Genomic DNA, 72,089 nt, shown 5'->3' with positions numbered 1-72,089 from the left:
TGTACAGTATAAAACTTATTTTTGTTGAAATTTCATATTTTATGTACGGTATATAATACATACTTGGTGAAGTTTGATATTTTATTTACAGTATATTATATATATTTGGTGAAATTTGATATTTTACGTAAAGTGCATAATATATGTTTGGTGAAATTTCATATTTTATGTACAGCATATAATATATATTTGGTGAAATTTGATGTTTTATATACAGTATATAATATATATTTGGTGTACTTTGATATTTTATGTACAGTATATGATATATATTTGGTGTACTTTGATATTTTTTGTACAGTATATAACATATATTTGTTCAAATTTGATATTTTATGTACAGAATATGATATATGTTTGGTGAAGTTTGATATTTTATCTACAGGATATTATATATTTGGTGAAATTTGATATTTTATGTACAGTATATAATATATATTTGGTGTGCTTTGATATTTTATGTACCGTATATCATATATATTTGGTGAAATTTGATATTTTAAGTACAGTACATAGCATATATTTGGTGAAATTTGCTATTTTATGTACAGTATATAATATATATTTGGTGTACTTTGATATTTTCTGTACAGTGTAAAACTTATTTTTGTTGAAATTTCATATTTTATGTAAAGTATATAATATATACTTGGTGAAGTTTGATATTTTATTTACAGTATATTATATATATTTGGTGAAATTTGATATTTTATGTAAAGTACATAATAGATGTTTGGTGAAATTTCATATTTTATGTACAGCATATAATATATATTTGGTGAAATTTGATATTTTATATACAGTATATAATATATATTTGGTGTACTTCGATATTTTAAGTACAGTATATGATATATATTTGGTGTACATTGATATTTTTTGTACAGTATATCACATATATTTGGTGAAATTTGATATTTTATATACAGTATATAGTATATATTTGGTGAACTTTGATATTTTTTGTACAGAATATCATATATAATTGGTGAAATTTGATATTTTATGTACACTATATAATATATATTTGGTGAAATTTGATTTTTTTTGTACAGTATATAACATATATTTGTTCAAATTTGATATTTTATGTACAGTATATGATATATGTTTGGTGAAGTTTGATATTTTATGTACAGGATATTATATATATTTGGTGAAATTTGATATTTTATGTACAGTATATAACATATGTTTGGTGTACTTTGATGTTTTATGTACAGTATATAATACATATTTGGTGAAGTTTGATATTTTATGTACAGTATATAACATATATTTGGTGTCCTTTGATGTTCTATGAACCGTATATGATATATATTTGGTGAAATTTGATATTTTATGTACAGTATATAGTATATATTTGGTGAAATTTGCTATGTTATGTACAGTATATAATGTATATTTGGTGTACTTTGACATTTTCTGTACAATATAAAACTTATATTTGTTGAAATTTCATATTTTATGTACAGTATATAATATATACTATGTGAAGATTGATATTTTTTTTACAGTATATAATATATATTTGGTGAAATTTGATATTTTATGTACAGTATATAATATATATTTGGTGTACTTTGATATTTTATTTACAGTATATAATATATATTTGATGTACTTTGATATGTTTTGTACAGTATATAACATATATTTGGTGAAATTTGATATTTTATGTGCAGTATATAATATATAGTTGGTGAATTTTTATATTTTATGTACTCTATATAATATATATTTGGTGAAATTTGATATTTTATGCACAGTATATAACATATATTTGTTGAAATTTGATATTTTATGTACAGTATATGATATATACTTGGTGAAGTTTGATATTTTATGTACTGGATATTATATATATTTGGTGAAATTTGATATTTTATGTACAGCATATAATATATCTTTTGAGAACTTATATATTTTATGTACAGTATATAATACATATTTGGTGAAATTTTATATTTTATGTACAGTATATAATATATATTTGGTGTACTTTGATATTTTATGTACAGTATAGGATATACATTTGGTGTACTTTGATATTTTTTGTACTGTATATCACATATATTTGGTGAAATTTGCTATTTTATGTACAGTATATAATATATATTTGTTGTACTTTGACATTTTCTGTACAGTATAAAACTTATATTTGTTGAAATTTCATATTTTATGCACAGTATATAATATATACTTGGCGAAGTTTGATATTTTATTTACAGTATATTATATATATTTGGTGAAATTTGATATTTTATATACAGTATATAATATATATTTGGTGTACTTTGATATTTTATGTACAGTATAGGATATACATTTGGTGTACTTTGATATTTTTTGTACTGTATATCACATATATTTGGTGAAATTTGCTATTTTATGTACAGTATATAATATATATTTGTTGTACTTTGACATTTTCTGTACAGTATAAAACTTATATTTGTTGAAATTTCATATTTTATGCACAGTATATAATATATACTTGGCGAAGTTTGATATTTTATTTACAGTATATTATATATATTTGGTGAAATTTGATATTTTATATACAGTATATAATATATATTTGGTGTACTTTGATATTTTATGTACAGTATATGATATATATTTGGTGTACTTTGATATTTTTTGTACAGTATATCACATATATTTGGTGCAATTTGATATTTTATGTACTGTATATAATATATATTTGGTGAACTTTGATATTTTTTGTACTGTATATCACATACATTTGGTGAAATTTGATATTTTATGTACAGTATATAATATATATTTGATGAAATTTTATATTTTATGTACAGTATATAAGTTATATTTGGTGAAATTTGATATTTTATATACAGTGTATAATATATATTTGGTGTACTTTGATATTTTATGTACTGTATATGATATATATTTGGTGTATTTTGATATATTTTGTACAGTATATAACATATATTTGGTGAAATTTGATATTTTATGTGCAGTATATAATAAATATTTGTTGAATTTTTATATTTTATGTACACTGTATAATATATATTTGGTGAAATTTGATTTTTTATGTACAGTATATAATATATATTTGTTCAAATTTGATATTTTATGTACAGTATATGATATGTGTTTGGTGAAGTTTGATATTTTATACACAGGATATTATATATATTTGGTGAAATTTGATATTATATGTACAGTATATAATATATGTTTGGTGTACTTTGATGTTTTGTGTACAGTATATAATACATATTTGGTGAAATTTGATATTTTATGTAGAGTATATAATATATATTTGGTGTACTTTGATGTTCTATGTACCGTGTATGATATATATTTGGAGAAATTTGATATTTTATGTACAGTATATAGTATATATTTTGTGAAATTTGCTATGTTATGTACAGTATATAATATGTATTTGGTGTACTTTGATATTTTATGTACAGTATATGATATATATTTGGTGTACTTTGATATTTTTTGTACAGTATATCACATATATTTGGTGAAATTTGATATCTTATGTACAGTATACAATATATATTTGGTGAACTTTGATATTTTATGTACAGTATATTATATATATTTTGTGAAATTTGATATTTTATGTACAGTATATAATATATATTTTGTGTACTTTGATATTTTAGGTACAGTATACAATATATATTTGGTGTACTTTGATATTTTCTGTACATGAAATAGTATATATTTGGTGAAATTTTATATTTTATGTACAGTACATAGTATATATTTGGTGAAATTTGATATTTTTTGTACAGTATATAGTATATATTTTGTGTAATTTGACATTTTCTGTACAGTATAAAACTTATATCTGTTGAAATTTCATATTTTATATATAGTGTAATATATATATTTGGTGAAGGTTGATATCTTATGTACGGTATATTACATATATTTGGTGAAATTTTATATTTTATGTACAGCATATAATATATCTTTGGTGAACTTATATATTTTATGTACAGTATATAATACATGTTTGGTGAAATTTGATATTTTATGTACAGTATATAATATATATTTGGTGTACTTTGATATTTTATGTACAGTACATGTTATACATTTGGTGTACTTTGATATTTTTTGTACAGTATATCACATATATTTGGTGAAATTTGATATTTTATGTACAGTATATAATATATATTTCGTGAACTTTTATATTTTATGTACAGTATATAATATATATTTGGTGAAATTTGATATTTTATGTACAGTATATAATATATATTTTGTGTACTTTGATATTTTAGGTACAGTATACAATATATATTTGGTGTACTTTGATATTTTCTGTACATGAAATAGTATATATTTGGTGAAATTTTATATTTTATGTACAGTACATAGTATATATTTGGTGAAATTTGATATTTTATGTACAGTATATAATATATATTTGGTGTACTTTGATATTTTATGTACAGTATATGATATATATTTGGTGTATTTTGATATATTTTACAGTATACAACATATATTTGGTGAAATTTGATATTTTATGTGCAGTATATAATATACATTTGTTGAATTTTTATATTTTATGTACACTATATAATATATATTTTGTGAGATTTGATTTTTTATGTACAGTATATAACATATATTTGTTCAAATTTGATATTTTATGTACAGTATATGATATATGTTTGGTGAAGTTTGATATTTTATCTACAGGGTATTATATATATTTGGTGAAATTTGATATTTTATGTACAGTATATAATATACGTTTGGTGTACTTTGATGTTTTATGTACAGTATATAATACATATTTGGTGAAATTTGATATTTTATGTACAGTATGTAATATATATTTGGTGTACTTTGATATTTTATGTACCGTATATGATATATATTTGGTGAAATTTGATAGTTATGTACAGTGTATAGTATATATTTGGTGTAATTTGCTATTTTACGTACAGTATATAATATATATTTGGTGTACTTTGACATTTTCTGTACAGTATAAAACTTATATTTGTTGAAATTTCATATTTTTTGTACAGTATATAATATATACTTGGTGAAGTTTGATATTTTATTTACAGTATATTATATATATTTGGTGAAATTTGATATTTTATGTACAGTATATAATATATGTTTGGTGAACTTTTATATTTTATGTACAGCATATAATATATATTTGGTGAAATTTGATATTTTATATACAGTATATAATATATATTTGGTGTACTTTGATATTTTATGTATAGTATATGATATATATTTGTTGTACTTTGATATTTTTTGTACAGTATATCACATATATTTGGTGAAATTTTATATTTTATGTACAGTATATAATATGTATTTGGTGTACTTTGATATTTTTTGTACAGTATATCACATATATTTGGTGAAATTTGATATTTTATGTACAGTATATAATATATATTTCGTGAACTTTTATATTTTATGTACAGTATATAATATATATTTGGTGAAATTTGATATTTTATGTACAGTATATAATATATATTTTGTGTACTTTGATATTTTAGGTACAGTATACAATATATATTTGGTGTACTTTGATATTTTCTGTACATGAAATAGTATATATTTGGTGAAATTTTATATTTTATGTACAGTACATAGTATATATTTGGTGAAATTTGATATTTTATGTACAGTATATAATATATATTTGGTGTACTTTGATATTTTATGTACAGTATATGATATATATTTTGTGTATTTTGATATATTTTACAGTATACAACATATATTTCGTGAAATTTGATATTTTATGTGCAGTATATAATATACATTGGTTGAATTTTTATATTTTATGTACACTATATAATATATATTTGGTGAAATTTGATTTTTTATTTACAGTATATAACATATATTTGTTCAAATTTGATATTTTATGTACAGTATATGGTATATGTTTGGTGAAGTTTGATATTTTATCTACAGGATATTATATATATTTGGTGAAATTTGATATTTTATGTACTGTATATAATATATGTTTGGTGTACTTTGATGTTTTATGTACAGTATATAATACATATTTGGTGAAATTTGATATTTTATGTACAGTATGTAATATATATTAGGTGTACTTTGATATTTTATGTACCGTATATGATATATATTTGGTGAAATTTGATATTTTATGTACAGTATATAGTATATATTTGGTGAAATTTGCTATTTTATGTACAGTATATAATATATATTTGGTGTACTTTGACATTTTCTGTACAGTATAAAACTTATATTTGTTGAAATTTCATATTTTATGCACAGTATATAATATATACTTGGTGAAGTTTGATATTTTATTTACAGTATATTATATATATTTGGTGAAATTTGATATTTTATATACAGTATATAAAATATATTTGGTGTACTTTGATATTTTATGTACAGTAAATGATATATATTTGGTGTATTTTGATATATTTTGTACAGTATATAACATATATTTGGTGAAATTTGATATTTTATGTGCAGTATATAATATATATTTGTTGAATTTTTATATTTTATGTACACTGTATAATATATATTTGGTGAAATTTGATTTTTTATGTACAGTATATAACATATATTTGTTCAAATTTGATATTTTATGTACAGTATATGATATATGTTTGGTGAAGTTTGATATTTTATGTACAGGATATGATATATATTTGGTGTACTTTGATATTTTTTGTACAGTATATCACATATATTTGGTGAAATTTGATATTTTATGTACAGTATATAATATATATTTGGTGAACTTTGATATTTTATGTACAGTATATTATATATATTTTGTGAAATTTGATATTTTATGTACAGTATATAATATATATTTTGTGTACTTTGATATTTTATGTACAGTATATGATATATATTTGGTGTACTTTGATATTTTTTGTACAGTATATCACATATATTTGGTGACATGTGATATTTTATGTACAGTATATAATATATATTTGGTGAACTTTGATATTTTATGTACAGTATATTATATATATTTTGTGAAATTTGATATTTTATGTACAGTATATAATATATATTTGGTGTACTTTGATATTTTAGGTACAGTATACAATATATACTTGGTGTACTTTGATATTTTCTGTACATGAAATAGTATATATTTGGTGAAATTTGATATTTTATGTACAGTACATAGTATATATTTGGTGAAATTTGATATTTTTTGTACAGTATATAATATATATTTTGTTTACTTTGACATTTTCTGTACAGTATAAAACTTATATCTGTTGAAATTTCATATTTTATATATAGTATAATATTTATATTTGGTGAAGTTTGATATCTTATGTACAGTATATTACATATATTTGGTGTAATTTTATATTTTATGTACAGCATATAATATATCTTTGTTGAACTTATATATTTTATGTACAGTATATAATACATGTTTGGTGAAATTTGATATTTTATGTACAGTATATAATATATATTTGTTGTACTTTGCTATTTTATGTGCAGTATATGGTATACATTTGATGTACTTTGATATTTTTTGTACAGTATATCACATATATTTGGTGAAATTTGATATTTTATGTACAGTATATAATATATATTTGGTGTACTTTTATATTTTATGTACAGTATGTGATATATATTTGGTGTACTTTGATATATTTTGTACAGTATATAACATATATTTGGTGAAATTTGATATTTTATGTGCAATATATAATATATATTTTGTGAATTTTTATATTTTATGTACACTATATAACATATATTTGGTGAAATTTGATTTTTTATGCACAGTATATAACATATATTTGTTGAAATTTGATATTTTATGCGCAGGATATGATATATATTTAATGAAGTTTGATATTTTATGTACAGGATATTATATATATTTGGTGAAATTTGATATTTTACGTACAGTATATAATATATGTTTGGTGTATTTTGATGTTTTATGTACAGTATATAATACATATTTGGTGAAATTTGATATTTTATGTACAGTATATAATATATATTTGGTGTGCTTTGATATTTGATGTTCCGTATATGATATATATTTGGTGAAATTTGATATTTTATGTACTGTATATAGTATATATTTGGTGAAATTTGCTATGTTATGTACAGTATATAATGTATATTTGGTGTACTTTGACATTTTGTGTACAGTATAAAACTTATATTTGTTGAAATTTCATATTTTATGTACAGTATATAATATATACTTGGTGAAGTTTGATATTTTATTTACAGTATATTATATATATTTGGTGAAATTTGATATTTTATGTACAGTATATAATATATATTTGGTGAACTTTTATATTTTATGTACAGCATTTAATATATATTTGGTGAAATTTGATATTTTATATACAGTATATAATATATATTTGGTGTACTTTGATATTTTATGTACAGTATATGATATATATTTGGTGTACTTTGATATTTTTTGTACTGTATATCACATATATTTGGTGAAATTTGATATGAGCCACTGCTCCTGGCAGAGATTCTAAGTTTTTTCAGAATAGTGACTGTGTTTCTTGGGTCACGGCTCTATCTTATACATCTGGCACTGTGTGTGTGTGTAGCAGGTGTTTAATATTTGTTAAACACAAGTGGTCCTTAATATCAAACAGCATGGGATTTAAGGCATGAACTTGGGTTTGAGTCTCAGCACTTTCACTTCTTAGTTGTATGACCTTGGCCATTTAATCCCTTTGATCTTGAATTTCCTTATCCGAAAAATTGGGGACATACTAATTAACATCTATTGTGATGGGTTGTAATGAGAATTAAATGATAATGTGTACAAAATACCTAACTTGATTGGATTTGTGGTACGCAGTAGCTATAAAGACCATTTTAACCCCAATATGAGAAGGATTCACTCATCACACTGTTGTATACTTCGTAGCTATTACTTCTTTAATCCCCAAGGACTTGTTTAAAAAAGTGTTCTTCAGTTTCTACTTCCCAGTTCCCTTGTGGAACTGGTAAAAATTTAAAATATCTTAACATAATATTTTATTTCAAAAGATAAACAGTAAGGTAAAATGTGGTTTTTCTTGGACAACATATGGTAGAATGATGTCTGGAATATTTAGTTATGTCATTTAATACTTTTTTCCTTACCAGTTTTTAAAAAAATTATTTTATTTTAGGTTCGGGGGTACACATGCCGGTTCGTTACATGGCTAGATTATGTAATGCTGAGGTTTGGCCTGCTAGCGCAGCCATCATCCAAAGTGACCCTAGTACCCAGTAAGTAGTTTTCAACCTGTGTACCTCCTCTTCTACCTTCTCTTTTGGAATCTCTGGTCTATTACTTCCATCTTTATGTTCACATGTACTCATTGTTTAGCTCCCACTTAGAAATGAGACCATGTGGTATTTGATTTTCTGGTTCTGAGTTACTTCTTTTAGGATAAAGGATGAAAAAGAATGTAGCCTCCAGCTCCATCCGTGTTGCTGCGAAGGACATGATTCCATTCTTTTTTATGGCTGTATATTTTTACCGTTTTTGCGAGGGGGAGAGGATTTAAATATGGACCAGCATAATGAAGAAAATATCTGTAATCCCACTATTCACATAACCCCTGCTAGTTTAAAAAAAGTTCATGTAGGCTGAGCATGGTGGCTCACACCTGTAATCCCAGCACTTTGGGAGTCCAAGGCTGGAGGATCACTTGAGCTTAAGAGTTTAAGACCAGCCTGAGTAACATAGTGAAACCTCATGTCTACAAAAAATAAAAATTAGCCAGGTATGGTGGTGCATGCCTGTAGTCCCAGCTACCTGGGAGGATTGCTTGAGGCCAAGAGTTCGAGGCTGCAGTAAGCTGTGATTGTGCCACTGCACTCCACCAGGCGTTTAAAAAAAAAAAGTAAATAATTAGAAAATTTAAATAGTGTAAACTAGAGGCCCCTCCTATTAGTTTGCTAGAGCTACCATAACAAAATACCACAAACTGAGTGACATAACTGACACTATTTTTTTTTTTTTTGAGACGCAGTCTCACTCTGTCGCCAGGCTGCACGATCTCGGCTCACTGCAGCCTCGGCCTCCCAGGTTCAAGTGATTCTCCTACCTCGGCCTCCCGAGTAGCTGGGACTTCCAGCCTCCAGAATTGAGAAATTTAATTTCTTTTAATTTTAAAAAATTAAGAGTGACACTCGGCCGGGCGCAGTGGCTCATGCCTATAATCCCAGCACTTTGGGAGGCTAAGGCGGGCAGATCACGAGGCCAGGAGATTTAGACTATCCTGGCTAACACGGTGAAACCCCGTCTTTACTAAAAATACAAAAAGTTGGTCGGGCGTGGTGGCTCATGCCTGCAATCCCAGCACTTTGGGAGTCCGAGGTAGGCGGATAACCTGAGGTTGGGAGTTTGAGACCAGTATGACCAACACGGAGAAACCCCGTCTCTACTAAAAATACAAAATTAGCTGTGCATGGTGGTGCATGCCTGCAATCCCAGCTACTTGGGAGGCTGAGGCAGGAGAATCGCTTGAACCCGGGAGGCAGAGATTGCACTAACCCAGATCACGCCATTGCACTCCAGCCTGAGCAACAGGAGCAAAACTCCATCTCAGGGGGAAAAAAAAAAGTCTAAGTAGTCCCAAAAACATAAAATTTGAGCCTCAAATAAGAACTGTTTTAAAATTTTAATATATTGTGTTTTTTCGCCATATAATCCCAGGTATTCTTCAGGTTAGAACTCAGTTTCACAAAAAAGGGTGTGCTTGAAAAACTTACCAAAATCTCCTGATTAGATACTTTTTTCATTTGTTTCTGTTTTTTTGAGACAGAGTCTCGCTCTGTTGCCCAGGCTGGAGTGCGGTGGCACAATCTTGGCTTACTGCAACCTCAGCCTCCCGGGTTCAAGCGATTCTCTTGCCTCAGCCTCCCGAGTAGCTGGGACTACTGGCACACACCACCATGCCTGCCTAATTTTTGTATTTTTAGTAGAGACAGGGTTTCACCATGTCGACCAGGCTGGTCTTGAACTCCTGACCTCAGGTGATCCACCCACCTTGGCCTTCCAAAGTGTTGGGATTACAGGCGTGATCCACCACGCCTGGCCAGAACATACTTATTTAGCAGGTGTGGATATGTGTATTTACACAGACTTACTTGTAAATAGATGTATAAATGTATACCCATAATGAATGAAATTGATGAAATTATATCTATTTATATATTCATTATAAGGGGTTACATTTTTCCCCCAGCCTAGAAAGCTTCACTACATAACATGATTATGTGGGAATTTGAGAGTTGGATCGCTTTGCATTACTGTAAATGATAGAGCTTTATTTTAAAGTACTTTTTATTCTAAAGATATATGTGCTTTTCATAAATTCAAATTCTAACAAAAGGTATACATCACAAGTTCAGTTTTACTCCCCAGAGGTTATCACTGGAAACTTTTTTTGTATATTTTTCCAGATGTTTTTGGTTTGTAGATAAGACATGTATGTACTTAGAAAAAAAGTACAGACATAGGCATATATGTTCTTTGAAAACAAATGGAATTAGGCCGGGCAAGGCGGCTCACACTTGTAATCCCAGCACTTTGGGAGGCCAAGGCGGGCGGATCATGAGGTCAGGAGATCGAGACCATCCTGGCTAACACGGTGAAACCCGGTCTCTACTAAAAAATACAAAAAATTAGCCGGGCATGGTGGTGGGCGCCTGTAGTCCCAGCTACTTGGGAGGCTGAGGCAGGAGAATGGCGTGAACCCGGGAGGCAGAGCTTGCAGCGAGCCGAGATGGCACCACTGCACTCCAGCCTGGGCCACAGAGCGAGACTCTGTCTCAAAAAAAAAAAAAAACACAGCAACAAAAAACCACATGGAATTATACTATAAATACTGTTTTGTAACTTACTTTTTTTTGGCATACTAGTATATGTTATACATCTTTTCATAGGTATATCATTATTAATGTAGGTGCAGTTCAGTAATGATTGAAATGAAGTTTTCATTATATTCTATTTTTGAAAAATTACCAATAACTACATATATAACTGAAATCACATTATGTAACTGTCAGTATAAAGGAATGGCTGAGGTAAAACCCAATAGAAGTTGTATATTTAATATTTTTAATAATTTTTTTGATTAAAAAGTTAAAACTTGTACTACATGGCTATTAGGGTAAGGAAGTATGATCTCTTTAACGTACATGGTATTTTAAAAATATCTTATTCTGGTGTGTCTTCTTGATTGTAAAACCCCACTTAACATTTTGGGCTTCTATTTACATCTTTTTACTTTAAAGTAACACTATTCTGTGGTTATTCTTGTGGCATATTAAAGTGATATTTTAAGGAATACTTAACCAAATTCTATATAAAATGTATCTACTCTAAGTTAGAAATCTTGATGCACTTACTGGTCTTATGATCTTAGAAGTCACTTAAGATCCTGAGCTCTGTATTAAGCCAGTGCTGGTTCAAGTTCTGGATCTACCATTGAATAATTGACCATGACTTCTTTATACTTCAGTTTCCCCAACTGTTGAATAGGAATAATGATTGTTGTGATGAGTCCATAAAAAATACAGTCTTACTGACTTTATGGTGGCCGAAATTTCAAGAGTAACACAATAACAGTTAAGTCATACTGGGACTCAGGCTAATCTTTTCTCCGTTGCCCTAGGCATTGATGTCTACCTGGCAAATGAGAGTGAGAAGTGGTGAGGGATTGCATGGGAGGTTTGGGGACAAGGCCTGGGAGTAGTAAAGAGGCATCTTTCACTTTTGCCCACATTTCATTGTCCAGACCAGTCATGTGAAAGGGAAGCTGGGAAATGTAGTTTAGCCATATGCCAGGAGGAAAAGGAAACGCTTTGGTAAATAGACAGTTTTTGCCACCAGTGCTAAGCACAGTTCCTGGAAGATGGTTTTCAAGTCATTAAGCAAGTCACTTTTCACCTCTCCAGGTCCGTGTTTCTTTCTGTAAAGTGGGAAGGGGGATGATAATGAAAACTTCTATGAAGCATTGTTTTGGGAGAACTATATGTTATAACCATCTTAACTCACTTAATTCTTACAAAAGTCCTCTGAAGTAAAGACTATTATTGTCCTTTTTTTTTTCTTTTTTATCAGCTGAGGAAGCTAAGGCTCAGAGTGAGTCATGGACACAGGATTTTAACCCAGGCAGTCTTTTCTGTAGGGTCTGTGCTTTTATTTATTTTTATTTTTATTAATTTTTTTTTGAGATGGAGTCTCATTCTGTCACCCGGGCTGGAGTGCAGTGGTGTGATCTCAGCTCACTGCAACCTCACCTCTCAGGTTCAAGCACTTCTCCTCCCTCAGCCTCCCAAGTAGCTGGGATTATAGGTGAGTGCTACCACGCCAGGCTAATTTTTGTATTTTTAGTAGAGTCGGGGTTTCACTGTGTTGGCCAGGCTGGTCTTGAACTCCTGACCTCAGGTGGTTCACCTGCCTCAGCCTCCCAAAGTGCTGGGATTACAGGCATGAGCCACTGCACCTGGCCTCAGGCATAATGTGATATCATTTATAAATATTAGAGAATGTAGTTCTAAAAAGTGAAGGCTTAAGAAAAACCTAATACCACCATCATACTTAAAAAAAAATTGACAGTTAAATCCATAATATCATCAAATATTCTATGTTCAGGTAAACATGTCTCAGTTTTTAAAAGTATTTGAAGAAGGCTTACATATTGCGATTAAGTCTATTAATCTGTAGGTTACCACCTTTCTTTTTATTCTCGCAATTTATTCGTTAAAGAAATGGGTTATTTGCCCTGTAGAGTTCCCGTAGTCAGGATTTTGCTGATTCCTGAGATTCAATACCAGGTTTATCCCTGATGTTTCTTTATTTTCTGTATTTCCAAATGCGTAGTTGGAACCAGAGGCTTGGTCAGAGTCAGGTTCAGTCTTATTTTACAAGACTGCTTTGTAGTTGTGATGCATTCTTTCATCAGGAGTCACAAAATGTGATTTTCTCTTTTTGTGACACTAGCAACTGTTGGTGACTAATGCCTAGATCCTTTGATTCATTAAGGGTTGTAAAATGATAATGTTCTAGTTGTGTTACTCCTTCATTTTATTATCTGGAATACTGTTTTATAAAAAGAAAAGTTTCCATCACCTCTTACTTGGTTGCCCAGTGTAACTGTTCATATGGGAAAGGCAGAATAAATGTTTGCTTGTTTACCTTTCTTTATCAGTTTCCAGTGTAGTCAGTAGGTTCACTGTATTTTCCAGCTGTGATTAATAAATTTTTAAAATTATTATTTTTAATGTATCTGTTACTGTATAGGACAGTATCTGGAAATACCCAAAGACAAGATCTCTAAAGAAGTCATTGGCTAGTGGTGGATCAGTGCAGTGTGGTGGTGGTGGTGGTGGTGGTGATGGTGGTGGTGGTGATGGTGTTGGTGGTGATGGTGATGGTGATGGTGGTAGTGGTGATGGTGGTGGTGGTGGTGGTGGTGGTGGTGATGTTGTTGGTGGTGGTGGTGATGGTGATGGTGGTAGTGGTGATGGTGGTGGTGGTGGTGGTGGTGGTGGTAGTGGTGGTGGTAGTGGTTGTGGTTTTAGTGGTGGTGGTGGTAGTGGTAGTGGTGGTGGTAGTGGTGGTGGTGGTGATGGTGATGATGGTGGTAGTGGTGATGGTGGTGGTAGTGGTGGTGATGGTGGTGGTGGTAGTGGTAATGGTGATGGTGGTGGTGGTGGTAGTGGTAGTGGTAGTGGTGGTGGTGGTGGTCGTGGTTTTAGTGGTGATGGTGGTGGTGGTGGTAGTGGTGGTGTTATGCACATGGGGGATAATATAGCAGAGGCATTTAGCTTGAAATCAGGAAAGAGCTCTGGAGTTATCCTTGAGCTGTGTTTTGAAGGTTGAGTAGCAGTTTGTTGTTGGAGGAGGTAGAGGTTACTTTTCAGGCAGAGGGAGCAGCATGTGCGAAGGCTCTGAGATGTGAGAGTTTGTTACTGAAGAAATTTGGTAGGGCTGGAAGCTCAGTGAGCTTCGTGCTAGAGAGTCAAGAAATGAGGCTTTAGAGGTAGTATGGATTTTAAGTCATTGAAGGAATAGTTTTGATTTAACTCTGAAGGCCATGGAGAGACATTGAAAGGTTTTATCCAAGTGAATGATGGAAGGAGCAAACTGTGGAACCCTTGGGGCAGCACTGAGAAGAGTGACTCATGATGCCCCTTTTCTGAACTGCTTATACAGATTTGATTCTCATTCTTGGCATTACTCCTGATTCCTCCTTCGTCTACATGCATACGCACCTACACACACACACAAACACACACAGAGACACACGTCTGCCTCTCGGATCTCATTCTAGAGTCTTAGTCCTTGTTTTTTTCAGAATTTGGGCAACTAGCAAGGCTAGAAAGGAGGCCATCTAAAAAAGTGATTGGTGTTGAAAAGTTGCTGCTCCCGTCCTAGCAGCACAACTCTTCACGTCATAGTAATGGGAGTAACGACGATGATGAGTGTGGACAACTAATGAGCACTTAACTGTAGTACCAGGGACTATTCTCAGAATTCATTAGTGTGACAACCCTCTAAGGTAGGGTCTGTTATCCCCATTATACAGATGTGGCAGAAACGGCAGGGAGAAGTTAAGTGACTTGCTTAAGGTAATAAATGTAGTAAGAAGCAGAGGTGGGATTGAACCCGAACAGTTTGCATCTAGAGTTCATGCTCATAACATTCTATTTATTGCCTTTCTGGTTTTATGACCGCCTTCTTATCCAAGTGTATGCTCTGTGCCCCGCACATACAAACTAGTTCCCATAACATGTGTAATATAATCCCTCCTTTCCCAGGGTTTCCCGGCTTCCTATCCTTCCCCTTAGCTTTCTGTCATTAGTTTTTCCTAGGATTTCTGGTTCAGCCTATGTCAAAGTGAGAGTCACCAACATAGTTGATGATAAATACTGTTTGATTACAGGAATGTAGGAAGATGTGCAAGCATTCTACTAAAAATGCTTTTCCCACAGATAGAGTAAACCAAGGTTGCTTAGGTTTTGTAAGACTGCCATTCAACTATAAATAGGCCTTATGTATGTTTACTAAATCAGAAAAAATTTAATATAGCTAAATTTTAAATAATCAACAACAGAAAATAAAAATATTTTGCCCCACCATCTTAAGGTTACAAAGACTTAGAGGTATATTATATTTACATGCATGCATACACACACACACACACACACACAAATTATACATAGATGTGTAGAAAATATAGAAAAGTAGAAAAATGTATACAAATATTTGAAATACATTATGTGGAATCATGTTTGTATTTTTTTAGCTTAGGAAAGAAAGCCATTAAAAGAGTTACATGTCAATAACCATGATACTATAGGATTTTAGTAGTTGCAGAGTATTACATTACTTAAATAAATGATTCACGGAATAGTCTTTTTTTATTGGACAAGGAATTTTCCCCTTCCCCTCAATCTTTGAGAGTTAGAAACAATGCAGAGATGAGTGTCTTTATAGTTAAACCTTTGTACCTTTTATAATTTACTTATGATAAATTTTCAAGTTGAATTCCTAGGCCAAAGGGTATACAGATTTTAAAGACTTTCAATGTTGGCAGATATCACTGTAGGATAATTATACCAATTTATACTCTTACCAGTAATATATGAGTGTATATATTTACCTATTACTTGCCAGTTCTGGAAATTGTGAATTGAACAGAATCTTCCAAAAAGCACTGAAAATTCGCCTGGGAATGTAAATATCCTTTTCTTCCCCATTCAGCTTACTAATGAATCTATCATAATCTCAGCTGTCTGAATCTAAAAGAGAACCAGTAAAATTGAGATAACAAGTTTATTGCAAAATAAATGACCTGAAAGCCACAGGCATTGGGTGGGGTAGGAGAAGGGCAGGTAGTGGTGACTGAGGTGACTCTGTGTTTGGGTTTTTGAAAAGATTGTAGATTTGAAGGATAAGGAGTTCAGAGAAGTAGAAAGGCAAATAGGGGCTGTTATAAATAAGGACAGTGGCATGAGCCAACGGGGTTATCTCTCATATTTAAAGAACATGCTAGATCTGGTTTCCCTATAAGTTGATTCCTTACTGTTATTCTGAGTTGAATGCACATCTTTTGTCTCAGTGAAGCCTGAATGGCTTTTGATGTCTCTGATCTGGAAAGGTTGTTTGTGTATCTCAGAATAAGTCATTTTGCTAAAAAAGGCTACTCCTGAGGGAGAGCAGTGGAAAAAAGAGTTGGAACAGTGGATTGTAGCTAGTTGAAAAAAGGATTTGAATGTCAAGCTTTAGGAATTAGATTCTTATTTGGTATGTTACAGGCAACCATATGGACTTTTGAGCAGGTGAAAAGTACAGTATTAATGGGTAGGGATAGCTTGGGAGGGAAGGAGACATGGACATTGAGCTTCAGAAAAACCAGTTAGTAAAATGTTTCAGATAATACATTGGTACTAGAAAACGATCCATTGAAATGTGAGGCATTCACATGGAAAGAACTGGCAGAATGTGGTAATTAAGTGCTATAAGGACCCCAAAATAAAAGGAGTAATCAAACATCACTCAAAGCTTTTAGCACAGTTTTTGAGAACAGTGTCAGAAGGAGAAGACAACTTTGTTCCTAAAAGTTATATTGTAAAATAAATGTGGCTTATACATTTTTTGAAAGTGAAATCTCAGGATTCATGGTATCTTTACTTCTACTTGCCAAATTATTAAAATGGTGTTATATTTCTTAAGCTATTTTAAAGCCTCTATTGTAGAACAGAAATAGTAGAAAATGGAACTAATGTTTATTAACAGTTACTATGGAAGAGGAAATAGAAATGTGTTGCTCTTGAACAGGTTTATTCAACTTTGGCACTATTGACATTTTGGGCTAGCTAATTCCTTGTCACGGGCAGTATGTCCTGTGTGTAGGATGTTAAGCAGCATTCCTGGCCTCCACCCACTAGATATAGTAGCACACCCACATCCCTCCCCTCCTCCCTGCCCCCGTGACAACCAAAAATGTCTTTAGACATTGCCAGATGTCCCTTGGGCAGCAAAAATTGCTCCCTCTCCCCAGTTAAGAGTCATTGTTCTAGAGTACAGAATCAGTACCACTAAATAAATGTTATTGGCGTGTTTAGAACAGTGCCTAGCACATGGCTGGTACTCAAATATTTGTTGAATAAATGAGTAGTCAGATTTTCATTGTGAATTAAAAACAGAACAAAACTTGATGACTGACCTTTCAAGTTGCTTTTACAAAAGAAATGTGATGTCCATTGAACATCTGTTTTAGATCTGATTTCCCAATCTGGATTATTAAAATGAGGAGGCTATTTTTTCCCAGTATATAAATGATTCTAATACTTTTTGCTGTAAAACTTTTGGAGTCTCTCTGCTAAATTACGTTCCAATTTCTTAGCTTGGGATTCAAGTCATAAATATACTAGGTCTGTCTTACCTTTCAATGCTTTTATTTGTTCCCCTTTGAACATGACTGAATTTTACCTTTCTGTCTACCTGCCTGCCATTCTTGCTACCCCTCCTTCCTTTTTCCACTCTCATCTTTTTCCCATTTTCCAGTCTGTAAATCCTACCTATCCTTTTATTTTTTAAATTACATTATCTCATTCTGTTACTTAGGCAGGAGTGCGTTGGCACAATCATAGTTGACTGCAGCTTCGAATTTCTGGGCCCGAATGACCCTTCCATCTCAGTCTCCCAAGTAGCTGGGAATACAGGTGCACAATACTGTGCCCGGCTAGTTTTTTTTTTTTTTTTTTTTTTGAGACAGAGTTTCACTCTTGTTGCCCAGGCTGGAGTGCAATGGTGTGATCTCGGCTCATTGCAACCTCTGCCTCCCAGGTTCAAGCGATTCTCCTGTCTCCGCCTCTCGAGTAGCTGGGATTACAGTCTCATGCCCCCATGTTCAGCTAATTTTTGTGTTTTTAGTAGAGGTGGGGTTTCATCATAGTGGTCAGGTTGGCCTTGAACTCCTGACCTCAGGTGATCTGCCTGCCTCGGCCTCCCAAAATGCTGGGATTATAGGTGTGAGCCACTGTGCCCAGCTTAGTTTTTTTTTTTTTTTTTTTTTTTTTGAGATGGAGTCTCGCTCTGTTGCCCAGCCTGGAGTGAAGTGGTGTAGTGGTGTGATCTCAGCTCACTGCAACTTCTGCCTCCTGGGTTCAAGTGATTCTCCTGCCTCAGCCTCCCAAGTAGCTGGGACTACAGGCGCATGCTGCCACCCCTGGCTAAGTTTCTATATTTTAGTAGAGATGGGGTTTCACCTTGTTACCCAGCTGGTCTCGAATTCCTGAGCTCAGGCAATCCGCCTGCCTCGGCCTCCCAAAGTGCTAGGATTACAGGTGTGAGCCACCATGCCCAGCCATTCCCGGCTAGTTTTTGTAGATACTGGGGTCTCGCTGTGTTGCCTAGGCTGGTCTCGAACCCATGGGCTCAAGTGATATTCCCATTACAGCCTCCCAAAGTGCTGGGATTACAGGCATGGGCCACTGTGCCCTGCCCTGTCCTCCTTTTTGAAGTCTCACTCTCTCTGTCTTTACTTTTATACTTATTTTTTCTCTCTTATCATGTCTTTGCCCTTGTCTTTTTTGGAGTCTTACTCTGTTACACAGGCTGGATTGCAGTGGCACAGTTCTAGCTCACTGCAGCCTTGAACTCCTGGGGTCAAGTGATCCTCTAGCTCAAGTGATCCTCCTACTTCAGCCTCTGAGTAGCTGGGACTCTATGTGTGCACCACCACGCCTGGCTCCTTTGCCCATTTTTGTTTGTTTTTTGGAGACAGAGTCTTACTCTTGTCACCTAGGCTGGAGTGCAGTGGCATGATCTCGGCTCACTGCAACCTCCACTTTCTGTGTTCAGGCAATTGTCCTGCCTCAGCCTCCTGAGTAGCTGAGACTACAGGCGTGCACCACCATGCCTGGCCAATTTTTTTGTTTTTAGTAGAGACGGGATTTTGCCATGTTGGCCAGGCTGGTCTTGAACTCCTGACCTCAGGTGATACACCCACCTTGGCCTCCAAAAGTGCTGGGATTATAGATAGGAGCCACCATGGCAGGCCTCCTTTGCCCATTTTGAAATTGAGTTGTTTTCTTTTCTTTTGATTAACAGGTTCCCCTCCCCCACCCACACACACAGTCTTGCTTGTTGCCCCAGGCTGGAGTGCAGTGGTGCGATCTTGGCTCACTGCACCCTCCGCCTTCTGGGTTCAAGCAATTCTCCTGCCTCAGCATCCTGAGTAGCTGGGATTACAGGTGCCTGCCACCATGCCTGGCTTATTTTTGTATATTTAGTAGAGATGAGGTTTCACCATGTTGACCAGGCTGGTCTTGAACTCCAGACTTGTGATCTTCCTGCCTTAGACTCCCACAGTGCTGGGAATACAGGCATGAGCCACTGGACCCTGGCCTTAACTACGTATTTTTTACATCTGCACAGTGTTTTGGAAAAAAGTGGTTCAACTGAAAGAATGAAAAGTTGGGGGCAGAATTTGCTTTTAAAAAAAAATTTTAAAAAGGGCATTGAAAAAAGTTTCAGTGGTGTTGGGAGGGCCTTGGAACAAGGAGTGAATGGAAGATGAGGGAGTGGAGGGAGGCCATGTATGGACTCTTTCTACAGACCAGTCTGTTGAAGGAGAGAGGGCTAACAGGAAATGAAGTGCAGGGGGAAGTTTTTTGAAGATGGGAGAAAGAGGACAACTTTTATATATTTCATTTCATTTGATTCCTTATAAATTTGTAAGGAAGATAGAGCTTTTATTATGTCAGTGAAGTTGAAAATAGAGTACAGAAAAATTAAGATAAAGCACCCCCAAAACCGAGAACTTCTGACATAATACACTGTTGGAAATATTTATTTCAGAGTGAAGAAAATATTGGAAGTTAGGCTTGTTAATTGGTCTGCATGGTTCATAATTACTCTTTCTTATTAACTATTTAAGGAACATGAGACCAGGAAGTTAAATACCCAAGTATATGCAGATGTATATCTAGAATTGGTACCAAAGTAAATACAGGCATACCTTGGAGATACTGTAGGTTCCATTATAGACTACCACAATAAAGTGAATATCACCATAAAGCAAGGCACACAAATATTTTGGTTTACCAGTGCATGTAAATATTATGTTTACATTCTACTGCAGTCTATTAAATGTTCAATAGCGTTATATTTAAAAAACCAATGTGCATACTTTAATTTAAAAATACTTTATTGCTAAAAAATGCTACTGATCATCTGAGCTTTCAGTAAATTGTAAGATTTCTTGCTGATAGAGGATGTTGGTGGCTGCTGACTGATCCCAGCAGTGATTGCTGAAGGTTGGGGTGCCTCTGGCAGTTTCTTACAATAAGACAACAATGAAGTTTGCTATATTGATTGCCTCTTTCTTTCATGAAAGATTTCTCTGTAGCACTTGATGCTGTTTGATAGCATTTTTTACCCAAAAGTAGAACTTTTTTTCAAAATTGGAGCCAGCTCAAACCCTGCCACTGCTTTAACAGCTAAGGTTATATAGTATTCTAAATCCTTTGTTGTCATTCAATAATTTCACAGCCTTTTCACCAGGAGTAGTTTCCATCTTTAAGAAACCACTTTCTTGGGTCATCTGTAAGGAACAACTCCTAATCTGTGCAAGTTTTATCATGAGATTGCAGCAATTCAGTCACATCTTCAGGCTCCACTTCTAATTCTCTTGCTGTTTCCACTACATCTGCAGTGACTTCCTCCACTTGAGTCTTGAACCTCTCAAAGTCATCCATGAGAGTTGGAATCAACTTCTTCCAAACACCTGTTCATGTTGATATTTTGACTTCCTCTCATGAATTATGAATGTTCTTAATGACATCTACGGTGGTGAAGCCTTTCCAGAAGGTTTTCAGTTTATTTTGCCCAAATCTACTACAGGAATCACTTTTTTTTTGGAGACAGAGTCTCGCTTTGTTGGCGTGGCTGGAGTGCAGTGGTGTGATCTTGGTTTACTGCAACCTCTGCCTCCCAGTTCAAGCAATTCTCCTGACTCAGCCCCCGAGTATCTGGGACTACAGGTGTGTGCCACCACGCCTGGCTAATTTTTGTATTTTTAGTAGAGATGGGGTTTTGCCATGTTGGCCAGGGTGTTCTCGAACTCCCAGCTTCAAGTGATCCTCCTGCCTTGGTGTCCCAGAGTGCTGGGATTACAGGCATGAGCCGCTGTGCCTGGCTGAAATGTATTTCTTAAACAGTAAGACTTAAAAATTGAAATTTCTCATTGATGCATGGGCTGCAGGATAGATGTTGTATTGTACTGGCAGGCATGAAAGTAACATTCTTCTTTCTGAACATATCCATCAAAGCCCTCGAATGACCTGGTCCATTGTTAGTGAGTGCTAATATTTTGAAATGAATGTTTTTTCCTTAGCAGTAGGTCTTGACAGTGGACTGAAAATATTCAGTAAGCCAACCTCTAAACAGATGTGCTGTTATCCAGGCGACTGTTGTTCCATATGTAGACAGCAAGCAGATTAGATATAGCATAATTCTTAAGAGCTCTAGGACTTTTTGAGTGGCAAATGAACACTAGCTTCAATGTCAAGTTACCAGCTGCATTAGCCCCTAACAAGAGAGTCAGTTTTTATTTATTTATTTATTTATTTATTTATTTATTTATTTATTTATGTATTTATTTATTTATTTATTTTTAAAAGAGACAAGAGTCTCGCCTTGTTGTCCAGGCTGGCCTTGAACTCCTGGGCTCAAGTGATTCTCTTACCTTGGCCTCTCAAAGTGCTGGAATAACAGGTGTGGCCCCAGTCTGACCTTTGAAGCAAGGCATTGATTTTCCCTCTCTAGCTGTGAAAGTCCTAGATGGCATCTTCTTCTAATGGAAGGCTCTCTTGTCTACATAAAACACCTTGTTTAGTATAGCCACCTCCAGCAATGATCTTAGATAGATATTCTGGATAACTTGCTACAGCTTCCATGTCAGCACTTGCTGCTTCACTTTCCACTTTTATGTTATGACAAGAGCATTTTTCCTCATGAGCCAACCTCTACTTGCTTCCAGTTTTTCTTCTGCAGTTTTCTCACCTCTCTCATCCTTCATAGAACTGAAGAAGGTTAGAGCCTTGCTGTGGATTAGGCTTTTTGCTTAAGGGAATGTTGTGGCTGGTTTGATCTTCCATATGGACCACTAAAACTTTCTTCATATTAGCAATAAGATTGTTTCATGTTCACTGACATAGTGCTTTTAATTTTATTCAAGAATTTTTCGTTTACATTCATAATTGGCTGAGTGGTACAAGAGGCCTAGCTTTAGGCCTTTCTCACTTTTTGATATTCCTTCCCCACTAAGATTAATCATTTGTAGCTTTTCAGTTAAAGTGAGAGGCACGTGACTTTTCCTTTCCGTGAATTGTTTGGGCATTATATATGACTTCTGTTGCACTACAGTGTCAGAGTTGGTTGCTGCAGAGAGCACATATATTTCAAATTGCTGCTCTGCATTCTATGAATCACAATGACATAGTTACTGCTTGTCAGTATGTGTGTGTGTGTGTGTGTGTGCCACACATATTGCCCTGGCATCTTATTTATTTCTCTCATTACCAGTGCATACCTACCTATCATGTTAAAACAAGAAAAGGAGAAAAGTGGACTTTATATGTAACACTTTAGAGGCATAGTGGAATGTATATTATTATTAACAAATTAGATAGCAAAGCATTATATTTGTTATGCTAGAAGACTATGGCTGTGCTAAAAGAATATAATATATGTCAACATTGCCAGACTGGGCACTTCTCACAATATTCCCAACCAACAGGAATAAAACTAAAGGTCAGAAAAAAAATAGTAAATTAAAACAAAATTTTATCACAGCAGAATTTCTTCTCAAAAACAAAAAATGGAAATTAGGCTATAATTAAAGTAAGTTTTTCAATGGCTTGTTAGCCAAGCAAGGAAAACCATTACCAACAGTAGTTAATTAAATTATGTTTTATTATGGTAACCAAAGATGTGTCCATAGAAAATAAACTTTAAAAAAGACTATTAGCCTTTCAGTGAGAGTAATTGCTCTAAAAGTTAAGGACATTGGGAGTAGTATCAAGTCATTTTGGAAAGAAGGGTGAATGATTTTTCATGGTTTTCTTAGGCTTTTGATGGATGAATAGGTGTTACCAGTACTGTTCAGTTGTTACATATTCCAGAAGTCAGTGCTGAGTTTGAAGTGATTGAAGAATTAGTGTTTATGCATAGTCTATGTGAAACAACTACAAAAGAAAATATTTTCAGAAAAGTTGAGCAAACACTAACTTAGTACAACCTGAAGTGGAATCCGCTAAGATGCGTTACAGTTGATAGTGGCAAAAATAACTGTGGAGCAGAAAGACTTGAGTTGGACAAATTTACAAAGCTTGTTAAATGTCAGGTGTTTAAAGCCTGATTATTCATTGTATTATTTATTAGCAGGTACTTTGCAGAAAATATTTAAATCTGTCATGTTTTAGTGAACTATTATATAATAGTGTCAGCAGTGATTTTGACTTGCATTTGTGGACTTCATCATCAAATCCTATGAATTTTTGTTAGATATAGAGGCAGAATATATTGAATTGCCATTCTACATAGCAATTTAATGACTTGGCCGTGGTAAAGTTTTATTTCACTTTTTTGCGCTGAGGAATGAGATTGAAATTTTTCTGAATAATATTGCCCTCAACTGTTAAGTCAAATGTTTAATAGCTTTGAAAGTTGGCTTTTCCTATAGATTTCATAATATTTTGTAACAAATTCACCTAAAATTACAAGGCAGAACTGTGATTAAAAGTGAACCTTATACTGTGGTAAGGTCACTTCTACAAGAATAATGAATCATGAAAATCAAGAGAAAGAACAAATAGTAGGAAAATGTCTTCCAATTCCTTTTGGCCCTTCATATTTCCACTTAAACTCATAAGCTTTTAAAAAGATAATTATTTTTATTTATACTTAAAAAGATAATATAGGATAATACTTTTGTAAAAGAGTTCTTGAGATACAGCACTGAATGTAAAGGAAAATATTGGAGCATTCAACTACATTTGAGAAATAACTTCTGTTTATTAAAAGATACTGTAAGAATGAAAGCACAAGCCCTAATGAATATTCCTGTTTGATACTAAACCAAAGCTTGAGAAGTGGTAGTTTCTCAAGTTTTCCAAGTGGTTTGGTGCAATCTGAAGACTGCAATCCCATCAATGAACTTTATATCTTTACCCTTTAAAATTATAATTTATGGGCTGGGCGCAGTTGTTCACGCCTGTAATCCCAGCACTTTGGGAGGCTGAAGCGGGTGGATCACGAGGTCAGGAGCTCAAGACCAGCCTGGCCAAGATTGTGAAACCCCATCTCTACTAAAAATACAAAAATTAGCCAGGCATCGTAGCAGTCACCTGCAATCCCACCTACGGGGGAGGCCGAGGCAGAGAATCACTTGAACCCAGGAGGTGGAGGTTGCAGTGAGCTGAGATTGTGCCACTGCACTCCAGCGTGGGTGACAGAGTGAGACTCCATCTCAGACTATATATATATATATATATATATATATATATTATTTATTAGACTACCTTATATTATTTATTAGACTACCTTGCAATTTCAGGGGATCTTTTACCCATATATGATTTTATAAGATTACTAAGTGGTCTTCGGAAAATATTGGTTCACTGAGTGATCCAGATATTCCAACTATTGATACGGTTGTTTTTGTTTGTTTGTTTTGTTTTGTTTGTTTGAGACAGAATCTCACTCTGTTGCCCAGGCTGGAATGCAGTGGTGTGATCTCAGCTCACATCCATCTCCTGGGTTCAGGTGATGCTCATGCCTCAGCCTCCTGAGTAGCTGAGACTATAGGCATGCACCGCCAGGCCCAGCTAATTTTCATATTTTTAGTAGAAATGGGGTTTCACTATGTTGGCTAGGCTGGTCTTGAACTCCTGACCTCCAGTGATCCCAAAGTGCTGGGATTACAAGTGTGAGCCAGCTTACCTAGTCCTACATATTTTTAATAAATAACAAAATTCACATTTGTTATAATCGACTGATCTCATCAGAAAAGTCTTTAAGTATTGGAATTAGTTAAGCTTACATTGTTGGTTGTAAGTTTTTCAAATCTTCTTATTGTCCACTCATGTTCTAAGTTGTTTTCCTTGAAGTGACAGGCTCACTTTATTCATTTTTGAAGAAATATGTCAGATAATCAAGTTTTAATAATTGTGGTTTCTTAGTTGTTCTTACATGTAAAAACAGTGTTCCATGAAAAAAGCAGTTATTTCAGTTTATAAATCACATGATCACAAATTCTTTCCTCAAGAAAAACTATGGTGTAACAATTATTTTATGCTTTATTTCTTGTTTTGTCACATAGATAATTAAAAGATGTGTATTCGTGGATCAAGACTTAAAACATTAAAGATTTTTGCTGCTTCATCAGTGATATTCTCAATGATACTCTACATTATTTTTACTGTAGTTGTAATGCCAGTTGAGAATGTGACAACCAGCTTGGTGCCAGCTGCCTTCAGTTTTGGAAATGCATCAACAGTATTACCCACCATAGCTTTTGCATCATGTAACAATTTTTGCTTCAATTGTTAAACATTATTTTGGAAACTCAAGGAACAGTAAAGCCTGTTTTATTGCCCATATTTTTACTATTTGTTTGTTCTTTCTTCCTTCAGGATGTTCTGAGAATCCTTCTTTTTATCATTCTCCTTTCTGGTTCAATAACTTTTCTCACTATTCTTTTGGTGTAGTTTTGTCTCATGACTAATTTTTAGTTCTCATTCATCTCACAATTTCTTGATTTCCCTTTCATTACTAATGGATGTTTTTGCTGGATGTAGAATTCTTTGTTGTCAGTTCTTTTAGGACTTGCAAAAATGTTATGCTGCTTTGTTCTGGCCTCCATCGTTTCAGGTGAGAAATCTGCTGTCATTTGAGTTGTTTTTCATCTGTGGATAAGGTGTCATTTCTCTTATTTATCTCAAGGTTTTTAAGTTTAGTCATTAGTTTTCAGAAGTTTATGATATATATTAGCATTGATTTATTTGTGTGTATCCTCTTAGGATTTATTCAATTTCTTGAATCTGTGGGTCTTCAAATAATTGTTCAGCTGCATCATGTTCCTTTTCTGAGATTCCAGTGACAGGAATGTTGCATCATTTATTATAGTCCCACAAGTGTCTTTAATGTCTTTTTAAAAATATATATATATATATTTATTTGTTTATTTATTGTCAGAATTTTGCTCTTTTGCCCAGGCTGGAGTGAAGTGGTACGATCTCAGCTCACTGCAGCCTCTGCCCCTGGGTCTAAGTAATTCTCCTTCCTCAGCCTCCTGAGTAGCTGGAATTATAGGTGTGTGCCACCATGCCCAGCTAACTTTTGTATTTTTATTAGAGACAGGGTTTTGCCACGTTGGCCAGGCTGGTCTTGAACTCCTCACCTGAGGTGATGCACCCATCTCGGCCTCCCAAAGTGCTAGGATTACAGGCCTGAGCGACCGCACCTGGCCACTGTTTTTTTTTTTTTTTTTAAATCAGTTCATTTTCTTCTCTAGGTTGGGTAATCTCTCCCATTTTGTTGTTCAGCTTAGTTTGTATTTTATTATTGCTAGCATATTTTTTAATTTTCAACTTGGTATTTGTTTCTTTCTTGATTTCTTTGTGAAACTTTGTATTGTTTCCTTTGTTTCAAAATTATGTTTGTAATTGCTTTTTTTTTTTTTTTTTTTTTTTTGAGGTGGACTCTTGCTCTGTTGCCTAGGCTGGAATGCAGTAGAATGATCTCAGCTCACTGCAACCTCTGCTTCCTGGGTTCAAGTGATTCTCATGCCTCAGCCTCCCAAGTAGCTGGAATCACGGCGTGAACCACCATGCCTGGCTAATTTTTGTATTTTTAGTACAGATGGGGTTTCACAATGTTGGCCAAGCTGGTCTCGAACTCCTGACCTCTAGTGATCCAACCACCTCTGCCTCCCAAAGTGCTGGGATTACAGGCGTGAGCCACTGTGTCCAGCTGTAATTGCTTGTTGAAGCAGTTTTATAATATATAGTTTAAAATCTTTGATAGATAATTATGACATCTATAAATTCTCATGGTTTGCACGTTTCAACTATATTTTCAAATTCTTGTCCACATTTTCCTGGTTCTTAGTATGGTATGACATGTTATATTTGATTGAATCATTTGCATTTAAGTGTTGTGTTTTGAAGCTCTGCATTTTATTTAAATCCCCCCTTTTAGTAGGATTTATCTGAAACTTTGCTTTTGGGGTGGAGGTGGGGCCCAGCCTTGTTACTACTCCCAGGTGTATGTGAAGATTCCAGTTTTATAGTAGGCCTTTGTTGACTCATTGATGGAGACGTACACCTAGTAAATGCTGAGTCGGAATGAAAACTCTGGACTTGCATTATACCTTTGTGAATACCACCCTGGCTCAAAAGGTTCCTGCTTTTCACTTGGCCTCCACTGACACTGGGATGGAGGGGTGGTTAAGTTATCACTGGGCAGTGCTTTGAGTTTGGATTCTCCAGTAGGCCTCTCCTGTCATATCTCTGTAGAGGGAGGGATAGGGATATGTCCTTATCATTGGGTGGGTGTTGAACTCAGGCTCCCCACTTTTTTTCCACCCACACTCTAGAGGGAGGAAGCCACGTTACTGCTCAGTGGGTATGAGTGTCCTGTGTCCCCACTTGGCCTGCTGTGGTATCATGTTGTCTGTGGGTAGGAGTGGGGAATGGCTGACTATGTCCTCCTTTTAAGTCTTTGCAAAAGGTATATGTCTTGGGGTTTTATTTGTACCCTTTGGCTTAAACTGGTTGGTTGTTGTCTGTGAGTTTTTTTTTCTTGGTAGCCTGCCGCTTCCCTGCTTTTTTGACAAGAGACAGCAGAATTTTCTTGGAGTTTTACATATGTGTGTGCCTGTTGGCGTTTCTGAGTTGTCTGCTTCTCTAGCAACTTTTCTTGTATATATGAGTCAGAAAGGAAACCTAGGGAATTCATCCTCTTGTGTTTCTTGGCACCTGAAGCCCTAATTGGTCTGCCATCTCTCTACATTTTGTTGTCTTCCTTTGTTTGTCTTATGTATCACGGCCAAGGGTTTTCAAAGCTGTATTTAGTGGAAAGAACAGGGAAAAGTACATTTTCTGCATTTTGTCTGGAAGTGGAAGTCTGCATTCATTTTTGCCTTTTTTTCCCTGAATATAGAGTTCTGGGATGATTATGTTCTTCTTCTTCAAGCATTTAAAAGATGTTGCATTGTTTCCTGTCTTCCATGGTTTCTAATGAGAAGTCAGGTGTGGTGTCAGTAGTATCATTATTCCCATGTATATAATAATGTTTCGATATTCTCTGGCTGCTTTCAGGATTTTCTCTTTATCTTTGGTTTTCAGCAGTCTGACTATGATGTGCCTAGGTGTGGTTTTCTTTGTATTCATCGTGCTCGGGGGTTGCTGAGCTTCTTGAAAGTGTAAGTTGATATTTTTCACCAAATTTGTGAAAAGCTTGACTTTTATTTCTTATTCTTTTTCTGTCTCATCTCTCTCTCCTCTTCCTCTGTAACTCTAATTACATGAATGTTAGTATATTTGATATTTTGTAGATTACTGAGGGTCTGTTCGTTTTCTTCCCAGTGTTTTTACTTTTAGTTCCTCAGAATAGATACACTATTCATGTATTTTCAAGGAGATGGACCAATTTTCTACCAATCTCTTGTTAAGCCCATCCACTAAAATTTTCATTGAAATCACTATACTTATTAGTTGTAGAATTTTCTTTTCTTTTATTTTGAGACAGGGTCTCTGTCGCCCAGGCTGGAGTGCAATGGCGCGATCTCGGCTCACAGCCACCTCCACCTCCCAGGTTCAAGCGATTCTCGTGCCTCAGCCTCTCAAGTAGCTGGGACTATAAGGTGCCCACCACCACACCCAGCTAATTTTTGTATTTTTAGTAGAGGTGGGGTTTTGCCATGTTGGCTAGGCTGCTCTCAAAATCCTGGCCTTAGGTGGTCCACCTTCCTCGGCCTTCCAGAGTGCTGGGATTACAGGCAGGAGCCATCGCGCCCAGGCTGAAACTCCATTTAAATATAGATTTTAGCCAACGATATTCCGCTTTTTTTCCAAGGGTAAAATGTCCTCCCATTCCAGCCAGTTTTTGGTTATTTACAGGTAACTTCAATTAGTTAGCTTTTACATTTTCTTCAGATTTGAGACATTTTAGGAAAGTTATTCTGATATTGGTCCCTATGCTGTTACCCAATAAATAAATAAATTTATGTGTGAGAGTCATTGTTTTGTTAAGGTATATTTTGCATACACTATAATTCACCCTTTCTAAGGTGTGTATTGAATGTGATTTGGTAAATATGAACAGTCATGTAATTACCATCATAGTCAAGATACAGAATAGACCCTTTACCCATAAATTCGCTCATGACCTTTTGAAGTTACTGCCTACCTCCCACTCCAGCTCCTGGCAATCACCGATCTGTTGCTTTCCTATAGTTTTGCCTTTTCTAGACTAATATATGAATGGAACCGTACAGTATAGAATCTTTTCCGTCTGCCTTTTTTTTGCTTAGCATAATCGTTTTGAGATTGGTCCATTCACTAGCTTACAGTTAAGTTTCGTTCAATTTTTGGCCAGTATATAAAGCTGCTGTGAGCATTTATGTAACATGCTTCGTTGTAGCTGTATCTTTTCATGTTTCTTGGGTAAATACCTAGGACTGGAATTTCTGACTTGTTGGAAATAATATTCTTAACTTTGGAAAACAGTTTCACAGTTTCTTAAAAAGTGTCTGTATACTTTTCCATTTCTAGAGATCTGAGAGTTCCATTTGCTGTACATTGTTGCCAGCACTGGATATTGCCACTGTTTCTAAATTTTAGCCATCTGGTTGGCATTTAGTGACAATTTATTGTGGGTTTGATTTTGCATTCTCTGATGATTAATTAGATTGAGGCTCTTTTTATGTGTTTTTTTGCCATTTGTGTATATTTGGTGACATGTCTGTTAAAGTATTTTGTCTCTACCACCATTTTTTTCCAGTTGATTTGCTTGTCATCTTCTTGAGTTGTGAGATTTTTTTTATATATTATTCACACAAGTCAGTTATTGGAGATGCATTTTATAAATATTTTTGCCTAATGTGTGACTTGTTTTCATTTATTTAGCAATGTTTATTGAACAGCAGAGGGTTTCATATTGATGACATTTGTTATTTGTTAATTTTTTGGAAGTTGAAAAAATTATGCTCTTTATGCTTTATTAAAAAATCTTTGCTTGCCGCAGTGTTACTTGTAGGTTTAAAAAATCCATTTATGGTTAAATTACACATGATAAGAGAATACGAGATAAGATTCATGTTTCTTTGTTTTCCATATGAATTATTTGGCAGTTCCAAAATCATTCTAAAAGATTATTTATTGCTCTCTTGAATTATCTTGGCCCCTTGGTCAAAAACTAATTGAATATGGGAAAGTTTGACTATTTCTGTATTTTCTGTTCTTCTGACTTATTTGTCTCTCCTTTTACCAAAACCAAACATAAAAAAGACTTTTTTTTCAAAATCATGAGTTGATATTTATGTTTTCATTTTAATTCAATAGCACAATTACATACCTTTAAAACAATTTTATACCTGTAGCTAAGCTATAGTTGTATACTTTCTTTTAATATCATCTTTCCTATAACTGAAAAAGTCATTAAAAGAAGAAAAGATTATTGTTTTTGTTTCAATTTCAAAGTAATCAAAACTAAGTGTACTAGTATTAAATAGTTAAAGATAGTAGATCAATAATGAAATTTAATGTTGTTGCTTTTTGCTATCTTTTTTGAGTTTACTAGTGATGTAAATGATTTGAGTTATTTGCTGTGATTATATAAATACTCTTTTGATGCATAATTCAGCTGTTAACATCATGTTAATTTGTGGCATTAATAATTTTACTGATAGCCCTTCTATGATTCTGATTTTTGGTAGTGGTTTTTCCCTGGTAAGTAACATTTTGTCAGCTGGCAGGTACTGGAAATCTGCTTTATCACTTCTTTTTTAAGAAAAGTGGAAAACACAAACAGTTTGTTCACCAAAGTTATATTTCAAGGATTCCATTCAACCAGAATCTGGTTCACCTTATTGACTCAACTTGGGGGTATATGTACTAGATTTTTACATACATCTGTTTGGAGAAACTCGTTTTATCTGTGTAATGTTTGTAAGACCAGAAGTTCTTTTACTGTTCTTGAAATAAAACTTTTAAGAAGCTGAATATTCTTCTGTTAGTTTCAAATTTGGACTAAAATTACACCAAGGTTTTGGACTAAAGAGGAAGCAAATAATCTGTTCTTATGTTCTTAAAAGACATGATTTAAATTTAAGTGTATCCAACTAGATTCTTAGTGTGTCTGTGTTTACTCCTACTCAAATGAAAGCTTTTAAATTTTTTCCCACTTTTTGAAGTATTTAACTCTTCTGTAATATGCAGTGTTTTCTTATTAACTTTAAAGTTGTGTTAAGCAAACATGTTTAAATTAATATTTCAATTTCAAAAACCCTAATTTGAAACAATAAATTTTATCATTGTATACATTATGAGCTTTTAAGAATAACCAAAAAAATGGGGGTGGATGTTTTATGTGGAAGTTATGTGTATCCCTTTTCTGCTTTTGGCTAAGGACAGATATCTTAGAATTAGCTTTATGGTGCATTCATCTATCTGATTATTTCAGTTAATATCATCTTAATATAATACAGGTTACTTGAGAAGAAAAACTCTTAACCCAGTATTGGAGAGATGCCAGGTAGGATACTAACCTTGATATAGGATTTCATGTGAGAAAGATAAAGGAAAATATTTTCCATTAAAAGTTGAGTTTTTATCTAAAATTCTCTTAATTTTCTAAAAAAACTTAATTTTTCTAAAAATATGTTGAAGAATTATATATAAAATTCACTTTGCTATATATAGAGCAAGTGAATAATAGGTACACATTTCTAGGAATACCCAAAATATTAGAACCTATATACAAAAATCACATCAGGAAACAAATAATAGCGCCCCAGACATTCCATTCAAGCCTCCTGTTGGTTACTATTCCTAACTCCCCAGAGACATGCACTATCATCTAGTAACAACATAGGTGAGTCTTGCCTATGTTTGTACTTTGCGTAATTGGCTTTGTACTTCGTATAATTGAGCTACTAAGTACTGTTATCTGTCATCTTTCACGTATATATTTGTGAGATAAATCCAAATTGTTCCTTCCAGTCGTTTATTTTTCTCCTTGATATATAGTATTCTGTTGTTAAGAGTACTATAATTTATTTATTTTACCGTTGGGCATTTTGAGGACTTTCAATTTGAGGTCATTATGAATTGTGTTCTGTGAACATTGCAGTACATTTCTTTTGGTTGACACTGAGAGTATTTTATGGATTCTAACCCCAAAGTGGTTACTTTCTTTTCTTACTTTCTTTTTTATTTTTTATTTTTTTGAGACAAAGTCCAGCTCTGTCCAGGCTGGAATGCAGTGGTGCAATCTCGGCTCACTGCAACCTCCACCTCCCGGGTTCAAGCGATTCTCCTGCCTCAGCCTCTCGAGTAGCTAGGATTACAGGTGTGCACCACCACGCCTGGCTAATTTTTGTATTTTTTTTTTTTTTTTGGTAGAAATGGGGTTTTGCCATGTTGGCCAGGTTGGTCTCGAACTCCTGGTCTCAAGTGATCCGCCTGCCTTGGCCTCCCAAAGTGCTGGGATTACATGCACGAGCCACCGTGCCTGGTTATATGTTATTTTCTTACAACCTAAATAAAAACCATTATGTAAACAAGACAAAATACTCAGTACATTTCCATAGTCGATGAATTTGTCTTTATTACTTGTATATAAATAATTATGAACTCCTTGAGTTCAGTTCCTTTTTCATTTCCTGACTCCATGGACTTGAACAACGAAATTTAACCTCTCTGCTTCATTTGTGAAATGAAAAATAGTGATATCTACCTAAAGTGGTGGTGGTTAGATGGGAATAAAGTAATTTCTTTTTTTGTTTTTGTTTTTGTTTTTGAGATGGAGTCTCACTCTGTTGCCCAGGCTAGAGTGGAGTGGCATGATCTCAGCTCACTGCAACCTCTACCTCCTGGGTTCAACTGATTCTCCTGCCTCAGCCTTCCAAGTAGCTGGGATTACAGGCGCCTGCCACCAGGCCCAGCTAATTTTTGTATTTTTAATAGAAACGGGGTCTCACCATGTTGGCCAGGGTGGTCTAAAACTCCTGACCTCAGGTGATCCACCCACCTCTGCCTTCCAAAGTGTTGGGATTACATGCGTGAGCCACTGTGCCTGGCATAGATGGGAATAAAGTAATTCTTATAAAGTACTTGGCTTAGCTGCTGGCAAATAATAATGCTTACTGATTCTTGCATATTACCCATAGTTTATTGGCTAACTTTATGTCTTCCTTAAGTTATGAAATTGTATAAAGTATCCTTGTCTATTTTAAAATTATACTCATTTTTATAACTTACATGCTTTATTTGTATATATCCAGGATTCCAGATATTTGTAATTCAAATTGGAGGTTATTTTTTGTCATTTGATTTTTTTTTTCTGTAATGTGTGTTCTCACCACATAGAAGTTTTTACATTTTTATGTAGTCAGATTTATTCATGTTTTTATTTATGGTTATGTTAAAGATTATAGCTATTAGGGACCTATTTCTTCAGGGTTTATAATTTATGTATGTTGTTACAAATAGAGAAATTACTTTTCTTTGACCCAATAGGTAGAGGGCACTTTTGTGGACTCAGAAAGCTTGCCTCTCCTATTTTATTTTAGGAAAATTTCTGAGATTCTGCCTCCTCATTTCCAAGCCAGAGTTTAAAATATTTACATTTTTACTTCATAGTGTTAAGACATTGTGTAATGTAAGTATAATGTGTAAAAAAAAATCTTAAAAATCTAATAGTGATTTGGCAGAGACCAAAGCATGGAGGGCCTTGAAATGCTGCTCTATTTGTTATCTATTATTATAAAGCAATTAACATAAACTTAATATCTTAAAACAGCACCCATTTACTTAGGTCAGAACTCAGGGCAGGCTCAACTGTGCTCTCTGTTTAAGGTCTCACAAGATTCAAATCAAGGTGTTACCTGGGTGGAGGCTCCAGGGGTGAATCCTCTTCTGGTGCACTCAGGTGTGGGAGGAATTCAGTTCTATGCAGTAATAGGGCTGAGCTCGCCATTTTCTTTTTCTTTTTTTTTTTTTTTTTTGAGACAGAGTCTTGCTCTGTCGCACAGGCTGGAGTGCAGTGGTGCAGTCTCAGCTCACTGCAACCTCTGCCTCCTGGGTTCAAGTGATTCTCGTGCCTCAGCCTCCCAAGTGGCCGGGATTACAGGCGTGCACCACCACGCCGGCTAACTTTTTTCTTTTTTTTGTATTTTTAGTAGAAACGGGGTTTTACCATGTTAGCCAGGATGGTCTCGATCTCATGACCTCGTGATCCGCCTGCCTTGGCCTCCCAAAGTGCTGGGATTACAGGCATGAGCCACCACACCCTGCTGAGCTCACCATTTTCTTACTGCCTATTGGCTTGGGTCACTCTCAGTTCCTAGAGGCCACTCTTTGGTTTTTGCTCCTGGCTCTTTTTATCTTCAAAGATTTGTATTTTATCTTCAAAGATACACTGTATTTCAAACAGTGTATTGAAATGTTCCCTTGCTATGAATTTCCCTTTTGCTACTAGCTGGAGAAAACTCCACTTTCAAAGAGGTTATTTGATTAGATTAGACAAATCTCCCTTTTGATTAATTGAAAGGCAGTTGATTGGTGGCTTTAATCACATCTGCAGAATTCCTTTGCCATATAATATATTAATGGCATTATCCTTGCCATGATATTTCATCATATTTACAGCCTCTGTATTAGGGTAGGAAATTTGGTGGGGTTGGTGGTATGCGGGCATTTTAGAATACTGCCTACCACACATTCTGTATTGAGGGGTTTGCGTGTGATTCAGAATATATTTGTATTCCTTTAGAAAGATTGCTGTGGCAGCAGGGAGGAGGATGTGGCAGAAAGGAAAGATACTGGCAGGAGAAAAATCCCACTCTTAGCAGTCTCCATTTTGATTTTGTAATGTCGTTTGATGTTATTTTTTAGCAGATGTTTCAATCAGAAATGTGTGTTTAATAGTATGCCAACTAGAATGATTAGCCTGGACCAGAACAAGAGTCATGAGTCAGTCATTGAACTGTTCATTACTTCAGGTCAATTCATATACAGAATAATTTCATAGATTAGGTTTTATTTCAGTCATCTTTATTTCACTTTCTAAAGTGAACAGTTGTTTAAACCTCGGATCTCATTAACAGCATTTTAATAAACACAGTATTAGGGTGGGTTTACTTCCCTAGATTGCGAATCTCATGGATTATATGTTGATTCTTATTGGCTTAATTTTTGAATCGGGCATTATTTATTGTAATTCTTTAGTCTTACAGTTTTGCATGTTTGAAGCTATATTTTTTTCCTCTGAATACCACATTTGCCACGTCTCAGAGATTTTTTTGATGTTTCTTAATCATTTAAAAATAATACATGATTTTTCTTCTTGATTGAAACTCTGCCGTTATATAGAAAGGACTTTTAAATTTTGCCAGTGGATAGATTTGGAAGTTTTTCCTTATATTGTGAATTTCTAATTTTTATTGTATTAGGTCTAGGGACACATCTGCTTTTACTGGATATAACCTAGGAAATACCTGCTTTTTAAAATATGTGGACATTTCTTTATGACCATACATGTGAATTTTTTTTTGAAAATTCTATGTACATTTGAATAGAATGCTTTCTCTATTTTTGGAATTCAGAGATCTGTGTGTATTTTATGTGTCTGTTTGAATCAAACCCGATCATTGTTATTATTTATTTCATATCTACTTAATATCCTGATTTGAGAGCTATGTTAAAGTCTAATCTGTGCATGTTATTTCTACTCAGCTTTACTTTCTACATGTGACATATATTTATTAGGTGTATAAACTTTAATGACTATGGCTTCTTTTGGAATTTACACTGTAACATAAAACTTATGTTATTATGAATTATTATCTTTGACTTGTTCACTGCTTTTTAGTTTAAATTCTGTTTCTTTGAAATTATTGCTGTAGCGTTTGTGTTTTTTCCCCTCAAGTCTGTTTTTGAATTGTGTATGTCACTGTGCATTGTGCATATGTATGAGTATATATATATATATAGCCGCTCCTGTGTTGCTGTAAAGAAATACCTGTCGCTGGGTAATTGATAACAAAAAGAGGTTTAATTGGCTCATGATTCTGCAGACAGTACAGGAAGTGTGGTGCTGGCATCTGCTTCTGGTGAGGGCTTCAAGAAGTTTGAAATCATTTAGCCGGGTGCGGTAGCAGGTGCCTGTAATCCCAGCTACTCAGGAGACTGAGGCAGGAGAATCGCTTGAACCTGGGGGGCGGAGGTTGCAGTGAGCCGAGATCGGGCCATTGCACTCCAGCCTGGGCAACAGAGTGAAACTCTGTCTCGAAAAGAAAAAAAATAATAAATAATAAATTTTTAAAAAAAGTTTGAAATAATGGTGGAAGGAGAAGGGGGAGCAGGCATCTCACATAGCAAGAACAGGAGCAAAGGAGACGGGTGGAGATGCCATACACTTTTGAACAACCAGATCTTGTGAGAACTCACTCGTTATCGCAAGGACAGCACCAAGCCATGAGGGATTTGCCCCCATGACCCAAACACCTCCCATAAGGCCCCACCTCCAACATCGGGGATTACATTTCAACATGAAATTTTGGTGGGGACAAATATCCAAAGTATTTCATTCATTTTATATTATATATGTGTACACACACACACACACATACATAAATGAAGTCTGTAGTATAGTTACATGTAAAATATGTGTATGTGTTAAGTAGTATATTTTGCATATTTTGAAAATTGCTGCCTTTTACTAGAGAATTTAACCTATTTACATTTGTTATCCATGGACTTGAATGTTAGCTTAACAGACATTAAAATTTTGGTTTTAAATAATTTTTTATAGACCTAGGAAAATAATGATTTTTGGGGGGTTTCTTTTTAATTCAGTATTGGTAATGAGAACTGATGCCCGATTCTTCTTTTTTTGTAATGATCTGTTTCCTTTTTTATGTGGCTCCAAGAATTTTCCTTTTATCCTTGTTATTTCAAACTTTCTGGGAAGTTTTTACCTGAAGCTGCCATTCAGGGAGTTTAAGGAGGCATTGTTACAGATCAAGAGTGAGTATTTTTGTAGGGATATAGAGATAAGTGGAACAGTGATAATGACTCTTTGGGTTTTAGGTCCCTCATCTGTTGAATGAGGATTATGCTTAATTAAATGTTAGCTTTTATTATTAGATATATACATAACTTTTCCTTTAGAATTTTGGTGATTATCATCCCTCCTATTTTCTCCCTTTCTGGTACTCATGTAAAACAGACGTTGCACCTTCTGGATCAGATTTTCATGTCATTCTACCTCTTTCTCTTGCTTTCCATCTTTGTTCTTTATTACTGCATCCTGGGAGAATCCTAGTTGCCTAACACTGGAAACAGATTGGTGAAGATTAAAAACAAATTTGGAGCATGGGGAGCCTTACAATACTTATTTATTAGAGCACGTAGCTTAAAACCATTGCTATAGTTGGTACAGAATAAATACTGGATAATTAATTAAATGAACTGTGGAATATTTAACTTCTTGGTATTTTTTATGATACAACTTTAATCTCAGAAATTTTGTTCATTCTGTTGTGTTTTATAGATACATTTTGACAGATTATTTCAATCTATTAAATAAAAGTTTTCAAAATTCCTCAGACTCATTCTTAAAATTGGTAATATGAGTTCTCACTGAATTTTTGTTGTTGTTATTGTGTTCTTGGATTAATATGGGAAAATATTATTATAACATGTTACTTTTTTTCCTTTTCTTACTCCCTGTCTTTTTAATGATGAATAGAAGTAAAAAGAAAAAATGCTGTCTAGGAATTTTCATTATTGATTCAAATAAACCATTTAGTTGATAAACCATTTAAGGGCTTTTTTTTTTTTAATTTTTATAGACAGGTTCTCACTTTTGTTGCCCAGGCTAGAGTGCAGTAGCGTGATCACAGCTCACTGCAGCCTCAACCTCCTGGGCTCAAGCAATTTTCCCACCCCAGGCTCATGAGTAGCTGGGACTATAGGTGCATGCCACCATGCCTACCTAATTATTGTATTTTTTGTAGAGATGGAGTTTCACCATGTTGCCCAAGCTGGTTTCGAACTCCTGAGCTCAAATGATCCACCTGCCTCAGCCTCCGAAAGTGCTGGTGTTAAAAGCGTGAGCCACCATGCCCGGCCAAGAGCTGTTTACTTTATCCCTCCTCCCCAAATGTTAATTTGCTTTGTAATTGTTACTTATGTATTATATATTACTTATTATATTATTAATATCTTAACTTGCTTGATTTCTTTTATGTGTAGTATATAAGAGTGTTGACATTTGAGAAGTTCCCTGTAGAAATCTATTCTTTGATATTGTCTATGATTTTACAAGTCCTTTTTATTTGGTGTAGGAAGATACATTCCAGACTGTGTATATATAGTAAACATTTTCTTTTAATGCCGAGTGCTCTTCATTAGCTATTTAATTGTAACATATGGGTTTGAGGCGTTCCCCTAAATTTAGTGTTTTATTTTCCTTCTTTTATTCACTGATATCTTTATATGATATTGTAAATTAGTATGTTAGATATATTCCAGTACTTTTCATAATAGTTTAGCTAATATAATATTTTTCATTGCAGATATGATTAAGAGAACATATTGGTGTTTCTAAAATGAGAAAGACATTGAGAAGCTGGTCAATTTAAATTATTTTCTGTTATTATATACTTACCTCTCGTTATATTTTATCTGCCAAGATTATTTTTAGTGCAAAAGGCTTCTGCAAAACTTGCCATATGGTATCAAAATAAGCGATTTTAGATTTTAACAATTTAGCAGAAATTAGTTATGTTAATGAGTTGTTACAAACATTTTTCAACAGATTGTACTTTTTCTTTCGACATTTATGTGACCTTTCTGTTTGGACATTTAGACTACCAAGGTGTTGTATTTGCAGTTAATTCTGGGTTCTGTTAATGCACTAAACATATTTAGATACCTTGGGAGTTACAATATAAAAAATTACCTGTTTTGTAAAAGCTGGTTATTACACTTTATCAATGAAGACAAATATTTATTTTTTTCTGTGTTTCTAATGCATTAATACCCTTGAGTGCCAAAATAGCACTGAAATGTTATTCTGTATACTTATAAATATTATATAAAATTAAAGTGTCACAACAGTAATTAGTGTTTATGAGTTATTTAGAAGCTTCTCCTGCTTCAGCCTCCTGAGTAGCTGGGACTACAGGTGCCCGCCACCACGTCCGGCTAATTTTTTGTATTTTCAGTAGAGATGGAGTTTCACTGTGTCAGCCAGGATGGTCTCGATCTCCTGACCTCGTGATCCGCCCGCCTTGGCCTTCCAAAGCGCCGGGATTACAGGTGTGAGCCACCGGGCCGGCCAAAGTTTTGTATCTCTTTCTTTTCTTCTTTCTGATTCAGCCCTCAGGAGTCATTTAGCTTTGTTACGTTGATTCAATGCAGTAGACTGATGACAGTGATGAAGAGTTTGATAGTATGTGAGATACAGATTTACACATAAAACATTGAAAACAATTATAATTTTAACTACTGTAGTCCCTGGTTAATTAGCAGAATATAAAGTCAGTGTAGTAACATGTGAAGATATCCACAGTAATGTTAGCAGGGTCCAACTGTCTCTGCTACGTGAGGCTCCAGTTATCTCAGCTAAGCTGTTTATGAGCCACACTCACAAACAAGATCACCAAAAGTTAAGTCTTTTTGGTATATGTATAGGAACACCTATCTATTAGGGCCTGTTTGAAGCAGCATTTTTGGTGCTTTGGATACAAGGATAGTATGTTGCCTCAATTGAAGGATCTTGGATTAGGATGAGAAAAAGGTAAACTGATCATGTAATGGCATAAGCAAGTAGGTACCATGTAACGATGTAAACAAAAATTTATGTTAGATAGTCATTTCCCACAGAGAGATTTAATACTGTATAGTACAGGGCCCATCAGACTCTCTTCAAAGAAAATAATGCTCAAAATGGGCTTGGGAGAATGAGGAAGAGTTTGTGAATCATTCTAAGGGAAAACTGAATAAGTAAATGCAACATTTTACATAATTTCTTCTGACTTCTTATGTGTTCACTTGCCCTAGACTGCCCCTCTTCTTTGGGGCTTATTTCTGTGCATTTTACCACTTGCAAGATAATGGAGGCAGGTTGAAATGGGAAAGATACCAGATGACTAATTTTTTCCCCCACATTTCCATCTTTTGTTAAGAAATTTGAAGTTGATTGCTACATTGAAGTATGTAGTTTTGTTGTTTTTTTTTTGTGAGTCTTTAACCATTTGTGTCCCTGTTAACTTATAATTGATGAGTTTATTTTGTATTTATTTTTAGGCAGGGTAAAAAATAGTAATATGTCTCATAAATAATATATGTTCCTATTACTAGTTTTGGTGGGATTTAAAAACTTTATAATAATCCTCAATATAGAAACCTGCCCCTTTAACCATATTACTATTTGCTTTTAAAAAAAAATCTTTAGGTTTTGTTTCAAAAATGCTTCACAATTTATTTTTGAAAATATAAGGAATGAAATTCTAACTTTCTAATTTGAATGGAAGGGTGAGTTCGTAGCACACGAGGCACTAAATTGAGTAATGTAGATTTTATTATTTTTAACGAATCTTTTGTTTAATATTTTGCAGGTTCAATTTGTTTACTTGTGATGCACAGAGAGCTTTTTATACCTTCCCAGCTTATATTTGAATATTCCTTTTCAAGGTTTTATAAAGAGATTTCTCTCCTTTACCCCTTTCAGCGATGTGCATTTTGTAAGCGCTTTGGGGCCACTATCAAATGCTGTGAAGAGAAATGTACCCAGATGTATCATTATCCTTGTGCTGCGGGAGCCGGCTCCTTTCAGGATTTCAGTCACATCTTCCTGCTTTGTCCAGAACACATTGACCAAGCTCCTGAAAGATGTAAGTTCACTACGGATAGACTTTCAAACTTCAACCAATGTATTTACTGAAAATAACAAATGTTGTAAATTCCCTGAGTGTTATTCTACTTGTATTAAAAGGTAATAATACATAATCTTTAAAATCTGAGGGATCGTTGCCAGAGATTGTTGGGGAGGGAAATGTTATCAACGGTTTCATTGAAATTAAATCCAAAAAGTTATTTCCTCAGAAAAATCAAATAAAGTTTGCATGTTTTTTATTCTTAAAACATTTTAAAAACCACTGTAGAAAGATGTAAATAGGGACTGTGCAGTATTTCTGACATATACTATAAAATTATTAAAAAGCCAATCAGTATTCAACATCTTTTACACTAAAAAGCCATCCAGTTGAAGAATTAGAAGACAGTTCACTCAGGTGTTATTTCAGGATTTACGTTAATAGGAACAAAAAATACTTCTGAAATTCTTGGAAATTGTGTATCCCTGATAGGTGTGATAGAAATCTCTGCTGGCACATTTTCATGATTCATCTATCTTAGTCATCTGTAATCTGCAGTTGTGCTGTTTTTCTTTCTTTTCCAAATAGTATTTTATAATTCAATGAAAATGTTTAAATGCTTGAAATTTACATCATACAGGAAATTATAACTCTACTATTGTATCATTAAATAGAGATCTCTCCTTTTTCTTACTATGTGTTTTCCCAATGAGCATGTATATTTTGGGATCTTTTTTCTCCTAGTCTATTGAATTTCCAATCTTATTATGAAACCTCCATGATATTTTATTCAGTCTTTTTTATGTCACCTCTTAGTTACCTAATGTTAGCTTTTACCTGTTCCTTAGCAATGTTGATAAAAGCTTTTTTTCCTATCTTCTCCAGGTCTGTGAAACATAAGTATAGCTACCCCAGGCTTAAACTAATCTCAAATATGGTTAGTGTACATGATCATTACCCTTTATCTTTGTTGAGTACCCTAATTTCATTTTCCATTAAAATTATTTTGTGTCCACATATGTAATCATATCACCCTTAGTAACCTAGTGTACAGACAAATTATAGGTAAGGCAAACTAAAATTTTAAATTATATTTAAGCTAATAAGGGATTTAAAGTTTTAAAATGCTTTAGATTGTACACTCTTCAATCTGGAAGAGAAGAACTTTCATGCACAGCGACTGATGTGGCTACTATTTATGTATTGAGTTACATCAGCAAGTGCATAGACTGGCAGTTATCAGAGTGGATTATATTCTGGGTGGCATAATAAATATACTTTGTCATCTCAATAAAACAATTTTATGTGTATGTAAGAATCTGAATTTCATTCAGCCTTTTGTGTAGTCATGCTTTAGACCTCAGTAAACAACATGCAAACTTGTATAAGAATGTTGCTCTAATGTTAGAACAGTTTTTTACTCAATGGCAGTGCTACTTTCTACTGAAAACTGTGTTCTAATAGTGTATACCTTCAGTTACATGTTAGCAATCATAAATCAGTTTGTAAAATAATAAACTAAATACTGAGGTGAGATAATTTGCTGTTGTTGATCATGTATATAATGAAAGGTTTATGGCAACATAAAGCTAAAAGATATACTAAAATTATGAGTACTCTGCCTTTTTCCAAAATAGACTTATGGAGACTCATAAAAATACATGAGCAATAGGATAAAACTAAAAATAAGTAAGGAAATTTGGCAATGGAAAATTTAGATAGGATAAATATGAAGATAATAGAGAGACCCCCCAAAAATATGTAATTCCAGACAAACCACAAATTTGGCCCCATACCTTTTCAACAGTCAATACAAAGAAGGACATATGAGCCCTTAATCTGATTCTTACTATTTATAACATCACTTGATATAATGGTATAATAATAAGACATCCCTTGATAGAATGCAATGAAAAATTGTCTTAAAATAGCCAACTTGCAGTAGAAAAATACCAGTTTCATAGGGCTGTTTCTTATAGCAGCCTTCAAACTAAGTCAGTGGTATAAAATCAAGGCCTAAATGACTAAATTAGATTCCTTTGTTTTTTTTTTTTTTTTTTTTTTTTGAGACGGAGTCTCGCTCTGTCACCCTGGCTGGAATGCAGTGGCATGGCCTTGGCTCACTGCAAACTCCACTTTCCGGGTTCAGGCGATTTCTCCTGCCTCAGCCTCCCAAGTAGGTGGGATTACAGGCGCACACCATAACACCCGGCTAATTTTTTGTATTTTTAGTAGAGACGGGGTTTCGCTATGTTGGCTAGATTTGTCTCGGACTCCTGACCTCATGATCTGCCCGTCTCAGCCTCCCAAACTGCTGGGATACAGAGGTGTGAGCCATCGTGCCCGGCCTCCTTGGGGATCTTAAACAGTGCATTCTAACTACACAGCGTTCTGACCCATCTGTTAAGACGATCATAATCTTGGATTAAGTTCCAAGGATATAATTTAAAGAATATTGCAGATAGGATGTTTTGTCACCTTTTTAACATCTTTTATAAATATTTCTTCCTATCCTAATTGTGTGTCATGGCAGAAGTTACTTTTTATGCTTTTAAAATGATACTGTCTGAAATCATAGTGTTATTATGAGGGTTAAATGAAAACAATGAATGGAATTCACATAACATTGGGCCTTGTATATATTAATTGCTTTAAAAAGGGTAGTTATTTTACCTCCTATCTAAGGCTTAAGTTATGAGAATGATAATACATATTGAGTATATGTATTTTCTGTTGCTTCCTAAAGGGCAGAGCAGTAGCTGTGATAGTTGACTGAGTTAGGAGTAAGGTTGACATCTTTTTATAAAAGTTGAGAAATTTAACAAAATCATGCATCTCATTATAAAGAAATCCACTAAAGAGAGTATCTGCGAAGAAGGCCAAGATTTTCATCAGGAAACACTTTTAGGGTGTTCTGTCATAGGTAAATGGCTGGTCATTGTTGCAACATTGTTTTCATGATGATACAAGGATACATTAACCTTGACTGGAAATTTTACACTAAAAATCCATCTAGGAGATACAACCAGATATACTTCCTGAATAGGAAAAGTGAATGGTAAGAAGCCAATCATGCAAGATAAGAGGAAAGAACATTCCAGGGAGAGGGAACAGACCACTACACAGAACTTGAGGAGTGGACTTGGCATGATTCATGAACAGACAGCATGTCATTTTACTTGGAGCATAGTAGCCTACTAGGTGGGGGTAGTAGAGACATCGTCAAGGTGAACAAAGGCTAGATCATGTAGGCTTGTAAGCAAGGGAAGGAGTTTGGGTTCTGTTCAGCCTGCAATGAGAAGTTTTTGCAAGGTTTAAACATGGAAATGCTACATATCTTAATTCACCCCCTGTTCTTCAATGTATTTACTCATCATTTAGCTTTAATTCCTTTTACTTCACTTAAGCTTTAACTCCAGCCTCTTTTCTTTGGTTATCTTTGTATTTCTTGGCATTAAGTCCTGCTGCTTTTCTTTTACCCTAAATTCTGTCAGTCTTCTGACCTTTCTTATCTACCTGCCAATGATATGGTCTAGCCTTTTTGGATGACATCCATGATTTATTTTTTCTTTCCAGAGATTCTCTTTTATAGACAAATCACTCAGCCCAGTGTCCTGCCAGTAATGAAAATTGGCAGATGGTAGGGTGTGATGGAAATTAGAAAGCAATGCTGATTTCGTCCTTCTTCAATTTACACTATATGACAGCTATTTTGACTTTTCTTGCTGCTCACCAATGCTTTTATTCTTATGTGTTGTCTGGGCTTTCTTAAGCAATAGTTTCATCAAGTTTAAGGATCTGTGATAAGCTCTGTTCTAATTTAAGCTCAATGTTTTTGTCTTTTTTATTTATCTCTTCTCTTTTTACAGCTGTCTCTTAGGAAATGACCTTCTCTAAAGATGATCATTTTGTTTCCTCTCACTTTTCTCCTGCCATAAGAACCTTGCTCCCTTTACTCCATTTAGCTTCATTGTATGCCACTGTTGGCATTTCATGTCTACTTTTGTGTATACTCAAATACTCATCACTTTCATTGATCACTAGTAAAGTTTACTGAGGAGTCAATTTGATTAGTAGTCAAGAGCCTGATCTTAGAAGCCAAATAGACCTGGATTTTACTCCTCTCCCCTCTTAAATTATCTTTAGTTATAGCCTGTCTTTTTGCTTTTTCAACTGTTTAAAGAAAAATTTCTTAGTTGATTATTGCTTTAAACTTAATGTCTCTGGCTTACAGACATGTGTGTCTAAATATTCATATTTAATTTCTGTGATGACACCAAACCTATCTAGTAGTATCGATAATCTTCTTATACATGACCTCCATAAGGTTGTTTCAGTATCCCCACACATCTTCTCCCTGACTGGGAGGGTTGGAACCAACCTCATTTCTTTGTGTAGTGCTTTTAAAAATAATATTGTTTTTCACATAAGGCATATTAAGTGCTTTTGCACCAGATGTATTACATGGATGTTTTTCTTTGACTAATTTATTACCAATGATCCATAGTAATCAGATAAGACAGCAAGGTTGTCAGTAAGGAATTGGTGGAGATCATCATAGTCTAAAAAGTGATTTTTGTGACAATGACAGTTGTCTTGTTGCAGAGTGAACTTTGTTGTATATAACAGTGCTGCGCAGTATAAATATAATGTGAGCAACATAAGTAATTTTTCTAGTGGGTATGTTAAAAATTTGAGGAAAAGGAAACATTTGGGAACAACTGTAGTAAATTTTATTTAATTCAGTAATCCAAAATAGTAATATTTCAAATTTTGAGATACTTTTTCCCCATTAAGATTTTGGAATCCAGTGTGCATTTTATGCTTACTGCATACCTCGATTTGAACTAATTACATTTCACTTGTTCAGAAACCACAAGTCGCTAGTAGCTACCATGGCAACCTGAAGTGTCAGGGGAGCAAACTCTAGAAAGTTTCACAGAAGCATTTTAGTGTTCCTAGGAGAGTATAATAGAAAAATGAATTGATTATCTGATAATTAGTTTCTGATAATTAGTTGAGTATTCCCCCAATTTTTAAAAGTTTTACGGTGAGCAAAAAGAGATCAATTTTTCAATGTACATATTTTGAAAGATAAATACTAGTACTCTCTTAATATTAAGAAACATAAGATCCCAGTTATGTCTTTTCTATCAAAAATGAACCAATTTATGATGCTTCCATTGTTAGATTAATGATTTATTTTAAATGCCTATCACTTAAAGAGCCATTTAAAAGTCATTTTAGCAGTAAGTCCTTCACTTAAAATATGTTCAATAAGACTTGATTCATGTTAGGCAGTTGGGGATAAAAATTTAAAAAAGTTAAGGCCCCTGTCCTTCAAGGATTCACAGAGTTGTGCTGTAAATAAATGATTATGTAACAGAAGTTTCTTGTAAGCATATGGGTAAAAGTAATATTCAACTACTAAATGGGTATTTGGGTGTGGTAATAGGTATTCAGGAAATAATGTGCAGAGTTTTTTTTTGAGACAGGGTCTCACTCTGTCCCCCAGGCTGTAGTGCCATGGCACAAACTCTAGTCACTGCAGCCTCCATCTCCTGGGTTCAAGCGATTCTCCTGCCTCAGCCTCCTGAGTAGCTGGGACAGGCATGTGCCACCACACCCTGCTAATTTTGTATTTTTAGTATAGATGGGGTTTCACCATGTTGGCCCGGCTGGTCTCAAACTCCTGACCTCAAGTTATCCATCTGCTTTGGCCTCCCAGAGTGCTGGGATTACAGGCGTGAGCCTCTGTTCCCAGCCATGAGCAGAGTTTTGAAGGCTGAGAGCACAGCAGAAAAACAAAATTTCAAGCAGAGGGAACAGAATGTGTAAAAGCACACAGACATGAATAGCATGCTATGTGAGGTGCATGGCAGACAACCCACCATGACCACAAAATAGTGAGTGGTTCTGAGATTCAGTTGGAAAGGGAGATAAGGACCTTTTTGCCTCATACTTGAAAATTCTGATTTTCTTTTAGGTGAAAAATGAGGTATTGGTGGAGTTTTAATTTATAAAGAGGTTAACAATTAGATTTACATTGTTGAAAGATTGTTCTGGATGTGTAGAAAATGATTTAGAGAGGATGTCAGAACCGTAAGTAGAGATGATTTGATGCAGAAGATACTGCAGTTAGCGAGACAGAGTATTAGGTAGGTGCAAAGGTAATTGCAGTCTTCGCCATTAAAAGTAATGCCAAAAACTGCAGTTACTTTTGCACTAACCTAATATGATAGACTAAACTATAAACATATAAGGAAGAATGATGTGTAGGAAGTTTAATACATAAGAATTGGGATCTGGCTGGATGTGTTGGGTCAGGGCTGAGTTCAGAGTCAACAATGATACTAAGGTTTCTGCCTTTATCTATTCTTGAGAAAAATGGATGATGTTTCGGGTTTTTAAAAAAGTTTCACTTTAGAGCAGTTGAGATTGAGTGTTTAGAACACCTGGCTATTGAGATCCAGTAAGACTTGAAGAATAAAAGTTTGGGGTTTATGAAAGAATTCTAGGGCCAATAATACAGATTTAGGAATCATGGTGGCATTTTATGGCATGAGAGTTGATGTGATCACAAAGGGAAACTATGGGGGATTAGGAAAGAAGGAAAAGGATGAAATCCTAAGAAACTCCAGCATTTAGAAAGATTGTATAGGTACAAAAGCCAACAAAGGAGGATGAGATGAAAGTGGGGGAAAACTAAGGAGAAATTAGGAGAGAGTTCCCATGATAGAAACTAAGGAAAGGGGCGTTTTAATGTGGGAGTGGCTAGCAATGCAAATGCTGCAAAGTGCAAAAAAGCCAAAGACTAAATCGGGTTTCCTATGGGCATTGGCAGCCTCACTAATGTAGCTTCAGATGAGTATTAGGTGCTAAGCCAGCCTTCGTGAAGTATGTCAGAGGTCCAGCCAGCGTCCACATTTTGAAGCCTGTTTTTGTACTGCCCTCAAGCGAGGAATTATTTTCACATTTTTAAAAGAGTGTAAATAAAAACAAAAGGTCTGACTTTTTGTCAGAGACTGCTATGGCTCACAAAGCCTAAAATATTTACTGTCTGGCCCTTTTCAGGAAAAGTTTGCAGACTCCGGTACAAATAAAAGAAATATATTTTTACTCTGTTTCAAGATGCTTGACTGGAAAAGAAAGAATGTATGAGCCAGAGAGAAATTGATAGGATTGACCAAACTTTCAAAAAATGGAAAAAAGTCTGAGTGCGGTAGCTCACACCTGTAATCCCAGCACTTTGGGAGGGTGAGGCAGGAGGATTGCTTGAGCTCAGGAGTTTGAGACCAGCCTGGGCTATGTGGCGAAACACCGTCTCTACTAAAAATATAAAAATTAGGTGGGCATGGTGGCACACGCCTGTAATCCCAGCTACTGGGGAGGCTGAGGCGTGAGAATCCCTTGAACCTGGGAGGCGGAGGTTACAGTAAGCCTAGATCGCGCCATTGCTCTCTAGCCTTGGTGACAGAGTGAAACTGTCTCAAAAAAAAAAGGAAAAAAAAATGGTTCATATACTTTGTGATACTTGTTAAATACAGGCATATTTATATATATTATCGAAGGTTGGTATGATAAGCTTGACTGGAAAAGAAAGAACATATGAGTCAGAATAGTAGATAGGAATGATCAAACCTTCGAAAAATGAAAAGATTCATATACTTTGTGATACTTGTTATATACAGGCATATTTTTTATACATTATCTAAGATTGGTATGATTTTAGAATACATTATTTTCCTTCTTATTTTGCAATATGCATAAGTTTAACTGTATATTTCGCAGGGCAGTTTATCCTTATATTTTCTGTTTTCTATGGTAAAAGAACTGTTAGTACATTTTCTTTTAATCCACATTTAGGGATGGATGATGCCCATAATGATGTGGATTTTAATGCTTTTACAACTAGAAATTAATATAGAAGAATATATAATTAGTATATTAAGTAATGTGTTTGTGTATGAATATGTAGCTTCTGTCTTTAATGTTCTTCCACATAAGACATTTTCCAGTAATTAAAAAAAAGCCCTTATATGATTTGAATAGTCTGTTTCTGCTTAAGAAGCATCTTAATCTAATTGATATTAACGTTTCTTAATTTTGTCTCTTGTCTGATTTTGTAATTTCAAAATATATTTAACATTCAAAGAAAATGTTTATGTTACACTGCAAAGCATTTCTTAGTTGGTATTTTCCTTGTTTGGTTCTTTCCAGTGAGCATATATTGAGCATTAATTAGGTGTCCAGCATTATCATTGGCATTAGGAATAGAAAATTAAAGAAGACCTGCTTATGGTCTCAAGTAGATATAGCCACAAATAATTGCAAAACTATACGATTAAATTTAATGTGGTTACATTTAGATTAAATACCCTACAGTGTTTTTATTGATGCCTCTTTCTGATTAGATGACAATTCAAGGTGAATAACTTCAAATGTCTGAAAGGTTCATGATGCAAATCCTTTCAAATGATTTTACTGTATAGTCAGAAAAAAATTAAATTCTTATACAACAATTTCATTGTTTTACTGTTAATTATAGCGAAGGAAGATGCAAACTGTGCAGTGTGCGACAGCACGGGAGACCTCTTAGATCAGTTCTTTTGTATTACTTGTGGTCAGCACTATCATGGAATGTGCCTGGATATAGGGGTTACTCCATTAAAACGTGCAGGTTGGCAATGTCCTGAGTGCAAAGTGTGCCAGAATTGCAAGTAAGTTTTCATTTCAATTCAAAGCTGTGTATTGGGTTTAAGAGGGACCCTATTACTAGGCGCTAAAGGTTTGTGTAATATAATAGAGGTTGTTCATATTTTGGCTGTATTCATTCAGAGTGACTTCATCATACTTAAGAAAATTACTGGATATTAACGTTTATATTATTTTGAAAGAAGTCTAAACAAAACTGATTTTAATCATTTAAATTGCTCTGGTAGTCTAAAGAGCTAATTTAAATTTACCAACAGTTTAAAAAATAAGTGATATTAACAATTTAAAACAAGCATGAGAAGAATAAAGTAGCTTGTCTTCAGGGGCACCGGGGAGGGGATGTGATAGGATTTAAACCTGTTACTACAGATGTAGAAGAATTAGAGTTGAGCCAAAACGTCAGTCATGTGTTTGAATTTCCATTCCAGGAAGGACAATTTCTACTATTATTTTAATGTACATCTGCATCTCTCTAAAAGGCACCTTGAGTAGATCCTGGTCAGCATAATTCGAAAATGAAATATGTGGCATTTAAAAATTTGTAAGGGGGTTATCTTTTCCTATTGTATTTCATCTCTTGGTCATTTCTCCAGTCTTTTCTGTGATTTCCGCTTGCACCCCCATGATTCTAATGAGCATGATAATTTGGGGATGTTACCAGCATCTTCATTTACAGGCTGAGAATTTTTGTTGAAACCAGCAAGAATTATGCCCAACTGCCATGATCAGCCTGTTTTTATTATTTAGTTTTATAAGAAATAAGCATCAATATCTTAGAGTTACGTGACATAAATAGGAATATGTACCTTAATATTTTGGTAAAAATTAGATAAAATATTCAGTAAACATTTATTCGATACCTTGTATCTGCACTCAGTTTCTTGGGAAGGATTAAAAGAACTTGAAGGAAGAGTACTTGTCCTCCAAGATCTTTCCATGCAGCTGAAGAGATAAAACATGTGACTTTTTATGGAGAGGTTGAACTGAATAATAATTGGAGGCCAACTGACCCATCTTCCTGTTGACTTCTGTTTATCCCACAGATTTCATTCAGAGATTCCTCTCTCAGCTCTTCTTGCTTTCCCCATTTTTTCTCTTCCCCTCCTCTTGAATTTAAAATCATAGTATCTGAAAGTGATTATAGTCAAAAATCTCAACAGAGATAACGCTGTAGGACAGGGGCCCAATCTTTGGGGGCAGAAGAGTGTTTAAAGAAAGGATTTAGGTTTTCAATTATAATTCTTAATAATTATGACAAGGTTCATCTTTTGAAATAATTATTCAGCGTTTAATTGCTTAATAGACATCCTAAGCACTTGAAACTGCATTACATTTAATTATCACAGTAATGTTTATTATTCCCGTTTTATACCAGAAACTCAGAGAGCTTTAGTATAAGTTGTTTAGTGACACAGCTAGAAAACAGCAGCCTGAATACAAATAGAGATCTGATGCCAAATTTGATCCTCTTTACGTTATATGACAGTCTTTTCAATTTGCTGTGCCAAGATTTGTTCTTTCCACACAGTAGCACCTAGCAGTTATAACGCCTTCCTCTCAAAAATTATATTTTAAAAGTAAAGATCAGAGGCTATTCATCTTGCCTCAACCCTTCCTCCTTTGCAGGAATCCTAAAATGGCTAGAGCAAGTTAACCGTAGGTGAGCATTGAGTAAAGATCACCATTTAGGAGGCAATCCTTATAGCAGGGTTACCTCTGTTACTATCTGCAGAGACAAAACAGATATTGAGGTATTTATGAACTGTGCAGTTCCCAGGACTGATGATTTTCATGATTACTTATGTTGCAAAACATAAGTTTAAAGATAAGCCATCATTAATGCTATCTTACTTTTTAGACAATCGGGAGAAGATAGCAAGATGCTAGTGTGTGACACGTGTGACAAAGGGTATCATACTTTTTGTCCTCAACGAATTATGAAATCTGTACCAACCAATGGCTGGAAATGCAAAGTAAGTTGTTTATTTACTTTTTTAAATCCTCTGTATGTTTTATATGGAGAACAGACAAATCGGATATCTATTCAAATCTATATATTACCATCACCTTTTTAAAAGCAGCTTTATTGACATATAACTGACATACAGTAAACTGTACACTCTTCAAGATAATGAACATAGTCATCACCGTCAAAGTTTCCTGGTGCCTCTTGGCTTGCTTTGTGGCTGTTCAAACCCAAACCCTCTGTCTTCCTAGTCTGCTTTTTCACTATAGATTAGTATTCACTTCCTAGAATTTTTAATAAAAGCTTCATATAGTATATACTCGTTTTTGGTCTGGCTTCTTTAACTCGGTGTAATTATTTTGAAATTCATCCCTATTGCTGCACAGATCAGTAGTGATTCTTTTGTATTACTGAGTGCTGGAGATACCACAATGTGTGTATTGAATCACCTGTTGGTGAACATTTGGGTCCTTTAAAATTTTGAGCTATTATAAAAAATGCCGATGAACTCATTAACTAACTTCCTACCTCACTTGGCTTCTGCCCCTTCAGGGTGAGGTGTTCAGAGCCGGGTTGGGGGCAGTGGGGTAGTGGAGATAGCCCTTGGAATCCAAGGTGCGGTTTAGCTTTTAAGCTTAGTCTTCCTGGACTGCTGGTGTCGCGAGGTTGAGGGATGGAGATGACCCTCAGGTGCTGCATGGGCCTGGAGCGGGTTTTCCCTGGAGCTGGAGAGGGCGTGATGGCCCGTGTGCGGGAGTGGAAGGCACAGCATTGTCATTGCCCTTCTCGGAACTGCTTTCTCTAGGGAGGAGGTGGAGGGCCTGGGAAAGGAGGGTGATGTGGCCAGAACCCCTGGTCCCTGGCGTGGGGAAGAGGTGGGAGCAGACGCAGAGAGATCCTGTATCTGCACCCTGTCCTCGCCAGTGAGGTTTGGCACCTAGAACTGCAAGCAGTATTACCAGGTTCTGCTGTGGTCTTCAGCAAGTTCTACTAGACATCTGCCTGAGCGGTGGGGGTTGAGGGGAGGGGCTTTCTCTCCTTGGGGGAAAAAGAGCTGCTGGGTAACTGTGCTCAGCTGTGGCTACCTGGGAAGTGGGGCCTGAGGGCTGAAGGATTGTGATGAACTCTGGTCTGCTTCCTCAGGTAGTTCAGATTCCTTCTCTTGCTGAATGACTTATCATTGGAAAGGAAAAACTCTGCTGTTCGACTGATTTGTATATTTACACTCTTATCTTCACTCAGTTCCTCTACTTGCCTTTTTACTTTAATACGAAGTTGAATTTGTAATTCATTTTCTTTCCTAAGGAAAAAGGACATTTAAGACTATAAGTTTACCTTAGGCTATAGCTTTGGCTGAAGCCAAGTTTATTGTATTTGTAACTTTATGTATGTATATACCTTAGCTAATAACTATGTTTTTTTAAGTTGTGCTGAAGTATGTTAATTTATGCTTTCATTTCATTTAATCAGAGAATTTAACTAAGGTAGGTTTTTTAAAATAAATGTTTTGATACTTGAAGTATTGACTTTTTAAAGGTGTAGCATTTGTGTTTATTAATTTCATTTAGTTAGATGAAGTCCTTTTACCTTATTTTTTGACTTGTTGATTCAACAAGTTACAACTGACCACTATTAATTGTTCCTATCAATTTATCGTATTTTTAAACAAATAACTTGTGGCTGTTATTTAGCAACAGTGTTAATATATTGTGCTTTTTACCAGTATAAAATTGTTCTTTATTCTATGTAACGTGTTTTTTGTTGAGGGATCAGGAAGGGCAGGTATTTTGCTTTGCCTGACACTATGGCCACGTAGGGTGTTAGTTTAACAGTTGAATGGTTATCTTTTCACATCTTATTTTGGATTCTTTTGTGTTATAAAAATGTATCTTTTGAAAGCTTAATAGAGGTCACTGTTTGGATTGATGGTTGCAATTGAAATGCTTGGCTGTTTTGAGGCAAAATTTTTCTTATAATTTCTTTCTATTTTTCTCTTCTTTTACTTCCTGCAATGATTTATAATTCAGAATCTCATTTTGTGAATGTAAATGATTATAAATATTAAAGATATAAATTTTCTCCCATTCCCCACTGAAAATGAAGTTTTTATTCCCCTTTTCTCTGATTCGATTAACCTAGATTGTAAACCTTGTCACAATTTTCTTGCAAAAATATATTTCCTCTGTTAATTCCAACTTTACCCTCAATCTTTTGGAGTCTTGGTTGTGATCCTTTAAAAATAATTATAAATTTTTTGAAACCCTACATGTCAGAAAGAGACTGTTCCTTTTAGGCTATAAGAACTTGGCACAGTATAATGTTTCATATTACAAATTTTTCTTTTTTATACTCTGAAAACATTTTCTTCAGTTTTTTCAGTTTATGCTGTCACGAGAAAAATCTTAACTTGAAAAAATTTAATCATAATCCTTTTTTTCTTCCTGAAAGCTTTGGGAGATGTGTGAATCCCCATCCCCGCCCCCACCCCCCGCCCCAGCACCTTTTTAAAAAAATATATTCACTTAAAAAATTACCTTCTTTACACTCTCTAATAATATCTAGTAACTACTGGATAATTTTTGTCTCTTGCTCTTAATCTTCTTTATTATGGTTTTCATTGTCTTGAGAACTGGTAGAGAATTCTGGGTGTCTTTCTCAGCTTGTTCTGTCTCCCCTTTGGTGTGCTTCTTTTCGATTTGCTCTTTGTAATCTGCTATTCTCTTTTGAGAGTGACAGAATTACATAAATTCTGGGAATACTATTGGATACTTAATCTTTTTATTCTGCTCTATGAAGGCACTATAGTGTGGTGGTTCAAAGCTTATGCTGTGGAGTCAAACTGCAGTTTTTTCAGTTACTAAATTGATGATCTTTGGCTACCTGTTGAACTTCCCTAAGTCAGTGTATAGAAGGTTAACGGTACTTACCTCACAGGGATGTTGGATTTACTGAAGTGGTATCTATAAAGTGCCCAGCACAATGCCTAACACAAAGTAAGTACAGAAACAGTTACCATGGAGTTTTTCATGGATTGAAAGGTTTGTCCTTTGAACCATTTGAAGAATGATCATCTTTCTCTGCTGTTGAATTCTTCTGTAGTTCTCTCTGTAGTCTTGAGTCATAATTTGCTCATTTGTTTGCATTTAACATTTGAGTGTTTACTGTGTGCGAACATCACTGTAGTGAAGGCTGGAGATGTTGGGGCAAATCAGTGTGCCCCCACAGGGCTGTCAGTCTAGTTTGGGGCTGCTCCCTGGTGAGCTGGAGTGGGGGTGATCTTTTCAGGATCTTTATTGTAAAACAGTCATTGTCAGATGGGTTTCTTTTTCCTATTTTTATCTCAGGAATGTCTGTTCGTTGGTATATTATGCGTTTTTAGAAAGTTTTTACTTGAAAATAAGTTCAAACTCTAAAAGTTGGAAAAAATAAAAATAATACGTGTATCCCATTTACTCAGATTTATCAGTTGTTAGCATTTCATTATCATTGGGCATGCCCTCTCTCGCTTTCTGTGTGTGTGTGTGTGTGTGTCTGTGTGTGTGTCTTTATTCCCCCAACCCCCTACTATTTGAGGGTTAATTACATACATTGTGCCTTTTTACCACCATTTCAGTATGTATTTCTTAATAGTAGGAATATTCTTAAAAAAAATCACCATCCTGCTATCAACTTCCTAAACTTACATCAATGTCGTATGTTTATCTAATGTACTAGCCATATTCCAGTTATGTCATTTGATCTTATGTCCTTCATATCCTACCCCTTCCTCCAAGTAGATTCTAGGATTTAGTTTTTGTCATTGGTATTTTTGAAGAATAGAGTTCTTCTCGATATACTTCTTTTTTCTTTTTTCAAACAGAAATTTCCCCATGTTGTTTTTGATAACCCCTTACAATTAGATGAGAGGCATGCATTATTGGCCAGAATACTGCAAACTGCTGATCCATCCTCAGGGTATCACAGCTGGAAGCACACATTATTCCACTTTCCCTCATGAGAATCACGTGGTCAGGCTGTTGCCCAATTTCTGTTCCCCACTCCTTTGTATCTAATAAAGCAGTATGTGAGGATACTTTAAGACCATGCAAATATCTTGCTTTTCCTCAGAATTTCCTTCTAGATTTGAAAAACTTACTCCCTAGCCCGGGTGTGGTGGCTCACACCTGTAATCCCAGCACTTTGGGAGGCTGAAGTGGGTGGATCAGTTGAGGTCAGGAGTTCAAGATCAGCCTGGCCAACATGGTGAAACCCTGTCTGTACTAAAAATACAAAAATTAGCCAGGCATGGTAGTGGGTGCCATGTAATCCCAGCTACTCAGGATGCTGAGACAGGAGAATCGCTTGAACCTGGGAGGCAGAGGTTGCAGTGAGTCGAACTCATGCTACTACACTCCAGCCTGGGTGACAGAGATAGACTCTGTCTCAAAAAACAGCAACAACAACAACAGCAACAACAACAACAAACTTACTGCCTGATGATGCCATTTTAACATGCTTTCTTTTGGTTGCAAATGATGCATTTCCAGCTCTCGCACTCCCACCACATTTACCAGTTAGCCCTCTGCTTTCTTTTGTAAGCAAGAACACTTCTTTCACATGTTAAACTTACTTACTATTAATATTGGCTCATGAACTCCTATTATCTTCAATCATTTACAACTCATTACCTAATTATTTTTTGGCTCAAATAGTCCCATACTTGCTGTCAGTTGCTCCTTCAAGCTGGCACTGGTGTTCTGCTCTCACTGCTTATTTGAACACTTCATACTTTTTGGTGTAACAAGATGTTACAAGCTCATCTTATACCTCCCGTGCCCCAGTCCTGGAATAAGTCCATTGTTAAATAAGTAACCCACATTCCTTTAGTGGGGAATGGGTGCTGGGTGTGCTCATTGCTACTGGAGGGTGTTTGCTTCTTCACCCTTTCAGTAGGTGACGTCAGGAAATACATGCATGTGTATACACTTACAGAAGTTTGTCCAACCCATGGCCCGCAGGCTACATGTGGTCCAGGATGGCTTCGAATGTGGCCCAACAGAAATTCATAAAATTTCTTAAAACATTATGAGGTGTTTCTTTTTTGGGGGGTGTGTGTGTGTGGGGGTGTGTGTGTGTGTAGCTCATCAGCTATCATTAGTATTAGTGTATCTTGTGTGTGGCCCAAGACGATTCTTCTTTCAATGTGGTCCAGGAAAGCCAAAAGATTGAACACCCCTACATGTTATGTATATACACATAAATATTCATATACATATACATAACTTAGAAATAATGAATTTATACCAGCACCTCCAGTTCTTATCCTTCTCCATTGAGTTCTTTGCCTTTTCATTCTTGCATGTCTGTTCTTCTACAATAAAAATTCTGGGTTGTAGAACAGCACATTTATTCAGTTGCTCAATCTAAAAAGCAAGTCTGCTTCAGTTTGCTCTCAGTAATAGATTTTATTCCCCTTTCTTTTCTTAGTGATTTAATTTTTTAAATATAGAAGGTATGAGTATACTTTCAAAACTCAAAACTATATGAAGTTTTACTCAGAATTGTCACTGTCTCTTGTTTATTACTTATACCGCATTTTCCCCAGCCTCTTGGAAGTAACTAACTTCATTGTTTTCTGTTTTAAACCTCCTGTTATTTTTCATCTAAGAATAAGAGGATATATTGCTCTTTCAGTGAAGGTAGCATGTTGTATATGTTCTTTTGCATGTTGCTTTTTTCATGTAATAAAATCTGGAAATCACTTCCAGGCAAGTTAGGCAAGTTCAAGAGATCTCATTCTCCTTTTAAACAGCTGCATAGCACTCCATTGTGTATCTGTGCTATGGGTTACTCAGTAACCCATGGTATTTCAGTAGTTTATGATATTTTGCATTATAAATGATTTTACACTCCCTGGCTTTGTGCATGTGTGTTTTTGAATTCTCAGGGACAAATCTGTAGGGTAAATTCCTAGGATTATTGCCTCAGGAGTGTACACATATGTAGTTTTGTGAGATACCGTCAAATTCCCTTTTTTGGGGCTTACGGTACTTTGCATTGCCACCAGAGATGTGTGAGAGAACTTTTCCTACGTCTTTGCTAACAGGATGACTTGTTCAGCTTTTGAATGTTTGTCTGCCTTCTGGGTGAAAAGTAGTGTATCAATGTAGTTTTAATTTTTGTTTATCCTAAGAGTGAAGTTGATCATTTTTTCATGTGTTTAAGGGTCAGTTTTTATTTCTTCTCATGAATTGTCTGTTCATGTGTTTTGCCTGTTATTGAAGATTTTGGCATTTTTCCCTAAATTTAAGAGTTCTTTATAAGTGAGGGATGTAAGCCCTTATATATGTTACATGATGCAGATACTTTCTGCTAGCTTATTTGTTCTTTTTTTTTTTTTTTTTTTTTTGCTTATTTGTGTAAGACTGTGTCTCACCCTGTCACCCCGGCCATAGTACAGTGGTATGGTCATAGTTCACTGTAGTCTTGACCTGGGCTCAAGCAATATTCCTGCCTCAGCCTCCCGAGTTAGCTAGGAGTTATGTGTACCACGAAGCCCAGCTAATTTTTTACTTTTGTAGAGACAGGGTCTCACCATGTTATCCAGGCTGTATTATGTGTCTTTTGACTTTGTTTTTATTATTTTTTTTGCCATGCAAAAGTTTCTTTTTTATGGAGTTGATTTATTAATCTTCTTTTGCTTCTGGATTTTTGAGTCATATTCAGAAAGCCTTTCCCTACACTGAGGGTATAGAGGACACAGATAGTCTTCTCATTGCTGGTAAGCAGTATGTTCATATTGTCTAATTTGTTTGAGTCATAAGATAATGTCTTTATCCCAAAGACATTTTTTGCAATTGCTGTATGTATATACATTACAGTAACTAAATCTTTTAGTTAAGAGATTCTGGAAAAGAATTGACAATGGATCTAAAGTAGGTTAGTTTCTCTTGAAAGTTTTTTTTTTGGAGGGGGGAGGTCATGATTAAAAATATTTTGTACTATCAGATCTGTTATTTGGTAGTTTTCTTTTATCCTTACCTGTAGTCTTTCAATAAAGTGGGAAAGAAGATGAGATTTCAGTTTGGTATCAGAACATGTATAGGCCTGGGCAATATAGTGAGACCCTGTCTCTACAAAAATAAAAAAAAATCTGGGCATGGTGACACATGCCTGCAGTCCCAGCAGTTTGGGAGGCTGAGGTGGGAGGACCACTTGAGCCCACGAGGTTGAGGCTGCAGTGAGCCGTGTTTGTGCTACTGCACTCCAGCTTGGGTCACAGAGTGAGATTGAGATCCTGTTTCAAAAAAAAAAAAGAACATAGATAAATAGATAAATTTTAGTCACTGATTGGTAAATGAGGCTAGCAGTGTCTTTTTACTATAATTTAAAAATTACCTTGATGAGATTGAGTTAAAGGTTTAACATACTGGTATCCTGATTTAAAATTTACCAGTGACTATGTTTCTGATATCTAAGTTTCTAGATTTTCTGAGATTAGTCTTTTAATTTATAGACAATGATGAAGAGCAAGGATTATATCCAAAGAATATTTTGGCTAGGTTGGCAGGTATGGTTAAGCAAAATAAATATTGGTGGTTAGCAAATCTTTTCTGTCTGTGCTTTTGAGTCTATAGTAACTTTGTTACATCTGGGTATCTACTATTAGAAAATGCCTACACATTCTAGATCAGTCTTTACTTTTTAACTTAGGTACCTCACATAACATGATTGATCCTCATTTTCTTAACTAAAAAATGAGTATGAGAACTTTTCCTGTGTAATTTTCAATCCATTTGTAAGTACTTAAGTTATAAAACATGTTTTCATTAGGTTTTCTGGTGTGTGGCTAATTCTAATCCATAAATCCTTGTATACTTTGGCTTTCATTCACTTAATAATTGTCTGCTTTGATGAATACCTTCTGATTTAAGTTCTAGTGTAGCCAAATGTTTTATATATCTATAGTTAGAAAATTTAAAATTTGTTTGTACCTTACCATAACAAATGTTCTGAATTTTGTAGTATCATCCCAACATACAGTGAATACCGAATTGGAAAAACAGATTTCTAATGAGGTTGATAGTGAAGAAATGAAAATGTCTTCTGAAGTGAAGCATATTTGTGGTGAAGATCAAATTGAAGATAAAATGGAAGTGACAGAAAACATTGAAGTCGTTACACACCAGATCACTGTGCAGCAAGAGCAACTGCAGTTGTTAGAGGAACCTAAAACAGTGGTATCCAAAGAAGAATCAAGGCCTCCAAAATTAGTCATTGAATCTGTCACTCTTCCACTAGAAACCTTAGTGTCCCCACATGAGGAAAGCACTTCATTATGTCCTGAGGAACAGTTGGTTATAGAAAGGCTACAAGGAGAAAAGGAACATAAAGAAAATTCTGAGCTTTCTACTGGATTGATGGACTCTGAAATGACTCCTAAAATTGAGGGTTGTTTGAAAGATGTTTCATACCAAGGAGGCAAATCTATAAAGTTATCATCTGAGACAGAGTCATCATTTTCATCATCAGCAGACATAAGCAAGGCAGATGTGTCTTCCTCCCCAAAACCTTCTTCAGACTCGCCTTCACATGACATGCTGCATAATTACCCTTCAGCTCTTAGTTCCTCTGCTGGAAACATCATGCCAACAACTTACATCTCAGTCACTCCAAAAATTGGCATGGGTAAACCAGCTATTACTAAGAGAAAATTTTCTCCTGGTAGACCTCGGTCCAAACAGGTAGGGTGATTTTAATGATATTGAGAGAAAAGACATTGGAACAATTCTATAAAATCAGAAGGTATATGTGTAGTTTTGGTGTGGATGGCAACTTTTTCTGTCTTCAGATAGAACTTCAGTGTAATGTTGATTATGTGTTTCAGCCATTATTTTTTAAATGCTGTTAATGAAGAATGCCATTTATTAAATTTGAAGGGATCTTATTTGGAATTTCAACTCAGCTGGGCCATAAAGATGCAACCTATTGATAATAGTTTCTAATAGAAAGAACTTTAAAAATTCTTTTAGTTCTGTGCCTCAGTAAATATAGAGCCTAAAATACGTATAGTTTTGGGTATACGTAACTAACATCTATTATTTCCTTCTAATACATTTATTTATTGATATTATTCGTTGTATATATTTTTAACTGGATAAACATCAACATTTATGACAGAAATTTTCCATGCTGGGGAATTTCTCATTTTGGTGTTTTTATTAATTGCTAACTCTTGTGGGATTTCTCTTTTCAAGTAGGACTTATTTCAATAGTTTCATGGAAAAAATCTTAGAATTGTACTATTGATTTTCAGTAAGTAAAGATAAATCTTCCTGTGTCTGCTTTACATCATGTACATTCTACCCTTTAAGAATGAGTTCCATTTCTTTTTAAGTGAGATTTAAATAAAACTGCATGGCAAAATGAGGATACTATAGGTACGAATTATTTATTGTTTTACAAATTTGCTACTTTCTGAAGTGTTTTTAAAATTGCAAGATAAATAGTAGAGAAGTGTTAATTCACAATAGTAATTTGGAGTTTTAAGTTTCATGATTGAAATTGCTTCAAGTTAAGTTTTAAGTTTCATGATTTAAATGGATTAAAGTTTGGCTTTTTATAAGAATAATATCTTGATTTTAATCGTATAATTTTTAAACTGTAAGGCCAGGCTTTTAAGAAAATCATTTTTTAATGTGAAAATTAGTCTCCTCTATATCAAACCCAGATATATTTTATTCTCTAAAGACAAGGTACACGAAAGGGAAAGTAGTTGTCAGATGGGATTTAGCTGTTTCTGCATGGCAAAGATGTGTGCAGTAAAACTAGGCCACTCTTTATATATGCCTTTTTCTAAGTATTTTCCTTGACAGTTATTTCTGCTCTACCACGAAAAGTTTTTCTTCTCAAACCAGTTGTTCTCCTTTCCAGTAAGTTTTTGGTTTTGTTTTGAATAGCTATATAATAATTATGTCGTTCTGACTCTGAAAAGACTTTAGCAATGGAAATTTGAATCTCAAATTTACTTTTGGTTGATATATTTACATTCTTTAAAGATACTGCTTCATATGTATTCCTGTTAAATTTTATGTATCTCTCCTTCCTTGAAGACTTTTGTTTCAATGGAGAAACCAGGTTCAATACATTAGGACTCTCTTTCTGTAGATTTTATGTTCTGAAATATTGGGGAGGGGGGTGTATTTCCAGGCTTATTCCATCTTATATGAGCCATGTCCTAGTATTTTGCTGAGCTCTCTTTGAATTCCCAAGTCCGATGATAATCTTTCTATTTTTCTGCCCCTCTTGTTACTACTTCATCATTTGCTGCTAATCTTGTAAGCATTTTGTAGGCTGTGTTTTCCCTCCCTCCAGCTTTTTAGTTTTCCAATCTTGGTTTTGGTTATCTAGCAAACAGCCTTCACTTGATGATGAACCGGCTAGTATAGTGCTGTTATTAGGGAGAGTATGAATTGAATAGTACAAGATAGATCTTCCATTGGTGAGGCACTGGGACCATAACTTGCAGGAAATATTCTACAGTTAGCAGGAATGTGTATATACATGTATTAGAAATACTGAAGTTCAGTATTCTGTTACATGAATTTCTTTGATATTAGGCATTTCTGTATTATACTTCTTTTTTTATTTACTGTTGCTTCTACGTATTCTTCACATTGGGGACTGGCTGTAAAATAAGCTGCATTTTCCTGGCTGTGATTGTGATGTAAGCAAGATTCTTTGGTTTCCAGCTATTTTTTGTTAACGTCACTGGCATTTTCATATTTTGTTGAACATTACCAATTCTTTGGTCTTTACCAGTACAATAAATACTAACCAAACAAATGTAGATTTACCTTAAGTTCTGTTTCATGTTGGGCAAATTATTAAGTTGATTTTAATGATTTTCTATAATAGTATTATACGAGCTTTTCTAGGAATTCATTTCAAAATTAAACGAACATTTTAATAGGAAACATCTGAAAGATCTATTTTGTGATAGCTAGTGATTGGATTATCAGATGTTATCTGGAGGTACAAGCTAGCCAACCAGTAGAACGGTGAGCCAGTGCTGTCTAATAGAAATATGATGCAGACCATATGTGTAATTTTAAATTTTCCAGTAGTTACACTTAAAAAAAAACAGGTGAAATAAATTTTAATCTATTTTATTTAACCTGGTATATTCAAAACAATATTTCAGGATTTAGTATAAAAATGAACAAGATGCTTTATACTTAAAACATCAGTTCTGGCTAGCTGCATTAGAAGTGCTCAGTGGTCACATATGATGGTGGCTGCCTTATTGCACGATGCAAGACAAAACATTTTGAGAAATACAAAAAGAGCAGTTCCAGAACTATTGGTGAAATTAAAATACCAAAAGAATTCAAGACTGACAAACTAAGACTGTGGCTGTGCTTTCACAATTTTTAAGGACTGAAGTAGAAATATTCTTTTTCTGTTCTTCATGGAACACATTTTAATGCAGATAATTGCTAAACCATTTGTTGCAGCAACAAATCATTCACATCTTCAAGTATATTCAGTTTTAAATATATAATCCAAATAACCCAATATTGGAGATTTTCTGAAGGTGAGATGTTAGGACACAGAAAATGGGATTTAAATCTCAGGTATTGGACATCCATTATCAAATATCTAATCGCATAGAATTCTTTTTCTTTAAGGAGGTTAGTAATTAAAAGTTTAGTTTTTTGTATTTTTCCTTTCATATGGAATATTTCAGGTGCTATTTAGTGAGAAATATGATGCTTATTTTCTTTATGACGTGTTTCAAATATATCTCAAATGTATGATTTAGAACCTAACTGACTACAGGAATAGTAACACATTTTTCGGATGGCTGTGAATAGAATAAGATTCCTTTTGATTTTTGTTTTTTTGCCTACTGTAGATGCAGGAATTCACAAAGATGAGAAAAAATTAGACACAATAAGGTAGGAGAAGTAACAGACAGCAAATTGGATATTGTTTCATACAAATTGTCCTAATGACATAGGTGCATTTTCTCATCTTTTATTGAAGTTATATATTCATAAATAATTTAGTATTTCATTTTTCAGCAATTAAAAATATTTTTTATTTTTTTATAGAGATGGGGGTCTTGCTGTGTAGACCAGGCTGGTTACAAAGTCCTGGCCTCAAGCAATCCTCCCATCTTGGGTCTCCCAGAGTGCTGGGATATATCATATATTAAAAAAATATATATCATATGTTATATATAATATATAACATATATTGTATAATATATAGCATGTATTATATAATATATATCATATATTGCATAATATATAGCATATATTATGTAATATATAGCGAATAATATATAATATATATCATATGTCATATTATATACCATATATCATATAATATATATCATATATTATATTACATATATCATACATTACATAATATATTTCATATATTTATTATATATGGTATATATTACCTGTAATAAATTATTTACATATCATATAATATATAATTTATATATTAATATAATATATATTTTATGTAACATATATTATATATAATATATATTATATATATTATATATTTAATATATAATATATAATATATATATTATATACATGCCATAAAATATAATATATACTATAGTTCATTATATAATATAAATAATATATATTATATGTAATGTAGATTATGTCATATTATATTTATATTATATATAATATGTAATATATAATAAATATAATATATATTTATTATATGTAATATATATAATAAATGTAATATATATTATATATTATATGTAATATATAATATATATAATATATATTATATATATTATATAGAATATAACATAATATATAATATATATTATATATATTATATATAATATAATACATAACATATATAATATATATTATATATAATATAACATAATATATATAATATATATTACATATATTATGATATATTATATATAATACATATTATATATTATATATTACATATATAAAATATATATTCTATGTATATAATTGTTTTTAGACAGAGTCTGGTTCTGTTGCACAGGCTGGGGTGCAATGGCTCCATCTAGGCTCACTGCACCCTCTGCTTCACGGGTTCAACTGATTGTCCTGCCTCAGCCTCCCAGGTAGCTGGGACTACACCACACTGGGACTACACCAGCTGCCACCATGCCTGGCTAATTTTTTTTAGTATTAGTAGAGACAGGATTTCACTGTATTGGCCAAGATGGTCTTGATCTCCTCACCTTGTGATCCTCTTGCCTTGGCCTCCCAAAGTGTTGGGATTAGAGGCCTGAGCCAAGATACATATTTTTTAAATGAAGAAAAATTTCAAAGGTACTCACCTTGGTACAGTAATCAAATATATAAATTGAGGAATAAAACATAACCATGAAACATATTAATAACTGCATATGGAAAATACAGATGATAATGTTTTAAATAACATATTTTGAAAGCACTAACTAGTAATTTGAAGAGTTTGCATTTGACAGGCCGGTATGAACATACCTTGAATGCAGCAACACAGGTTCCCCATAAGACAAATCAAAATCAGGGAAAATGAAACCACAAAGGTTCAATCTGCTCTGACCTTTGAAAAACTCAGCACAGACAGTCGCACTTAGGACCAAGGGCAGGAGATCCCTAATCCCACCACCATGGCGATAGGGCATAAATATTCCAGGGTGAAGGCACAATCCAGATTGTGAGGTCCAACTGCTGCCAGGCAGGCAGTAGTGCTTTTACAGGTACAGGAAGGTCATGGAAGGCTCAGTGTTTTGTTCCAAAAACTGAATCCTAAGCCCACACATTACTATGCTGTACTTCTTAAAATAAGTTATGAGATGGGAAATAGGGCACCCACAAATATACATACATATATACATATGTGTGTATATATATATATAATTATATATAATGTAATACGTATAACATGTATAATAGGTATAACATATATAATTTCCTTTCACATCCTGAATCCTTACATTCTATATAATATATTATCTATAATATAATGTAAAATAATGTGTAATTATGATATACACTATAATACATATAATGTAAAATTATTATATATAACATAATATATAATTATTTATATAACTAAAAGAGTATATATATTATTATATAATTACATATAATTATATATCACATAATATATAATATATATCGTGTATAATATATGATATATGATATATATAATATCATAGGTATAATATATAATATATAATATATAATAAATATAATATATAATGTATTATATATTACACATAACACGTAATATATTATACATAAAATATAATATATTATATAGTATATAGTATATAATATATTATATATTATATACTATATACTATATAATATATTATATATTATATACTATATAATATATATCATATAATATATAACATTATATAACATATATCATAATATAATATATATAATATATATGACATATATTAGATTACGTATGATATTTTGTTTAGTAATAATATAATATAATATATAAAACATGATATATTATTTATACTATATAATGACATATTTATTATACATTAAGATGTATTATATATATCTATATTATATATATAATATAATCATACATAACAGAATATTATATAATTATGTATAATTGATAATGTATAGAAGATATATCATATATATAATATGTATCATACATTATACGAATCATATATTATATCCATAATATATATCATATGTTATAATATATATCATGCATTGTATAATATGTAGCATATGATATATAATGTATATCATATTATATAATATACAGCATATAGTATGAAATATATATCATACATCATATTATATTCCATATATCATATAATATACATCATACCTCATATATATATCATATGTTATATTATATATCGTACATTATATTTATTATATATGGTATGTATTACCTATAATGCATTATTTACTTATATAATATATAATTTAAGTATTATATAGTATATGTTTTAAAATATGATATATATAATATATATTATATATTTTATATATGATGTATTTAATATATGATATATGTAATATATAATTAATATATACATAATATATAATATATAATATATATAATATACATAAAATATGTAATATATGTATATAATATATAATATATAATATAACTTATATACATGTCATAAAGAAGATATATATTATAGTTCATTATATAGTATGCATCTCATATATTATATAATATATATAATATATTTATTATTTATATTATATATAATTTTAATACATATCATAATATATATTGTGTCATATATAAGTTATATATTATATAATATATGCAATATATATAATACATATAATATATATTATATATAATATGACATGATATATTATATATATTGTATATATAATTAGATAATATATTATATATTACATATTATATATAATATATAATATGTATATATAATTTATATTATATATATATAATTGTTTTTAGACAGAGTCTTTTAGTGTTGCGCAGACTGGGGTAAAATGGCGCCATCTTGGCTCATTGCAAACTCTGCCCGACGGGTTCATGCGATTGTCCAGCCTCAGCCCCCCAAGTAGGTGGGACTGCACCACACTGGGACTACACCAGCTGCCACCATGCCTGGCTAATTTTTTTTAGTTTTAGTAGAGACAGGATTTCACTGTATTTGCCAGGATGGTCTTGATGTCCTCACCTTGTGATCCTCTTGCCTTGGCCTCCCAAAGTGCTGGGATTAGAGGCCTGAGCCAAGATACTTATTTTTTAAATGAAGAAAGATTTCAAAGGTACTCTACTTGGTACAATAATCAAATGTATTAATTGAGGAATAAAACAACCATGAAACATATTGATAAATGCACATTGAAAATACAGAGTGTAATGTTTTAAATAACATATTTGGAAAGCACTACCTAGTAATTTGATGAGTTTGCATTTTGCAGGCCAGTATGAACATACCTTGAATGCAGCAACACAGGCTCCCCATTAGAAAAATCAAAATCAGAGAAAATGAAACCACAGAGGTTCAATCTGCTCTGACCTTTGAAGAACTCAGCACAGACAGTGGCACTTAGGACCAAGGGCAACAGATCCCTAATCCCATCACCATCGTGATAGGGCATAAAAATTCCACGGTGAAGGCACAATACACATTGTGCGGTCCAACTGCAGCCAGGCAGTCAGGAGTGCTTTTACATGTACAGGAAGGTCATTGAAGGCTCAGTGTTTTGTTTCAAAAACTGAATCCCAAGTCCAAACATTACTATGCAGTACTTCTTAAAATAAGTTATGAGATGGGAAATAGGGCACCCCCAAATATATGTAAATATATATGGGTATATATATATATATATAATTATATAAAATGTAATATATATATAATATATAATATGAATAACATATATATAATTTACTTTTACGTCCTGCATCCTCCTATATATTTTGTATATTATAAAATATTATGATATATTATTATTACATACAATATAATACATATAATAATGCATAATTATTATATATAACAATATATAATTATATATATAAGTATAAAATTACATAATTACATGTAATAGAATGAATATCTATAATACATAATATATAATTTGTAATATATTATATAATATATAATATATGTATAACATTATATGACATGTAATATTTCATATATAATATATAATGCACTGTATATTACATATAATATGTAATATACATAATATATAATAGATATAAATTATATAATGTGTATAAGATATTATATATTCAATAACATATTATATATTATATCATAATATAATATATATTATATTACGTATATGACAGATTAAACATATAATATCTTACATTATGTAGAGTAATAATATACAATATATAATATATTATGACATATATAATATATTATGATATAATATATAGTGTATATTAAGATATATAATATACAGTATGATCATATACAATAGATTATTATATAATTATATATACTATATAACATATATAATATATATCCTATATTATATATAATATATCATATATTATATATAATATATATCATATGTTATATATAATATATATCATATATTATATCATATATGATATATAATATATAATATATATCATATATATTATATTATATATGTATCATATTATATATATCTTACATTATATAAAATGTATATCATATATGTTATATATCAGATGTTATTTTTCATATATTATCAATGATATATATCATATGTTATATATACTATATATTATACATTATATAATATGCAGCATGTTATATATTATATATCATATTATATAGTATATAGTTTATTACATAATATAAATCATATATCATATTATATACCATAAATCATATAATATACATTATACATTGCATTATATATATCATATATTATATAATATATGCCATATATTTAATGTAGATGGTATATATTACCTATAACATATTATTTACATATCATATAATATATAATGTATATATTATATAATACATTATTTTATTTAACATACATTATACATAATATATATTATATTTTATGTAGTGTACACTTAATATGTAATATATACTTTATATATTTAATATTTTATATATAATATATATTATATACATGTCATAAAATATAATATATATTATAGTTCATTATATGATACATAATATATGTTATATAATATTTATAATAGTATAGATTTCATATATTATATTAAATATAGATTATATATTATATATTATATAAATAATATATAATATGTAATATATATGATGTCATATTATATATAATATATTATATGTAATATATATAATACATATAATATATATTATATAAAATATGACATCGTATATATTTCATATATTTTATATATTATGACATATTGTATACTATATGTTTTTTATAACATATATAATATATTATAAGCTATATAATATATATGTTATATATATGTTATGTGTATGATATATGTTATGTATATTACGTTATATATAATTATATATATATATACACGCTCACATATATATATATATATTTATATATATATGGGGTTGCCCTATTTCCCATCTCATAACTTATTTCAACAAGCACAGTATAGTAATATGTGGGCTTGGGATTCAGTTTTTGAAACAAAACACTGAGCCTTCCATGACCTTCCTGTACATGTAAAAGCACTGCTGTCTGCCTGGCAGCAGGTGGACATCACAATGTGGGTTGTACCTTCACCCTGGAATGTTTATGCCCTATTGACATGGTGATGGGGTTAGGGATCTCCTGCCCTTGGTCCTAAGTGTGACTGTCTGTGCTGAGTTTTTCAAAGGTCAGAGCAGATTGAACCTTTGTGGTTTCATTTTCACTGATTTTGATTTTCCTTCTGGGGAACCTGTGTTGCTGCATTCAAGGTATGTTCATACTAGCCTGTCAAATGCGAACTCTTCAAATTACTAGTTAATGCTTTCCAAATATGTTATTTAAAAAATTGTCCTCTGCATTTTCCATCTGCAGTTATAAATATGTTTCATGTTTATGTTTTATTCCTTAATTTATATCTTCGATTATTGTACCAAGCAGAGTACTTTTGAAATTTTTCTTCATTTAAAACATATGTATCTTGGCTCAGGCCTCTTATCCCAGCCCTTTGGGAGGATAAGGTGGGAGGATCACAAGACAGGAGATCAAGACCATCATGGCAAATGCAGTGAAGCCCTGTCTCAACTAAATATACAAAAAATTAGCCAGGCATGGTGGAAGCTGCTATAGCCCCAGTGCAGTGTAGTCGCAGTTACCTGGGAGGCTGAGGCAGGACAATCACTTGAACCCGTGAGGGAGAGGTTGCAGTGAGCCAAGGTGGCGCCATTGCACTCCAGCCTGTGCAACAGAACAAGACTCTAAGAAATAATTGTATGTATATAATATATATCATATATAGTATATATTAATATGTTGTATGTCATATATAATACATATGTAATACATATAATATATCATAATACATATAATATATAATATATATTGTGTCATATTATATATAATATAATATTTTATATATATTATATATAAAATATTATATATTATATACTATATAAATTATTATATATATTATATATTATATAACATATATATTACATAATATATAATATATTATATATATTATGTGTTATATAATATATTATATATAATATGTTATATAATATATATATAATATAATAT

This window comes from Gorilla gorilla, chromosome 17 (assembly GCF_029281585.2).
Source record: "Gorilla gorilla gorilla isolate KB3781 chromosome 17, NHGRI_mGorGor1-v2.1_pri, whole genome shotgun sequence".
Taxonomy (NCBI): domain Eukaryota; kingdom Metazoa; phylum Chordata; class Mammalia; order Primates; family Hominidae; genus Gorilla; species Gorilla gorilla.
This window is presented reverse-complemented; position numbering follows the sequence as displayed.